Genomic DNA, 72,089 nt, shown 5'->3' with positions numbered 1-72,089 from the left:
TTTGCATTACTTTTCTGCAAAATCGCAAGTACTTAACAAGAGACCCCACTTAAACAACATTGTAGTGAATTTCCATATTCGTTGTTTCCTAGCCCGTGTTTAACAAAATTACCACTACTGTACACTAGAAATAGTATCGTCTCAAATACATGAAAACAATAGAAATTTAGATTTTGCACTGCATCCTAGTATGTTGTGCTTGGGGATTTCAAAAAACTATTATCTTTATGCAGCCAGGAGGAAAAAATTCAGGGACTAAAATACTTCACATACCTATTGTACCGAAAAAATAGATTCCACAAACAAAGCTAAACTATGAAAACAAAAAGTACGTCAATTTCCATAGCTTTGCTACACGGTGCAGTTGCTCTAAATATTGTAACGAATTCCAATATGTTAACGAATGAATCTAACCATGTGACTTTCGGGCTTAGCGTCAGCGACATTACGGCAACAACAGGTAATTCTTTTATACACTCTAGAACTTGAGGAATAAACCATCGCAAACCAAATGCAAAGACACCAACAGATATTAACCGATAGCATAGGCTTAAGCCAACCATTAGAGTTTCTGTTGACCAAAGCCGGTAGTACTGTGGTTGCTGTCAGTGATATTCAGCGGCATTGAAATTGCGAAGTCGGCATATTCAATTTTGTGGCTATTATTAAGAGAAATAACACAACAACAGCAAAAAAATGCCTGCAGACAGCTGAAATTGTATTGCCTCCTGGTAGCTGGTGGACTAATGTAAATATTGAATACAAACAAATATCTGTAACTATGCGTACAGAATTACTCGTTTTTCTTTTGGAAATGATTGCCAAATGGTCGAGATTTAATTTTGAGTTTGCAAAGTATATCTTAAAGATAATTAAGAATTATAGCGAAGTCACAATGGTCTTAAACTTAATTAACTTTATAGATAAGTGAAAGAAAGTGCTTACATTCAGTTTATCATTCCGTTTGTAAATCCTCGAAATTAGAATTTTTTAGTTTTGCCTTGTTAAGGCGAAGATCATATGTTTTATGATTTATGTGTTTGTTTTCTCTTTCGAGACGAGCTTAATGATCTGAAATTTGCAGTGAAAAGGAAAGGCAGATAGACACTATCACACACTCACCACTATGCGACGAGTTTCGCCGTTGGTTAAGCGGCTCATCAGGCATATTTGGTGTGGATGATGGCTTACAAGGGCCGTTCTCTGGAAAGTAGTATATATTTTGAACTTATTGCAAATTAGCATATGCGAATTATACACTAGATCTCCAGGTTCGACTCAGATCTTTTTCACAGCAAAGTTTTGTTTTTGTAGTGATGGATTTTTTGTCCACAACAACTACATTGCTTCCAATGTATACACTTGTTTTAGTGCTGCTTTAGGAAGACGGGTTAATGGCTCTGAATGTAGAGACGGCAACTTGTAGTTGGCTGCACACCGAGGTCCGCGATTCAAATCCCACAGCCAGGCTCGGCTGAATTTTTTAATTCTTCAAAATATATATTTATTTTGGTCTGTTCTATTTTTATATCACCATAGTATGGAGATTATATTAAGTTTGTTAGTTTGTTGGACTCTAATGCGCAATTTGAAATGCTATGGTAATGGGTGTAAAAGCGTAATTAACTTTGACTATTCAGAAATTATTTTGCCCTCCTTCCATAGTTATTTATTTCTATTGAGGGAATCACTCTTTCCTCTGAACGAAATTAAGTAGATAGGTAAATGTTTACTCAGATGTGTATTAGGTATTTTGGTATTAAAAATTAGCTACAGGTTTGCCCATATTCGACGGACCCATGGGCTTATTCCAATCGACAAGGCTTGTCCGCAGGCAACATTCTTTGCGTCAATTGAATTTTGTATGGGAACAAATGCAAATCAATGCGAATAATCCGTTGTAAAGTGGACCGAGCCGTCGAATATGGGCAACCCTGTATGTATTGCAACATATATTTACTTCGTCGCTCCGTTTGCCAATTCTGGTGGCCTCCATTAAAAGAAAAAAAAAAAAAAACAAAAACAAATAAAAATGCCGCTTCGTTTGTTCAAGAAGATATGTGAGATGTTTATCCATTCTATGCCAATGCATTACCATATTGAAATTTTACGCGGCTAAGTCCATTTGGGGATTCTTGTTGCTATTTTTACGTTTCGTTTTCAATTTCACATTTTCTTAGTTTGTTGGTATTTTTTGTAGTTTGCTTGCTTCCCAAATCAGTTACAGATTTAGGATTTGATGCTTGAGTCGTACATTAAATCAACTTTTTCTTGGCTTGTTCTGGGCTTGGGATTTTTTTTTTGCTGGTGATTATTTTGGTTTGGAGTTTCAGATCGGTGTTTGGTCGTAGTTGTTTCTTTGTATGATCTCAGCTACTCATTGGGGAGTGCTTTATAATCGGCATACCGTTTGTAACAAATTGAAATAAGCTCTGTATGGCTGAGACTATAAAACTCCCTGAAATGGAATAATTTGACAGTGGAAAACAATTTCTAATCTACCTTTTCTTAAGAATTGAATAACCAAATAATAGAGGCTTGAGTCAGCAGAGACTTTCACGTCAAAATCGGTGGAAGAAGTCAAGTCCATCCAATCCAAAAATGAGTATATACTTCTCTGTCCATATAATCTTCGCTAGTCTATACAATCTAGGTAAAAACCTTAACTCCTGTGAACAACTTAAGACGGGATTTAGGTGTTAAGCTCCATTATTTTCCCAAATTATGAATGAATACTTTTACGTGAAGTTGAGAATCGAATCACATTTCAATTTTTTGTTTTTCAATATTATGTAAAAAGCTCGGATGTTGGTCATCAATTATTCGTCCCTGCCGATTATGTTGCATTTGCTTGCATTGTATAGTGGTTCAAGCATTTTGATCAAATATAGCTCTGCTTGTAATACTAAGCGATGTGATTCTTTACAGTAAAATGTATCTTAGATGGCATGTGGTGCGGTTTCGAAGCACATTTTGCATTTGGGTTCCATTTGTTAATTCTTCAAGGAGCAACTGAGTTGCCGTTGCAGTTGTAATACGAACTTGACTATTAGGCTATCGATGCCAAACATTTTGTATGTGGCAGCCACGTTAGAGTCGATTGTGGACTATATCTCATGTCTTTACTATGTTCGTACATTAATTGAACATTTAAACCATAAAAAGATTGATCATCCAACAAGTGGAATAGGATGTGCGTGAATTATTCAAATAAAACCGAAAAAAATACGAAATATCACTGGACAAAAGATTACATTCGTCCATTACGAGATGATAAATGGGACTATGGTGAAATAATGAAGACAATTTCAATGAAAATGCATTTGCTAACTCTTTGCTTTTATTTTTCTTTGGGTCTGTTTGTCATCTAAATAAACAAACGAGTTGCCAAAGACATAATCTGACTAGTGGTCAAACGATAATGGTAAATGCACGGCATACACACTTGCGTCGCAAAGTTAGCTCTTTAATGGTGTAGTAAAGACTTAAAAGGGTATTATCGGACAAAATAATTAAATTATTTCCTAGAATTTGTAAAAATTTTTGCATCGGCCACTAGATAAGTCATACTAAGTATAAGACATATTAAGTATATTTATACCCTACAGCACATAGTGGTAAGGGTATTATGTCTTTGTACATTTGTTTGTAACCGTCCGTCCGTCTATCCATGTATTTTTGTGAACAAAATGCATGTCACAGGTTTATTATCCGATTGAGATGAAATTTGCAAACAATATTTGTTTGGTCCAAGGATGAACCTTATTGAAATTGGTGAGAATCGGTTCAAAATTAGAAATAGCTCCCTTGTATATCTTCAACCGATTTCTTCCATGAAAATACAGCTCGATAATACCTCTGCCCAATTATATCGATTCAGATTTTTGATAGCTTCGATATACATCTTGATCCAATTTTACGGTTATTGTTTACCATATTTGTAATATGGATAGATTTGTTCATATTCAATAGAATTTTTCCATTTGGTGAAACGCGCTCCCAAATTGTGACTTCTCTAAAACCATGATACCCATTCAAATAAGCTTCATAGTTGGTACGATCTACTTCATATAAATTCCCAATACGGGAGTTCTACTAAATGTTACGGGAGCTCAACTAAATACGCATAGTGGTGTAGGGTATCATACAATCAGTTCCGCCCGATTTTTAACCTTCCTTTATATATATATATATATATATATATAAATATATATATATATATATATATATATATATATATATATATATATATATATATATATATATATATATATATATATATATATATATATATATATATATATATATATATATATATATATATATATATATATATATATATATATGGCTTGTTATATTAGACATGGTATAAAATACGTGTAACAACAATAGGGCTTGATTTACAACAAGATTTATAAAGCTTAGTGTGCAAATAAAACTATAATCCAAATTTCTTTCAAAGTAATCTTTTGAAATTTTGCAAGTTCCTTCCAAATGATGGAGGGTATAACTGTTTTAAAGTTGTTCTGATTCAAAAGTGGCAAACGTTGGTATAAAAACGTTTACAATCGAGGACTAACGATGCTTCATGAAACTTTGCAATTAAGTAATTATATTGTTCCATAATATTCGATTGTAACACTGTTATGAATTGCAATTTTTTCTAAGATTTTTCCTGTGTATAACATTGTTATTTCCATTGCAGTTCTTAAAGAAAACCAAACCAAACTTTTTGCGATGGTAACTCGATGGCTCTAGTATTCTTACATCTCTATATATAAAAGAAAGTTGTGTTAGTTACTACGCTTATAACTTAAGAACCGCTGGACTGATTTTAACGATTCATACAAATTCGGAATTGTCTCCTCTCCGAAAAGGATAATATCCAAAAAAACTTGATTTCTTGAGAACTGAAATTGATGGCGGGTTACATGGAAGTGTAGTACCGAATTATGTGGTGGCGAAACGGAATAGATGATATCGAAATAATTTAACGCGATCACAACAAAGTTAAAAGAAAATTACTTTTTCAAAATCGCTAAAAAATCACGAAATAAGAGATCTCATTGCAAAAATTCTCCAATCGGGAAAAAATCGAAAAAAAAAATTCAATGGAATCGAATTTTAAAATAATCGTACATTCTATTGACAAATTTGTAAGGATCTTTAAACATTTGCTGTAAAAAGTCAGCGAACAAGTTGAAGATTTTTCAATTTGTTATTGGATGTTAACTGACATCTACCTTTCAACTCCAGGGCCTACATCGTAGTTCAGCTGGAGGATGCGAACACATTGAAATAAACAAAAATGACCGAAAAATCCTAATGGGGCTCATTTCAAGGCGTGGATCTATTTCTTTCATGTGACAATAATCCGTCCAATGAGAGCTCGAAATGCAAAATTCTTTGGGGGTACAATCAATAAAATACCAATTTTATAGGGTGCAAAATATTAGAGCGAATGGGACTTTTAGTAAGAAAAGGATTTCTATCCTTCCAGAAATTCTTCTCAAACCTTCAAGATACCTTAAATCGCTTTTGCAGGTCATGATATCGATCATAACTCACGGATAAGGGTACAACCCGATTTCATATCGTATGATTTAAGCTATTTTGGGGTCTTGGCCACTTTTTTCTTGTGTTGGCCCTTATTTGTTTCTAAGGGGGTAGAGAACCTCTTCCCATAAAATTTGAAATTTTCAGAGTAGGGCCATTTTGGTCTTGACCACATTCATCAATTGATTTGGCTAAATGCTACCCTGGGGTAAGGAACCATCATACAGAAATTGCCACATAGGAATTTATTTAAGTAAAGTCCCCACATTGGAGTATCCCCAAGTCCACTTTCACATCTAATGTGTGGTCAGAAAAGAAAATTTTGTATTCCATTGAATTTGTAACCCCCAAGAGAATATTGGGCAATTTGAGGTGCTATGGTAATGGATGTAAAAGCGTAATTAACTTTGACTATTTAGAAATTGTTTTGCCCTCCTTCCATAGGTATTTATTTCATTTTAGTCTGATCAATATTTATATTAAAATTTGTTCACCTTTATGAGCGAGATTTGTGAAATATTATGCTATACAAAATTTGCATTACTAAAACTACGGGCCGGCAATGCGGACGGGGCCAGCTAGTAATGTATACTATCAACTGAAAAGGTCTAAACAATATGCTTCAAAGACAATTCGTAAGTTTTAAGATTTTTATTTTTGTCATTTTATTTATCTTCTATGTCCTGAAATGAGCTTAAATGCTTGTTATCAACATTCAAAGCATATCTTATTTTTCTTCTAAATATACATAAGATATTAAACATATTCGGAATACCTAATAGGAAAAATGCAAAGAAAAATATTAAAATAATTTTTGGAACTTGTTTACGTCATACTTAAAACCAAGTTTATCTTTTTCCCATTTACAAATAAACAAAAAATAGATTTTTCAAATAATTTTATTTTTAATTTTTTCACTGGGATCTTTTCATACATTCTACGAGTTTTTCTTTTTCATCTCAACAGTATGGACAACAACATATGATCAAAAGCTATACTCATGATTAACTCTTGCATGAATGCCAATGATGTGCCCAATGAACGACCTCAGATGCGATGGCTTCGGAAATATGTTTATTTTATGTGTCCTTAATGTGCAGCTTTTGTAAATCGTTGTTTTCAGAATTTGTTTACAATACGTTTTATAAATAATATATATGAAAGTATAATGACATCGTTTGTATCATACATAAACATTGCAAACGTATTTCTTATCTATGAAGTTAAATATGTGTAGGATTTCCTAAACACAATTTAAAGAATAGTTGTTATTTATTTGGAATATTAAAGAAATCAGATATTAAAATGCTAACGCCAGTTAAGCAATTAACTTTTATGGAATAATGTACCTCAATTTATCAAAATTTCGAATATAGACAGGAACCATTATTTGGGTATTATAGATAAACATGGACCTGTTTAAACAATGTTGTAAACAACTGCCTAGGAAAAATTGACTTAAATCGAATTAAATCAATACGAATGTGAACAGATATGACAAAATACATTTGTATAAAAATTTTTGCTTGCTTCGTTAGAAAGATAGCGAATTTACAACTTATAGCGAAACAGACAAATATACAAAGTCTTCATCGAAAGTTATGTTCTTTGTAGAGTCTAATATAATTATCTTGGAAGTTACAAATGAACATATCCTACATGGTGTGGCGGAGGGTATAAAAACTATTCCAAATACTGATTTGTTATTTAACTGCATAACAATGTTTTAATTTCCAATTCTACTTTACAAGCATTTCATAGATAAGTATATTTATTATAAATATTTTAAAATGCATGGTCTGACATAAGAGTGATTTTATATAGGTCATCAAAACAAACCAATGCTCTATCCTTTTGCCTGTTAAACCAATAAGGAAAGCTCAAAAGTCGGGCGGGGCCGACTATATGATACCCTACACCACTATGCATATTTAGTAGAGCTCTCATAAAAAGGTTTATTTCAGAGCTCTATGAGATATTTGGTACAAATTCAAAATCTATCTAATTCTATCGTGCATTTTACGAACTATAGCTATCTCTGAACCGATTTTTACTAAAATTGGTGTACTTGCATATAGGCTGGTTTCGGTTGAATTTGCCAAAATTCGTGCTATTTGGGCTGATATTGGCCATTTGATGCACAATTAACACGAAATCGGATGAAGATATGTATGGGAGGCATATCCAAATCGGAACAGATTTTAATAAAATTAAAATCAACTATTTTTGGGCTTTATCTTATATCTGGTACCAAATATCATTCTTGTGGAGTGCATATTACGAATGTGAGAGGCTTAAACACCAAATCGGATAAAACATATATATGGAAGCTATAGCTGTTTCTGAACCGATTTTCTCCAAATTTGTTGTCTTTGCTTTAAGGCTAATCTCGGTCACATGTGCCAAAATAAGATATTAAACATATTTGGGTTGATATTGGCCATTTGGTGGTCAATTAACCCGAAATCGGATGAAGATATATATGGGAGCTATATCCAAATCTGAACCGATTTCGATAAAATTTAAAACAGCCATTTCTGTGCTCCATCTAATACCTGGTACCAAATATCACGGTTGTGGAGTGCATAGTAGGAATGTGAGGGACTTAAAGATCAAATCGGATGAAAGATATATATGGGAGCTATAGCTATATCTCAACCGATTTTCTCCAAATTTAATATACTTGCTTCTAGGCCGAACTCGGTTGGGTGTGCCAAAATTCAGGTAATTTGGACTGATAGTGGACATTTGGTGCACATTTAACCCGAAATCGGATGAAGATATATGTGGGAGCTATATCTAAATTTGATCCGATTCTCACCAATTTCAATAGGGTTCGTCCTTGGGCCAAAAAAATATTGTTTGGAAAATTTCATCTCAATCGGATAATAAATGCGACCTGCATTTTGTTCACAAGAATACATGGACAGACGGACGGACGGACGGACGGACAGACGGACTGACATGCATAAATCGACTCAGAAAGTGATTCTATGAAGGTTCTCAAAAGTAACTATGGGTCTATCTCGTTTCCTTCTCCATGTTACAAACAAATGCACAAAGACATAATACCCTTACCACTGTGTGGTGTAGGGTATAAAAACAACTCTGTACTACAATGTGGTTCAAGATATAATGATGTCACTGTGCTCAAATTTAAGACCCACTTAATATATGACTATTCCCATCATCCCTATTATAACTTCATTCCATTTTGAAAATCCTATTTAATGTTTTTATTTTACAATGTGCTAATTGAGAGCGAACACAGGAAATGGCTAAACGTGAACCATAAACCTCGAATTTTTCTAAAATGTTAAACAATATTGATGGAATCTAAGAATGAATACGAATTGGAGGCATTCAAAGTTTTACAAGAAGTAATAAATGCACATTACGAATGACGACAGGAATATTTCCATAGAAATTTTTCATTATCGACAAAAAGGATAACAAATGACATTTGAGTCAATTGAAGTACCTCAATGGAGAACATCATTGTTCAATTTAAACCTTAAATATTTTTCAGTTCAAAATTGACCAACACGGTGATGATGGCGACGACTCGTTGTAGTTGTATTCAATTGTAGGCGCCAATGAGAACAATCAACACTTTTTTACCACTCATTGGGTTACTTTTATTTTTAGGAGCAAGAACAAAAACAATTTCTATGTCATGGTAAATAGGTAGGTATTGTTTGAGGAGTGTGATAGAAAACACCAACAAGAAAACTTGTACAAGGGAAATCTTTTAAAATAAAATTCGAAGGCAATTGATGAAGTTCCTTTGTTTCTATTATCCATCAACTATACCAACACCTTCGCATCCACATCTCATAGATATGTTGTATGTCTGTTTATCATTGGGCATTTTGTTTTCGTATCCATTTTCAAGTGTCACTTGTAAATTATTGCTTCGGTGGATAGCTGGCTGACTCACTTATTTTTAGCGTGATTGCGCCATATAAGCCTCTGCCTTAATACGCCATCGATTGGTATGAGCTAAACCCCTTAACTGCATCTTCATCGTCGTCATTCACATCTCAAGAGCATCGGCAATTTTGTGCCCTTTGCTGGTGATTATAATCCAAAGATAAACACGTTTGACACAGTTATCCGCGATTTGGAAGTAATTTATATTCTTAGTTTTACATACATGCACATCACTTACCTACTGAACACATTCTTTGAGACAATGTTGTTTTCCTGCCATTTATTGTAGCATAGTTTGCTGACTAACATTGTGTCATTTAGAGCTGTTGCTGATGTAAAGTGTATTACTTGTTCGTGATTTTTCATTTGAGTGTCAAGTGGTAAAGTAATCTAGGCCCTATTTGTTTGCTTATGTAATGATATCTAATTTCATTCATAAATTTATGGTATGGGATAAGGTATCTTTACACTAACACTATGTGTTGGGGGTATTAACACCTCGAAATATAGGTCCGAGACCCACAATGTTATATACCGGTCTTCCTGTCTTGTCGAGCTGTGTCAAACTAGTCTTTTGCTTCCGCCTGTCCATGTTAATTTGTAATCACGCTACAGGTTATGGTACAATCCTCACGAAATTTTGGGCGGAGTTAGGGCTAGGGACAGATATGAAAGAAGCGTATGAATAAGAGTACCATAAACTTAATTTTAAATTCAACTTGGAATATTTTTGATGGCGAAATAGTGATTTCTTTGGCTATAAAGTCAGATATATACACAGAAATCTCTTTTACAATACTCTTCTGACTCCCTGGGAACATTGCTTTGACTACCCAATGCTAAGAAAAAAGTGTGGAAATATGGTATGGTTTAGGAACTCCTTTTGAGGATTTTCAGCTAATTCCATTGGAAAAAGTGGCTAAAATCATCAAACTACTGAATATCGGGGGGTATCGTTATATGGGGGCTATACGATATCGTGGTATAAAGTAGTTTTGGGATCTGAGGTATAAAGTACCCTCAAGGAACTGCTTGTGTGGATTTTCAGACAATTCTGTTGAAAAATGTGGGTAAAATCATCAAAATACCGAATATCGGGGGTAACGTTATATGGGGGATATTCGATATCGTCGACCGATATAGATAATTCTCTTCCGAGGTATAAAGTACCCATAAGGAACTCCTTGTATGGATTTTCAGACAATTCCGTTGAAAAATGTGGCTAACATCATCAAAACACCCAATATCGGGGGGTACAGTTATATGGGGGATATACGATATCGTGGACCTATATAGACTATTCTTTTTCGGAGGGTAGAATACTCACAAGGGACTCCTTTTGTGGAATTTCACACACTTCCATTGAAAAATGTGGCTAACATCTTTAAAAACCGAATATCCGTTATATGGGGGCTATACGATATCGTGGGCCGATGTAGCCCGTGTTCGAACTTGAACTGCCTGCAGACAAAAGAGAGATCTGTGCAAAATTTTAGCTTCTTATCTTAATTCCTTTAGACTGTAGCATGATTACAACAGACGGGCAGACGGACGGACATTTAGCCCTGTCCATCTTAGAATTTTACGCTGATCAAGAATGTATATACTTTGTTGGATCTACAATGACTATTTCGATGAGTTACAAACGGAATAACGAACTTAATATACCCTCCATACTATGTATGGTGGAGGGTATAAAAAACCCGTACAATACTTGTCCATGTGTGTGTAATAGGTAAAACTAGACAAGATAGACCCATAGTTCTATATCAACCCCAATCGGATGCATTTTTGCGGTAGAACTCACTCATAAGTTTTTCCCAACTTTGATATACGATGACCAACCATACTATGTTTGTCCAAATAGGTTGAATTTTGTATCATATGATCAAGTGTCGACTAGAATATTGTCTGCCAAATTTGGACCAAATCGATTCAGATATAGACCATAAATATACATTCCACCAGATTATAGTTTGAGCCTTCTTGAAGTCATAACTTGTAATGTAAAGAAATGATATTTGGTACGAAAGGACGCATATACATAGCAAATGCTTCCGTTAAATTTAGCGAAAATCGATCCAGACTGAGATGGAATTCCCATATATCAGTAAAAAATATGGTAAAAGTTTTTGTCCAAGGAGCTGTTTCTCATTAACTCCTGGTGAGAATATCCTCAGACAAAAGGCAAAGGAACTGTTGATGATTTGTGGCTCCTTCTGGAACCATGGTATTCCCTGACATCTGTTAAATATTATAATTTTTCTCCATTAACAAATAAACATTGTTTTATAAAAACTACAGCAATGAGATTGAGCCTGACTGTTTTGAACTACATCCCAAACAATACATACACTGTTGAAAACATTTTCTTATTAAACTAACATTACCAATTTTTCACTCTTGCAGAATAGCCTGTCATCAACACTTGTGGGCCATATATTTTCCCAGAAATAAAAAGCTAATTGTGTCTGGCTTTTTCTGATGTCTGTGATGTGCCAGACATCTTTGCTGCTACCATTAGCAAAAAAGAAAACAATTGCCATATTATGAGTGTGTTAATTATTTTATGACATTCTCACTTATGATAAAAATCATTATTAAGAATGTGTTTATATGTGAAGCAGGAATGAACGAAAGGTTGATTGCTTCCCCGAGTCATTTTAACTGCGAGTGTTCTCTCACATCTTGGCTAAAAACAGACAAACTAAAAGGCATTGTAATACTTTTTTCATTCATATGACTTTAGTTTATTAGATACTAGCTGGCCCGGTCCGCGTTGCCAGCCCGTAGTTTTAGTCGTCAATGCAACTTTTGTATAGCATAATATTTCGCAAATCTGGCTCATAAAGGTGAACAAATTTTAACATAAATATTGATCCGACTAAATAGAAATAAATACCTATTTAAAGAGGGCAAAACAATTTCTGAATAGTCAAAGTTAATTACGTTTTTACACCCATTACCATAGCACCTCAGATTGCGCTTTAGAGTCCCTAAGAAGTCTATGTTCTTGTTCATAGTAAAATTCAATGACGAATCAACAATGTCCATGTTGTTGTCCGCCAATCGGTAAAAATCACTATAGATCGGCGGCCCTGGGGACTATATGGAGACTGTACCAAAATTTTTAACAATGTTGACATTTTTCTGTAAGATGGTTCTCTACTCACAAAGTAGCCTAAATATAGCAAAATCGATTGGAAAATGTGATCAAGACCCTCGAAATAGAAAAGTCAAGATGCCAAATAAAGGCCAAATCAGTTGAAAAAGACCAAGGTCATAGCTGAAATCAGGGAAATATTCATATGAGGGTTATACCAAAACGTAGCCCAACCAATATTCTCTTGGGGGTTACAAATTCAATAGAATACAAAATTTTCTTTTCTGACCACCCTTAGATGTGAAAGTGGACTTGGGAATACTCCAATGTGGGGACTTTACTTAAATAAATTCCGATGTGGCAATCATCTGTATGATGGTTCCCTACCCCAGGGTAGCATAAATACAATTTTTAGCCAAATCAATTGATGAATGTGGTCAAGACCAAAATGGGCCCTACTCTGAAAATTTAAAATTTTATGTGAATAGGTTCTCTACCCCCTTAGGAACAAAGATGCCAAATAAGGCAAATAAGGTTTGGAAAGAATTTCTGGAAGGATAGAAATCCTTTTCTTATTAAAAGTCCCATTCGCTCTACTATTTTGCACCCTTTAAATTTGGCATTTTACTGATTGTACTCCCAAAGAATTTTGCATTTTGAGCTCTCATTGAAAGATTATTGTCACATGATAGAAGTAGTTCCACGCTTTTAAATGAGCCCCATTAGGCTTTTTCTGTCATTTTTGTTTGTTTAAATGTGTTCGCATCTTCTAGCTGAACCACGATGTAGGCACTGGAGTTGAAAGGTAGATGTCAGTTAACATCCTATTTCCCACTTATTTATTTATTTTTTTTTTTTTTTTGTGAAAAATTATTCTTTATTTTGTTCACAAAAAATTCACCGAATTCAATATGATAATACAAATTGAAAAAAGAAGAATAACAAATTGAAAAAATCATCAACTTGTTCGCTGATTTTTTACAGCAAATGTTTAAAGATCCTTACAAAGTTTATCAATAGAATGTACTATTATTTTAAAATTCGATTCCATTGAATTTTTTTTTTTCGATTTTTCCCCGATTTGAGAATTTTTGCAATGAGATCTCTTTTTCGTGATTTTTTAGCGATTTTGAAAAAGTAATTATCTTTAAACTTTGGTATGGCCGCTTTAAATTATTTCGATATCATCTATTCCGTTTCGCCACCACATAATTCGGTACTACAATTCCATGTAACCCGCCATCAATTTCAGTTCTTAAGAAATCAAGTCAATTAAATTGGTATTAATATTCAAATTCAAAAATAAAATATAAAAAACACTACAAATGTACATTAGAAAAAAATAAGTCAAAATTGAAAAAAATCATGCAAAATAAAACATTACTATTGTACATTTCAAAAGTCAAAATGAAAATGTTAATATATCACATTTTTACGCGCTTTTTTTGGATATTATCCTTTTCGGAAAAGAGACAATTCCGAATTTGTATGAATCGTTAAAATCTGTTCAGCGGTTCTTAAGTTATAAGCGTAGTAACTAACACAACTTCCTTTTATATATATAGATATATTTTCTTATATTAGAAGTGGCAATTGTTTTCTCTTTTGACTTTCTTCTTTAGTCGGAACAAAATAAAATTTAATATTATTGTCTGTTGTATATAAGACGGAAAAAATGTGTATGTTTTTCTTTTGGCTTCCAAAAGAAAACATTTTTCATTTAATGCCTTTATCTAGTGATGCCATTTTTGTTTTAAATGGCTGAGTTAATATTCTTTGTGCCTTATGAATGTCAAATCAATCATAACGTCCTTTTTCAAATTCTTATTTGGTACGGGCAATATCGAACTCAAGATTTAGTTATCAGAAACTCATTATACCCTACAACACTATGTGTTGGGGGTATTATAAGTTTGATTGGTCCAAAAATTATGTAACACCTCGAAATATTGGTTTCCCACATAGGAAAGTATATATGGATCTTCCTATCTCGCCGAGCTGAGTCGATCTAGCTAAGTATGACCGTCCCTCCGTCTGTCCGATTGTCCATGTTAATTTGTAATCAAGATACAGGTCGCAATTATGGCCCGATCTTCACGAAATTGAAAATGGAGGTGGGGATACGGTTGGAATAGAAGCCTATTGTTTTAGAAGATGATCGTAACATATTTAGGGGTTGAAATGGACCAAAAACTGAAAAATTTCCTGATTTTGCAGTTGCTCTACATGCCGCAATTATAAACCAATCAACGCGGAATTTTGGATGGAGTTAAATTTTAGGGCTGGGTAAAAGCGTACCAATTTGTACGGTCATCGGACAATATTTGACGTGTAAAATAACTCATAACTTTTATGTCAAAAAATACGAAAATTTCCACAAAAACGCGAATATTTTTAATCCCGGTCAAATCACAAATTTATTAGAAGGTCACTTCGGAAATAGGAAAAATCTATATGTAAATGAAATTGATGTTAGTTAATCCGCTTATAAGTCAAGAACCTCCAAACGGATTTTGACACTTTTCACTAATTTGCAATGGGCTCTTGCCAGAAAAGGGTAAAATCTAAGAAAATCGCGTAAAAATTAGCCAACAAAAAGTTAAAAATTTTTTAACCATTTTTTGCAATTATTTTCATATATTTTGTCGCTTGTGATATTTTCAATTTGACTTACAATTTTGAATTGTACGTTTTCAAAAATTTTTCTACACCCTGCAACACTATGTTTTGATTAAATTATCGTCATTAATTATCGTCTGATCCAAACGAAATTTGGCATAGGGTAGGGTTTAGTTTCAGAATTAAAGCCTATTGTTTTTGAAGATGTACATTTGGACAAAAAAAATGACAATTTTCCTGACTTTGCAGACGTTATACATGTCACGGAATTTAAAACCAATCGCCACGGAGAGGCGATTGAACAGGGAAGATTGCTTTGAATACTTGACATAACGACGTAGTGAGTTAATATTGGTCAAATGCCTAAGGGTAACACCTGGGCAGGGCCCTATAAGATTATTTCAAAAACGAAATCTTTCAAAATGGATTTGGACATAAGGGGGCTTCTAACTTATTGTAGTGTTGTAGGGTAACACATTGTCGGCTCCGCACGACTATAGCCTTTGCTTACTTGTTTTTAATATAATTTAATATAAATTCTTTTTTAACTTAAAAAAAAAAAAAAAAAAAACATTGTTAGTCCATAATAATATAGCCAATAGCCTGTTCTCATTATTATAGCCAACACCACATAGTGGTAAGGGAGGGTATTATGTCTTTGTGCATTTGTTTGTAACATGGAGAAGGAAGCGAGATAGACTCATTGTTACTTTTGAGGATATTCATAGAATCACTTTCTCAGTCGATTTATGCATGCCTGTCCGTCTGTCTGTCCATGTATTTTTTGTGAACAGAATGCAGTTCAAAATTATTGTCCGATTGAGATGAAATTTACCAAATAATATTTGTTTGACCCAAGAACGAACTCTATTGAAATTGGAGAGAATCGGCTCGAATCGGTTAGATATAGCTCTCGTATATATCTTTAACCGATTTCGGGTTAATTGTGCACCAAATGACCAATTTCAGTCTAAATGACCTGAATTTTGGCACATCCTGCTGAATTCAGTCTAGAAGCAAGTACATCAAATTTGTGAAAATCAATTCAGAATTTGATATGCCTCCTATTCATTAGTTCCCTGTGAAGCCAAATTATAACTCTTCTAAAGCCATAGGTTAATACGTGGTATAATTTACTTCAAATAAATTATTTTGTTATGGGAGTTCTACGAAATATGCATAGTGGTGTAGAGTATCATATAGTCAGCCCACCCTACTGTTGATTTTTCCTTAAAAGATTTCAAATTATTTCAAAAATATTGTAAACATCTGGCAACTCTGGTCTTTGTGCGATTTTGTCAGTTAATAAATTGACTTTTAATTCTGACACTTAATTTTCTTTTTAGTGTCTGCAATGAGGATATCGTAGTCTAGCAGCTGTTTAGCTGAAAAACATTGGCTTGCTTTTTGTGTGTAGTTGATAATCTTATCATTAGTAAATTTTGAAAATTTCTGGATAATGTCGTAATATCTATGAACTTTTGTTAACTTTTTCGGTTTTTATTTTTCTTTTTGCTGTCAGTTTAAATAATATAAGTATAATTAATCACTTGTATGTAAGGCTCATATGAGCAGCTGGGGGACGTAGCGAAATGACCTACAGTTTATCTTCAATTAGTCATTATACTTTTTAAGTTGACTCTAATTATTTTACTTAGTTTCAGTTTCATTTAGTTAAAGAAAAACAAGCTGTCTTTGAATTTTGGAATGAATTATTGTCTGCTTAAGGAAGCAAATCTTGTGTGAAATTTTCATTTTAAAAAATTAGTTTCTTTCAAAATAAAGAAGCACAGCCGAGTTTTGTCACAAGCTATTAAAATATTCAAATGCGAAAATTAAAAAAAAAAATCTGTTTATAATGTAGCTAAAATCATCAAAATACCGAATATAGGGAGGTACCATGGGGGTTATAAAACATGGACCTGCAATTTTCTGTCATAGGCTGTAGTATTCATTATGAAATTCAAATACCAAAATTGAAACAATTCTGGTAAATAATGTCGCTAAAATGATAAAAATACCGAATATCGGGGGGTAACGTTATATGGAGGCTATACGAAGACGTGGACCTACATGGCCCATTTTCAATACCAAAAGTCCTGCAGATATAATACACATTTGAGCAAAATTCTATCAATCTACTTCATTTCGTTCGGAAGCTAGAGTGATTTCCACAGACGGACAGACGGGCGGACATTGAAAAATGGACATGGAATTTTATGATGATCAAGAATATAAAAACTTTGTGGGGTCTAAACTGAATATTTCAAGGTGTTACAAACGGAATGACAAACTTAATAAAAATATTTAAATGAAATAAATTTTTCCATTATTGCATACATATATGGTCATATAAAAATTAGCATGAAAAAAAAAATAAAAATAATATTGGCACTTTAGTGCATTTTTAATATGGGACTGAAGTAGAAGGGAATTTTGAAGAACTCTTCGTTGTAGAAATGTCATTACAAGTCAGTTAATAGTACATCATGGGCCCATCAATCTCAATATGAAGCATTACGAAGTGTGCATTTATCCATCATCCCCCTCATTTAAAACATTCAACAAAACAATGTAAATTATTTTTATTTACTCGTTATTAAATTGCTCAAATAAAAAAACATCCTTCCGACATAACCATGACAAATATTAAAATGTGGACGCCCTCGCTGTGCTCGTCGGTCCAATGTCAATGTATGTAAATGAGGTACAGCCAGCAGTCGGCCCATTTCCAACACTTTATCAAACATTCAACACTATTATTAAAAAATACGCCCACTCAAGAGCAATTATAAAGGCATAAATTAACCAAAAACTTGGAGTGAAAAAGCATAACTCTGCCGGAGCATTCAAAATCAAGATTGTAATAAAAAGGGCATAAAGGGCAATTAAAAAATAAATATGACACTCAACACCAAATAAATACTTCTTTTGTAAACGTATATCAATGAATATAGTACTGAGATCAACGTGTCCAATACTCAAATTATAATAGCAACAGTGGAACATTAGACATTTAAAGGGAGACCTGCCTACGTTTAAAAAGCTTTCAATCCACTGCAGGCCCTTAAAAAATCTATTACCTGAATAAAAGACTTACACCGACATGCTAAAACTTCTTCACCTAATTGATAATAGTGGACCTCATATCCAATTTCCAATTTTTGACATTCAATAAAAATGGTATGCAATGTCTTTCGTACCCTTAAATTACAAATTTCCTCAATATCTGTACGAATTTCCAAAAATTAATCACCCTCCACGTTCATACAGCACGTTTGGTGCACAATAAAAGGTAAATCGGACGAAGTTATATATGGGAGCTATATCCAAATCTGATCTCTATAAAATTAAGCCAAGATATTTCGGAGCTGTATTTGATATATTTCCCCAAATATTGTTGTTACAAAGTGCTTATTACGGCTGCGAGAGACAAAAATAACAAATCGGATGAACAATAGGAGCTATAGCTATATCTGAACCGATCTTCACCAAATTTGGCATATAAGCTTCTAGACTCAATTCGGTCGTATGTGCCAAATTCCATCCCAAATATTATACGTTTGGTGCACAATAAAAGGTAAATCGGACGAAGTTATATATGGGAGCTTTATCTAAATTTTTACCGATTATCTCCAATTTCAATTAGGTTCGTCCTTGAGCCAAACAAATGTTGTTAGGAAAATTTCATCTCAATCGGATAATAAATGCGACCTGCATTTTGTTTACAAGAATACATGGACAGACGGACTGACATGCATAAATCAACTCAGAAAGAGAATTTATGGAGATCCTCAAAATGTTACAAACAAATGCACAAAGACATAATACCCTGACCACCTTGTGGTGTAAGGTATAACAACAGAAAGTGCAGATCTTATATGAGTAAAATAGAAGTAACAGCAGAATGAACCAGTAAGGAAAGGTCAAAAGTAGGACGGGGCCAACTATATGATACCCTACACCACTTTGAGTATTTATTAGAGCTCCCGTAATAAAAAAGTTTATATTGAGAATTTATGTGAAGTAGATAATACTAAATATGAACCAAATATCATTGTGGTATAGTGCATGATATGGAAGATAAGAATTATATTACCAGACCGAGTTTCATCAAACGGTAAAATTCAGTTAATATGAAAAAATCTATACAATTTTGGCTGATATTACATATATGGTGGCAAGTGTATCGACATCCTTGCCTATACTTTCCGAAATTTTAGAGAGAGCTTTTAAATTTGATAGATGCCTAGATCCGAGGTTTAAAAAATGAAAGCGTTTTGTCGTTGGGCCCAAGTTTCCGCCAAAATGTCGTTTTCGTTAATTTTTACATTTAAAATTATTTATATGCTAATTTTGGGAATGGGGACCAAAACTTTTAAAGTGCCGTACCGTTAAATGGGCCCTAAACCTAGAGCTGGACTGGTGTAGCTAATAATAAATTCTAATCTATTTTATTAACCTATATCATAATTCCAGCATATTTGTAAAAATACAATAATAAACATAATTATGCATCCTACTTGTAGAGAACATACAGCGTCCACTTACAGCTTTCTCGGTTAAAAAAAAGTTAGTAGAGAACTTTAAACCATAATCAGTGAGGAAAGGTGAAAAGTAGGGCGAGGCCTACTCTACGATACCATACACCACTATGCGTATTCAATAGAACTCCCGTCACAAAAAAGTTTTTATTGGGAATTAATGTGAAGTTGATCACTCCAACTATGAACCAAATTACATTGCTGTATAGTGAATGATAAGACATGGATAAGGATTAAATTAAAACATATTTATTGGATCAATAGATATGCCGGGCCGGCAAATGGTAAAATTCGGTTGAATATGGAAAAATCTATTTAATTTGAGCTAATATTATGCATATGGTAAGCAATAACCATAAAATCGGATGAAGAAGCTATAAAGCTATAAAAAATTCTGAACCGATCTCGACAAAATTTGGCTGATGTATTTTCGAGCTGTATTTGATGATCTGTATCAAATATCATTGTTGTGGAGTGCATATTACGCATGTGAGGGACTTTAACAAGAAATTGGAGTTATAGCTATATCTGAACCGATTTCCTCCAAATTTGATGTACTTCTTTCTAGACTGAAATCGGTCGGATGTGCCAACATTCCGGTTATTTGGACTGATATTTGACGTTTGGTGAACTATTAACCCGATGTCGGTTGTAGATACAGGGTGAGATGAAAAAACTGCAACCAACTTCAGACTGCTGTTATTTCTAAGCCACTCTTCCTAAAACTGTTAAAATTATTCCAGTGACATCTCATTATATTGTTTACAAGAGTACGAAAGCATTTTGGTGAGATTTTCCAGAGAAAAAGTTATTCGTGATGGAATTCAAGCGTGATAGTGTGATTTCTTTATATTTGGCTGGAAAACCACAAGTGGCTATCGTTAGAGCACTCCAGCATTTAAATGTGAATAAATCTTTTATGTCTCGTACCATCGCTAGTATCACGGTACTAGTGGTGTAGCCCAAGCTGAAGGAAGTGGTCGGAAGAAAACAGCAGCATCAGCTGAAATGGTTCGAAAAGTAAAGAAGCAACTTGATCAAAACCCGCGTCGCAGTGGCCGAAAAATGGCTCGTGAGCTGAACATATCGTAACATTTTCCATTCAGAAAATATTGAAAAATGAGCTCGGGGTAAAGCCATTGAAATTTCAAAAAGTGCAAGAACTTTCACCGCAGCTGGAAGAAAATAGACTCAAAAGAGCTAAAGAGTTACTTCGCATGGCCAAAAGTGGTGAACGGCCGAATTTGGATTTCTCCGATGAGAAAACATTCGTTGTCCAATTCGAATAAATCTATACTTATCCTAAAATTTGATGCTATTTCTGACATTTTTTGCTCTCATTCAATAAAATAAAAAAATATATAAAAGTTATGGCGTTTGACTTAGTTTTTTATCTCATCCTGTATATATGGGAGCTGTGTCTAAATTTGAACCCATTATTAGCAATGTCCATAGGGTTTTCCTTGGTCCAAACAAATATTGTTTGGAAAATTTCATCTCAATCGGATAATATATGCGACCTGTATTTTATTCACTAAAATACATTGACAGACGAAGTGATAAGCATTAATCGGCCCTTGCCCCTATGTGGTGTAGGGTATAAACATGTCTGAGTAAGTTCTTCCATATTTGGACTTGAATCAAGCATCATATCAGCCAACTATATATCGTGCCTCATTTACTTGTCTTACACTTTTTCTTCTTCGCCACCACAGCAGACACAGAGCGTAAGATCTGCTATACCAACATGCATGTTGTTAATTGTTGACTTTTAAAATCTCCGCCTCCTAAGAAACTGCATAATATCCATCACATATAAAGATGAGCCGACACACTGTATGAAATTATTTTGCATACACTCAGTGTGTTCAAGTTCACATCTGAAGACAGCGTAAGCATGACGAATTGGACAGACATGTGAATGAGTGAAGACAGAACAGGGAATACTCCTTGTTGGAGATGACGCGTCTACTGCTGCTGGGGACTTTAAGTGCCCAGTTCATATGCATGCATGCTTCACGTTGTGCAGAGAGGAAGACAAATATCTTACTAAGTGAATTTATTAAGTTTCATTTCAGAATATTGACTGAAGTTCAGGGTATAGTCAAGTTGTAGTTGAATCTGTCAGCTGGGTGTGTTTTTATTTCATAAAGCATATACCAAGAAATGAAGGGCCAGGCACTGGGAACTATGAGCAAGTCCACGTTGTTTAAGCCTTATACTAACTGGATGGCTTAAGCTTTATAATAACTGAATTAAAGTTCGTTTGTAGATTTTAAGGTAAAATTACTGTACTGGCATTGCATAAGAGAACAGAGGTAGAATTCTAAACAGCAATGGTCTATAATTTAAAAGCACTGTTTCAAATATTGGAAGCTGTTTATGTTTTAAACTTTCACAAACATAAATAATTTTTCTTACTTAAAGAGTTAAGAGATAGTTAAGATATTTTTGCATAGAATTGTCCATATTCAATGTCGCCGTTGACTACCATATGGCATGTGTGGCCCCTGACAACATTCAGTTAAAGAAGGAAGTGAAAAAAATTGTTTATATTCATGCGTTGTTTTCGTAGCTTGTTTGTTCTCCTCTTGTGTGAGTGGTTCCTCTCATAAAAATTTACGTTTGTTCCTCCAAGTGACTTTGGAAGAAAATATGCATGATGCTGTTAATATATTGAGGGTCAAAATACACGATCTCTCAAATTATCCACAGCTTTCCATATTACAGGTAATGTAATGGATCACTCTACAGGTCGCACGTGGCCCGTAGCCCGATGGTTCGATCTACACGAAATTTAAAATGTAGGTGGGGTTAAGGTCAGAATAGAACCCTATTTCTTTTGGAGATGATCGCGTACTATTTAGGGGTAGAAATGGACCAAAAACTGAAAAATTTCCTGATTTTGCAGTTGCTCTACAGGACACAATTGTAGACCACTCGAAGCGAAAGTTAGCATGGGGCTAGAGCTTTGGGCTGGAAGCTTTCCAATTTTGATGGTCATCGGGTAATATTTAGTGGGTGAAATAGACCATAACATTTTTGGTAAATAGTAGTGAAATTTCCCATTAAACAGCGAATATTTTTAATGCCGGCGAAATCACAAATAGACGAACAGGTCAATTCTGACCGTTACGTACATGCCGATAGTAAATATATCGGATATATATATATATATATATATATATATATATATATATATATATATATATATATATATATATATATATATATATATAGCATTTTCAGATTAAATGAAACCTTTTGCAATTCAAATGAATCTTTTTGCAGCGGGAATGAAACCTTTTGCAGTGGAATTGAAACCTTTTGCAGTGGAAATGAAACCTTTTGCAGTGGGAATGAAACCTTTTGCAACCGAAATGAAACCTTTTGCAACCGAAATGAAACCATTTGCAACCGAAATGAAACTTTTTGCAAATCAAATGAAACTTTTAAATTTATAGAAGGAAAAATAACAAAACATTTATATTTTTAGTAGTTTTGAAATTAAATCAATTAATTATAACTAATATATTGACAAAGAGGATTTTTTATTGATTATAAATATCTACATTTATTTATATTATTTCTTAAATTTTCAATTATTGTAATAACAAATGGTTTTGAATGGTCTTTATTGATTTGATATAAAATGCTTCCATATTATTAAATTCCGAATGCTTAGTGCTAAAAACAGAAATTTAAATAAATTTTTGGCCTTTATAGGTATGGCCAGGACTGAAATGTGAAATTAAGCTTTACCACAATTTTTTATAGTTATAGTATACTATTAATCTTTCCTAATAAAGGATTCCCGCTTCGCAGCTTTATTGATTATGGAGATAAAGTAGTCGTGATTTCAGTAGACAGATAAGTGGAAATCATTAAATCAACTATGATCATGATTGTATATACTTTATGGGGTCTACGACGAATATTTAGAGGGGTTACAAACCGAATGACAAATTTAATATATCCTCCTTTCCATGGAGGAGATTATAAAAAGGTACCTAATTCGGGTCCTTTGAAAAAAATACCTTGAATAACTTTTTTCAATCTTTCTGCATCTACACTTGTGTTTTATGGAAGCTTAAGAAAAAAATTTATAAAAACATAGTTATTAACAAGTAAGCAAAGGCTACAGTCGAGCGGGGCCGACCGTTGAATACCCTACAACACTATAATAAACGATACAGTTTATATAGGCGAGATACTCGAAAGAATTCCACAAGATATTGTGACAAATAATAAAAAAAAAACCATCAGGTTCCGTTCTCTAATTTTCGAATAATAGCAACTTAAACCAATTTGCTCATTTCCAATTTATTGGTAGATGTTGCACTTAAATGGTCTTCCTAGATCTGGAACCAATATTTCCCAAAGACCTATAATCTTTCAGAAGTGGCAAAAGATTAACATCTATATGAGATACAGACATTTGACTATATTCTTCAACGAAATCAGCGTTAACGAAATAGTCAGAAGTGCGTCTTTCCTGTATTTGTGAATTCTCCAAAAAGTCACTGGAATGGACATTTTCGTATTTTGTCTACAAAAGTTGGCAAACTACATCACACATTGAATATTTTTGGATGGCCATCCAAAACTGCTTGGCTTTTGCAATGTCCGGTAACCCCAATTCAAATGTGAGTGAGGGTCGGCCGATAATTACGACCTGCTGACAATTTTGCAGTTTTTTGGTCCATTTCAACCCCTACATATATGGCGATCATCTCCAAAAAGAGTAGGCTTCTATTCTGACCCTCATCTGATCCCCATGCAAAATTTCGTTAGGATCGGACCATAAATGGGATCTTTATATGATATCCTAACTACTTAGTTTTGTTAGCTGTAGAAATATTACCAAATGTTTATTTCAAAATGAAAATATGCCAAAAATATGACAAAATGGAAAAAATATGAGAAAATTTTAAAAAATCAATATTTTCATCTTTAGAGAGATATTTTTATGCGATTTTTTAGACGTTTTTACTTTCCTGCCATGAGGCCATTCAGAATTAATGAGAACTGTGGAAATCAGTTCAGCCGTTCTCGACATATAAGAGATTTTTCAAGCATATCTTCTTTGATAAACGTATATATCGCACATATTTTGCTATATATCCGTTTTGTTGGATGTTAACATCAATGTAAAGATCAGAAGTAACCTTGTCATGGCTTTGTGATTTCGCCGGGATTTAAAATATTTGCAGTTTAATGAAAAATTTTGAATTTTTTCAACACAAAATATGTGGTCTATTTTACCCGCTAAATATTATCCGATGACCATCCAAATTGGTAGGCTTCTTCCTCGCCCTAAACTCTAGCCACATGCGAAATTCCGCGTCGATTGGTCTATAATTTCGACCTGTATAGCTACTGCAAAATCCGACATTTTTTCAGTATTTGGTCCATTTCAACCCCTAAACATTTGGCGATCATCTCCAAAAGAAATAGGGTTCTATTCTGACCTTAACCCCACCTACATTTTAAATTTCGTGAAGATCGGGCCATAATTGCGACCTGTAGAGTGATTACAAATTAACATGGACAGACGGACAGACGGACATACATAGCTAGATCAACTCAGCTCGGCGAGCTAGGAAGATCCATATATACTTTCCTATATGGGAAACCAATATTTCGAGGTGTTACATAAATTCTGGCCCAATCAAACTTATAATACCCCCAACACATAGTGTTGTAGGGTATAATAATCAATAAAAATTCCTCTTTAACTATATATTAGTTATAATTAGTTTATTTCATTTTAAACCTACTGAAAATAAAAATGTTTTGTTATTTTTCCTTCTATAAATTTAAAAGTTTCATTTGATTTGCAAAAAGTTTCATTTCGGTTGCAAATGGTTTCATTTCGGTTGCAAAGGGTTTCATTTCGGTTGCAAAAGGTTTCATTCCCGCTGCAAAAGGTTTCATTTCCACTGCAAAAGGTTTCAATTCCACTGCAAAAGGTTTCATTCCCGCTGCAAAAAGATTCATTTGAATTGCAAAAGGTTTCATTTAATCTGAAAATGCTATATACAATGTGTATATACAAAGGAAGATGATGTTAGTTAGAATGCTTATATCTCAAGAATGGCTGGACCGATTTTGACAAATTTTGTCAATTCAGAATGCCCTCTTTTGTACATTTTGTAGTATTTTGTGACATTTTTTTATTTTTTCATATTTTTTATCGCATGCGATTTTTTCAATTTGAGTTAAAATATTGAAATGTATATTTTGTGATATTTTTTCACCTTACAACATAGGTTAGAATTATTATATAGAGTTATAGGTAGAGTTAGGCTCAGAAGGGGTAGGCCTATTGTTTTCAAAGATGCCCACAATATATTTAGGGGTTGAAAGGGACCAGCAACTCAAAATGTTCCTTGTGATCTTTATAATCACAAATAGAAACCAAAGTTAGAAGAAGTTAGAATTTAAGACAGTGGGCAGAATTGACCACTACTTTTGTGTGAAAAAATTCCAACATTAATTACAGGCCATATCCGAAATACACAATAGGCGAACTTCTGGCTTTTCATGCTGATTCCGTTGACGAATATAGCCAAATATCGTAGACAAGCAAATCATATAGATGAGTCTAAATTTGGTGACACAGAAGGGCTTCTTCTTTTGGAGATGATCGCAAAATATTTAGGGTTCAAATGAACCAAAAACATAAAAAAATCATGATCACACAATTGAACCCAATCGACACGCTTGAGAAGATGGTTAAGCACAGGGAAGAAATCTGGCATTTTGGATGATCATTGGACTATATTTAGCCGTAAAATGGACCAAAAAAAACTAACAGCACGACGAAGTGCATAAATATTGGGAAAATGTTCCTGGTCAAAATGCTAAGGGTAATATCTGGGCTGTGCTAACATAATTTCAAAATCGAAATCTTCCGAAATGGATTTGGACATAAGGGGGCTTCCAACATTTTGTTGTGTTGTAGGGTATCACATGGTCGGCCCCGCACGTCTATAGCCTTTGCTTACTTGTTTTTTAATATATTTCTAAATTTGCATTAACTATTCATATTAATTAACACGAAACTATTTGTAGTTACGTATTCCTTAGAATAGTGCTTTTCATTATTCGGCATTGTGATGATTTTAGCAGCACATTTTAAACTATATTGTTTCAAAAAAGGTATTTGAAATGGGAGAAATTGATTGAAATTTAGGACATTTATATTAATGTCACCTCTCGATGTTCGTTATAGTAGGTTTCAATTTATTTAAAATAGAAAATGATCAATATTTCGAGGTGTTAACAGCTGGTTGACCCAATTAAACAAACAAAAGTCATTAATTTGTTCCAATATATGTTTGATAATTGTGTTTTTTATGTACTTATCCTTTTAATATCTTAAACCTAATGCACAAATTCTGCTATTTTGCTTTGCTGTTTATAAAGAAAATGTACACTCTTCATCAAAGCGAGAATGACTTCAGAGGATTTGAATGGTGACTGTTAGTTGTCGCGCCATTTTCGGCAGTAGCGATGTTGGTGATGCTACTGGTGTTGGTAATACATTTTTGTTTACTTTTGGCCGCAGTTGTTGTCGGCCATGATGATGACGACGATGACAACAGATGCTCAAGAACCATCACACATCTGAATGACAGCATCAATAACATTAGCAACATCATCAACACCACAGGCACCAATAACATCACCTATAACAACACCATCTGCAATTTTACAGTACCACGACGCCGACGACGAAGATGAAGTGACACTTTTTCTTGTTTTGGCTGATGATGACTTTATGTTGGATAATGCCTATGGGGTAATGGAGTTGTAAGTATGTGTCCACATAATAGTCATCTGATGTTTATAAACAGAGTGGGAAAGAATGTATTTGGGAAACAGTTTGCTTAAAAAAATTAGAATTCGTCGGCATTTTCCTATTCAATTGTACTCCATTAAGATGCAGCAAATTATAATGGACATGTTACATTGAAAACAAATTATAAGGAAAGATGACTATTTATGAAAACACAATGTAAGATGGAGTTAATTTTAAACATTTATATTTGGTAAAAATGAACGCGATTTGAATAGATCAAAATCAAAAATGTGTATATACAGTACCTATATAAATATACTTGTAAAAATGGAAGAGTAAAATGTAAGCTTTATCTTGTGTTACGACAACCTTTAAAAAAGGTATTTTGGCGAGTTTAATTTTTTGCCCATGAAATCAGTAAAAAAACGGCAGTTTTCGAAATTCCATAACAGATATACCGTTAATGGGGCTATGAAAAAAATTGACCTATATGAACAATATTCTGCCACAGGAGATAGAACCTATAACAAAATCGGAGATAAGATAATCAGAATACCGAACATCGGGAGATTCCCCTTAATGGGGCATGAAGGAAAACATGAACCTCTATACAGGGTGAGATGAAAAAGCTGCAACCAACTTCTGCTGTTGTCATTTCTAAGCCACTCGTCCGACAGCTGTTAACATTATTCCCATGATAGCTCATTATATTATTTACAAGCGTACAAAAGCATTTTGGTGAGAGTTTTCCAGAAAAAAAGTTATTCTTGATGAAATTCAAGCGTGACAGTGTGATTTTTTAATATTTTAGATGGAAAACCACAAGAGGCTATCGTTAGTGCAATCGAGCATTTATCGTTACTGTGATAATGGTAGTGTAGCCCAACTTCAAGAAAGTGGGCGGAAGAAAACAGCAACATCAGCAGAAATGGTTCGAAAAGTAAAGAAGCGACTTGATCGAAACTCGCGTCGCAGTGGCCGAAAAATGGCTCGTGAGCTGAACATATCGCAATATTCCATTCGGAAAATATTGAAAAAAAGAAATTCCAAAAAGTGTAAGAACTTATACCGCAACGGAAAGAAAATAGACTGAACATTCGTTTCCCAGCAGTTTGTAAACAACCCAAATGATCGTGTTTACTTGCCAAAGAGGTCAGCTGAAAATGTGCACCTTGGTTTGGCCGACAGAACTCACGGCCGGCCATGGTGATGGTGTGGGCCGCCGTAACAGCCGATGCTCGCTCTCCGCTCGTATTAATAAACTGTGGCATCAGCATAAATGCCGAAAATTATAGCGAAAATATTCTGGAGCGTGCATTAAGGCCTTGGGAACGCAAACATTTTGGCCGCTGACCTTGGACATTCCAACAGCACTCAGCACCATCGCACACAGCACGCGCCACGGTTTCATTGGCCGTTTGAAGGCCATAATTTGTGCCAAAGGTGACCAATTCGAACAACTCTAAGTTAGAATTTAGGGCTGGGCGGAAGCCTACCAATTTGTACGGTCATCGGACAATATTTAGCGGAATGGTCTTTTGCCAAAAAAAGGATAAAATTTAAAAAAAATTGCGTAAGAATATGACAATTAAAAAGATAATATTTTTTCTTACATTTTTTTAAAATTTTGTCATATTTATACCCTACAACACTATGTGTTGGGGGTGTTATAAGTTTGATTGGGCCAAAAATTATGTAACACCACGAAATATTGGTTTCCCACATAGGAAAGTATATATGGATCTTCCTATCTCGCCGAGCTGTGTCGATCTAGCTATGTATGTCCGTCCGTCTGTCTGTCCATGTTAATTTGTAATTACTCTACAGGTCGCAATTATGGCCCGATCTTCATGAAATTTAGAATGGAGGTGGGGCTTGGGTCGGAATAGAGATGGGAGATGATAGCATAATATTTAGGGGTTGAAATGGACCAAAAACTGAAAAAATTAATGATTTTGCAGTTGCTATACAGGTCGCAATTATAGACCAATCAAAGCGGAAGTTAGCATGGGGCTAGAGCTTTGGGCTGGGCAGAAGCCTTCCAATTTTGATGGTCATCGGGAAATATTTAGTGGGTAAAATGGGCCACAACATTTGAGTTAAATAAAATTCAAATTTTCCATTAAACCGCGAATATTTTTAATCCCGGCGAAATCATAAATAGACGAACAGGTCAATTCTGACCGTTACGTAGATGCCGATAGTAAATATATCGGTTATATATAGCGAAATATATACAATGTGTATATACAAAGGAAGGGGATGTTAGTTAGAATGCTTATATCTCAAGAATGGCTGGACCGATTTTGACAAATTTTGTCAATTCAGAGTGCCCTCTTGACATAAAAGTATGAAATCAAAATAAAAAAAAAATCCAAGAAAAATGTGCTAATTATGATGTTAATATAGATTTTGTAGTATTTTGTGATATTTTTTATTTTTCCATATTTTTTATCGCATGCGATTTTTTCAATTTGACTTTTAATATTTCGTAATATTTTTTCACCTTTGCAAATATCAAATATCGTCCGATCGTCACGAAAATTATCACAAGGGTAGGGTTGGGCTCAGAAGAGCTAGGGCTATTGTTTTCAAAGATGTCCGCAATATATTAGGGGTTGAAATGGACCAGAACTAAAAATGTTCCTGAAACCAAAAACAGATGAAACAATTCCGATGAAACAATTGAAGCCAATCGACACGCCTGTGAAGAGAGTTAAGGACATTATATTTAACTGTAAAATGGACCACAACAACTAACAGCCCGAAGGAGTGCAAAAATATTGGGCAAATATCTCTAGTCAAAATCCTAATTTCAAAAGCGAAATCTAACATATCGTAGTGTTGTAGGGTATAACATAGCCGGCCCCGCACGACTATAACCTTTGCTTACTTGTTTTTACATGCGATTTTTTCAATTTGACTTGCATTTTAGAATTTACACTTTCTAAAGTTTTTCTACAGCCTGCAATACTATGTTTTGAGGGTATTATATACAGGTCGCAATTATCGTCCGATCCGCACGAAATTTTGTATGGGGATAGGTTTAGGGTCAGAATTAAAGCCTATTGTTTTTGAATATGTACATATAGAAAAGAATAGATATATGTAAGTATGCATGTGTAGCATAGACAACTAGACACCCACTATTTTCGGAAGTGTCTGTTAGGTGTGATTTTGCATAATTTCCAAATGATTTCCTGCAAAGAAAATTTAAACTAGTAATGTGATGTTATTGCTTTTTCCAGTTTAACAATCTTGTCATATAATCCCTTGCCTTTTTAACAATGTTATCTTCCTAAATTTCCTCCCATAAACATTGTTTGCAAAGTGACGAGTAGATAAAGAAATGTCTTAAATGTTTGACTGCTTTTAAACGTCCGTTTATTTTAACTCAATTATGCAACGTGTGCTGTTAGTTGTTGTGGCTATTTCGCAATGACGGTGATTTATGTGGCAATTGTTTCATCAAACACCGTTTTCACTTTGGAGTAATAAAATATTGGTATGTGCCTCTCTACTTTTTTTGCAAGGAAATTAGGTTTTAAATTAACTAGGTGTTTAAATCTAGTCACATCATCATACAATGTATCGGAGATATATTGGCACTAGCGAAAACAAGTTTTTTTTTTATTGAGAAATAAATTTATTAGCAAAGCACAAGCTTAGATATTACCGCAACAATGCTTAGTAGTACTTTGGATTGGAGAGTATTTTTGTACTCTACGACACTATTTGTTGAGAATATAATGAGTTTGATTGGGACGAAAAGATTGTAATATCTCAAAATATTGGTTCTCGATACACCATATAGTATATCGAACGTTAATGTCGCTATTATGGTCCAACCTTTATGAAATTTGATATCAAGTTAGGTTCATAACAAAAGCTTTGAGGATGATCGAAATTTATTATTCATATAGAGAATTTTTCTCCGAAACTAGAAACAAATCAGCTTAAATTTAAATTTCACGTTCTTAGCGGGTAGCTTATAACAGAACTTCAACTTTTTTAGGGATTTTAGAATAACCAATTTGGCCATATACTAAGTTTTCACATGTACAAAGATATAACAAACATAAAAATCTATATATATATAAATGTAAGTTGTGTTAGTTACTACGCTTATAACTTAAGAACCGCTGGACTGATTTTAACGATTCACACAAATTCGGAGTTGTCTCCTCTCCGAAAAGGATAATATCCAAAAAAATCGCGTAAAAATGTGATATATTAACATTTCCATTTTGACTTTTCAAATGTACAATACTAATGTTTTATTTTGCATGATTTGTTTTCCATTTTGACTTACTTTTTTCTAATGTACATTTGTAGTGTTTTTATACCCTACATGTCTTTGTGCATTTGTTTGTAACAGGCAAAAGGAAACGAGATAGACCCATAGTTCCTTTTGATGATCTGCATAGAATCACTTTCTGAGTTGATTTATGCATGTCAGTCCGTCTGTCTGTCCGTCCGTCCGTCCGTCCGTCTGTCCGTCCGTCTGTCCATGTATTCTTGTGAACAAAATGCAGGTCGAATTTATTATCCGATTGAGATGAAAGTTTGCAAACAACATTTGTTTGGCCCAAGGACGAACCCTATTGAAATTGGAGATAATCGGTAAAAATTTAGATATAGCTCCCATATATATCTTCGTCCGATTTGCCTTTTATTGTGCACCAAACGTGTAATATCAGCCCGAATAGTATGGAATTTTGCACATACAACCAAATTAGGCCTGAAAATAAGTATGCCAAATTTTATCGAAATCGGTTCAGATATAGCTATAGCTCCCATATATATTGTTCATTCGATTTGTTATTTTTGTCCTCCGCAGCCGTAATATGCACTCTGTTACAACAATATTTGGAGAAATATAACAAATGCAGCTCAGAAATACCTTTGCTAAATTTTATCGAGATCGGTTCAGATTTGGATATAGCTCCCACATATAACTTCGTCCGATTTACCATTTATTGTGCACCAAACGTCTAATATTTGTCCAAATGGGTTGGAATTTGGCACATACGACCGAATTTAGTGTAGAAGGTAGTATGCCAAATTTGGTGAAGATCGGTTCAGATATAGTTATAGCTCCCATATATATTGTTCATTCGATTTATTGTATTTGTTACACACAGTCGTAATATGCACTCCGTAACAACGATATTCAGGGAAATATATCAAATACAGCTCAGAAATATCTTTGCCAAATTTTATCGAGATCGGTTCAGATTTGGATATAGTTCCCATATATATTTTTATCCGATTTCAAATTAATTTCGCAACAAATGGGCAATACATGTCCGAATTTAAAAGATACAAGTGCTTCGGCATATTTAGTCTTTTGAATTTTAAATTATAATTGTAATCATAGGGTGTATGATTGAATTCTCCCATAAAAACTTTTAATTATTAAGTGGAGCTCAACTAAATTAGCAAAGTGGTGTAGGGTATCATAAAATCGGCCCCGCCCGACTTTTGAGCTTTCCTTACTGGTTTATATTTTATTTTTGAATTCAAATATTAATACCAATTTATTTAATTGACTTGATTTCATGAGAACTGAAATTGATGGCGGGTTACATGGAAGTGTAGTACCAAATTATGTGGTGGCGAAACGGAATAGATGATACGGAAATAATTGAACGCGGTCGCACCAAAGTTAAAAGATAATTACTTTTTAAAAATCGCTAAAAAAACATGAAAAAGAGATCTCATTGCAAAAATTTTCAAATCTGGAAAAAATCAAAAAAAAATTCAATGTAATCGAATTTTAAAGTAATAGTATATTCTATTGACAAACTTTGTAAGGATCTTTAAACATTTGCTGTAAAAATCAGCGAACAAGTTGAAGATTTTTTCAATTTGTTATTCTATTTTTTGTCAATTTTTTTTTTTCAATTTGTATTATCATATTGAATTCAGTGGATTTTTTGTGAACAAAATAAAGAATAATTTTTCACTAAAAAAATGAAATAAGTGCGAAATAGGATGTTAACTGACATCTACCTTTCAACTCCAGGGCCTACATCGTGGTTCAGCTGGAAGATGCGAGCACATTTAAACAAACAAAAATGACCGAAAAAGCTTAATGGGGCTCATTTCAAAGCGTAACAATGATCCGTCCAATGAGAGCTCAAAATGCAAAATTCTTTGGGAGAATAATGAGTAAAATACCAAATATAAAATGTGCAAAATAGTAGAGCGAATGGGACTTTTACTAAAAAAAGGTTTTATATCCTTCCAGAAATTCTTCCCAAACATTCAAAATGCCTAAAATCACTTTTGCAGGTCTTTATATCGATCATACTCACGGATAAGGGAACAACCCGATTTCATATCTATATAACCATCTACGATATAAACTATTTTTGGGGTCTTGGCAACTTTTTTCATTTTTTGGCCCTTATTTGACATTTTTGTTTCCAAGGAGGCAGAGAACCTCTTCCCATAAAATTTTCGGAGTAGGGCCCATATTGGTATTGACCACATTAATCAATTGATTGGGCCAAAAATTTTTATATGCCACCCTAGGGTAGGGAACCATCATATCTGAACATAGGAATTTATTTAAGTAAAGTCCCCACATTGGAGTATCCCCAAGTCCTCTTTCACATCTAATGTGTGGTCAGAAAAGAAAATTTTGTATTCTATTGAATTTGTAACCCCCAAGAGAATATTGGTTGGGACCGTAGATTTGGGATGTGCATCTATATGAAATCTTATCATTCTGCCCTCAATTATGAGGTGGATAAAACTATTTTTACTTATTTAAATCACGCGAAATGCTATGACATGCTATATTGTTCTGCTATATTTTTGATTTGGCCTCTATTTGTCATCTTGGATTATAAGAGGTAGAGGAAAGTTTTCAATGTAGGTCGATGTTTCGGAGTAGTGCCCATATAAAGAAGGTACCTCCTAATTTAACTATATTTCAAAGAATTTGGCTAATAATGTGTATTAGGGAGGGGGGAGGGTGAAAACCTTACACTAAAATTTCGACATATCTACAAATTTTAGAATTTTCTCCATGTAATAATACCCTCTTAAGTCAACCTTTTGGCGGACAAACAGACCGACATGGTTAGAGCGACTTATGAGGACTCTAATGCACAATCTAAGGTGCAAATGGGTTTAAAGAAATAATTTTTTTTTGCTATTCTTAAATCATTCAGCCCGCAATTATGTAGTATACAAAATACGGTAAATTCCAAAGAAAGATTGAAAGATTTTGCTACGATTTTTACCATATTAAAAATTAATTTGATCCCTTATATGGCGATAAGTTTGATATATACTTTTTAATAGACTTGTATAGCACATCCACACAGTTGAAGCCCACGATTTAAATATTGAAGCCCACGGCTTAAAAATGGGTACAGGTATTTTAAAACATTTTAAATCGACATGTACGTGAACACTTATATCAGTCATATCTGTGAATAATTATGCTTGGGAAAATATGCATAATAGACAAAAACTACGGGCCGGCAACGCGGACCGGGCCAGCTAGTAATAAATAAATAAAAATAAAAAAGATATAAAAATTTTTTCCTCCTTTTTATGACACAAGAGTTTTGTAGAACAGATTATAATATTATTTATGATATGAAATATGGATAGCACTTAATCGTTTTCAAACTCTTTTAATCATATTCGCTGTAATTTAAAAATATTTAAAAAGTTGCTTAGCTTGACTTGACAAGAATTTAGCAGCATTTAGAGTTAAAAAAAAACACCACGATTCACTGAAAATCAATTTTATTAAATGAATAAAATGTGAGTTTCATGTAAAATATCAATATGTGGTGGTTTATTTAGGTTTTCGCAAATTGTTTACATTTGCCAGAACGTAGAACAATCACTTGTTTAGACAAAGAAAGCAGCGAAATCGAGCTGTACACCGCCGTCAAAACAAAAGCGGTTGCATGTATTTGCTTGAATTCGTGCACCAAGCCATTTTAAGATATGTGTGGTAAGTGGAGGAGGGAATAGCAGAGGCTCAGAGATTTGTTGAAATGGAATTCGAAAAAATCAAAACAGTATCCCCATTCCAAAAAAGCTTTAGTCAAAACAACAACGAAACAATGAAAAATGTTGATAGATGACTTACCTGGAATTGGCGTTAATATCATTTTTCATCTGACATCGTGATACCAAAAGTGGCTTCAATAATATAGTTGTCTGCAAAGCAAAAGAATTTTTGTCTTTCTTTCTACCCTTGTCAATTTTGCTTAGGGATTTAAATTTCTGGCTATGTTTAATGCTTTTAACCATCATCACGCATTTCATGAAATCAATACTTCACTTTGAATTGAGTTTTAAAAATCGAACGTCACTTGTTTGCGAAATTCATTTGGAAGACATCCCACATCATGTATCTGGAGAAATAAAAAAGATTGTTGTAGACAGCCAATAAAAGACAAACATAAAATGTACTTTTTTCAACTTTTGTTAAAATATTGCAAACTTTGTCTATTTGCAACTTTTTCCCGCCCTCATATAGGTCATTAATAAACGTGGAAATCTCATAGACTTCATGTATTCGTTGATTAGTCAAAACCTTACGAAGACTCCCACTTTGAACTTTGTCAATTTGGGTGATAAACAACCGCCTTTTATTTCATATCCAGCTGTTAACACATGAGGAAGAAGCTTAGAGGTGGAGAGATTTAATGTTTCATATGGAATGAGGAATGCATGAAAATGAAAGGAAGATAAAATCGGGACTCTTTTAAAGGCTTTAAGAACCCTTTCAAACTTAAATCGTTTGCACTTGTTCGGAATAATTATGGCACATGTATGGCGCATATTTGGGAACCCTATCCTCCTATCTAAAAGACTTACCCATTTCAAGTATGAGTTTAATCGCTGATGCAATATTTTTTACAGCCGAGGTCATTGAATACCATTGGTTCAGTACTTAGTACCCTTTTAACTTCACACCTCCACGGTCATTTTTGTAAGCCTTTAAGTTTATAATAAATATATATGCTCAGAGTTCTGAATCCTCTAAGGCATTCGCTACCAATGATTCTGGTTTTGAACAAGATAAAAAAATTCAAAAAACTACCTTTTTCATCCGCTCTCGTATTTAGTAAGCAACCACGTTTAGAAAACAAAACTACACACAATTCCAACAGCTGTAAGATATGAAAAACAATCTAATTTTGTTTTGCAATATCTTCAGGATGAGCAATCATTGAATACAAAATCCGAAACAAAAAATGAAGAAGCGTTGCAAAGAAGTGCAGATAAACACTCATTTCTAATCCGACATTGTTCGTGGCGACTCAGCGTGATTCCACCATTAGTCGGCCTTAAACTCAAAGGACTAGATTTTCCTCCCGCACCAGGGGTGCACTTCTGCCCGCTATGTTTGTTTGTACTTCTTCTGATTGTGAGTCTTTATATGGGATAATAATAATGTGGTGCAACGTTTCCACGTAAATGCTTACATTATTAGGGAGGAGTTCATAAAAAGTCACCTGCTGATTTTGTTTGGCAAAGCGAAAAAATGTGTAGTGGAAAATTACCGAGGGCGAATGGAAAGATAACAAACAGAATGCCGAAGTAACATACACATAAGGAGTACAAATTCCAAACAATTATTTTCGTTGGGAACAATTGTGTATTAATTGTGTATCCAACCGTAAAGTTTTCGAAGTGTGCACTGTCCTCATATATCCATGAAATTGGAAATATTTTTGGAATAAGAACAGGGCATTATTTTATTTATCCATTTCGAAAAGAAGAAAGTAAAAAGGGGTTTAGTTCAGTAAGGCTGTCATTCACCATGAGGACAGGAAACTATTGCAATTTATTTTTAATTGAATTATTAGAATTCAAGCTAAAAACCTTCAAAATATCTTACATCTGGCGGATCAGTCACATCGGGCAATATTCAAACCAATATCGAACCTATCTCGTAGAGAGAAATTGAACTATAATCACTCTACAGTTGGCCGTTATGACTCGATTTCAAAAAAAAAAAAAAAAAAAAAAAAAAAATATCATTGAGAAATATTTAGATAGTATTTTTGATTTTGCAGTCTTTATTCAGGCCACAATTATAGTCTGATCGACACGGAATTTTCCATTGGGTTAGAGTTTAAAACAGTTTTTTGTATGGTCATGGGATAATATTTAAGGGTTGACATACACAATACACAATATTTAAAGGTTGACATATACAAAAATTTCTATTTAAACTCAAAAATTTTAATGCTGACAGCGATTCACATCAAAATCAAAAATACACCTGAAAATAGCTGTTTTGACCATTGCATTAATGCGAATTTCGTTAGCAATGCAAAGAAAATTTGCTTTGTGGATCTGATAAAAAGCTAAAAAAAGCCGTTTTGTATGTGACATTATTTCAAAAATGAAATTTCACATAAATGTGAAATACGTGAAACATATTTAAGAGAAGAGTTTTAAATTTGAAAAGTTTTAAATTTGAAGAGTTTTAAATTTGAAGTTTTCAATATTTCCGCTGATATGATACATTATAGCAATGTTTTTCATAATGTCAGGGTTGCAATAGTCGAGATGATAAATATTAATACAACCAGTAGGGAAAAGTCGAAAGCCGGGCGGGGCCGACTATATGATATCCTACGCCACTATGCGTATTTAGTAGAGCTCCCGTAAAAAGGGGTTATATTGGAAATTTAAGTGAAGTATAGTGCATGATATGACTTCGATAAGCATTATATTAAAAAAATATGTTGATGTTACAAATATGGTGGACAATAACATTAAAATCGGCTGAAGATGTATATCGAAAGTATATAAACCGATCTCAATAAAATTTGGCAGAGGTATTTTCGAGCTGTATCTGATGCCCGGTATCATATAGCATTGTTGGGGAGTGCATACTACGCTTGTAGTATCTTAACTTTAACACCAAATCGGATGAAACATATATTTGGGAGCTATAGCTATATCTGAACCAAATTTGAGGTACTAGTTTCTAGACCGAATTGAGCCGGGTGTGCTAAAATTCAATTCATTTGAGCTAATATTTGCCACTTGGTGCACAATAAACCTGATATCGGATAAAGATATATATGGGAGCTATATCCTAATCTGAACCGATCTCCATAAAACTTGACTTACGTATTTTCGAGCTGAGTCTGTAGTCCGGTTCCAAATATCAGTCGTGTGGAGTGCATGTGAGGGATTTAAAACCCCAAATAGGATGAAACATATATGGTGGAGCTATTTTTCTCCAAATTTGATATACGTGCTTCTAGACCGAATTCGGACGGATGTACAAAAATGCAGGCCATCTTGTGATATTGCCCGAAATTGGTTGAAGATATACATATAGAAAATATATCTACATTTGAACCCATTCTCACCAATTTCAATAGAATTCGTCCTTGGGCCAAACAAATGTTGTTTGCAAAATTGTATCTCAATCGGATCAGCATTTTGTTTACAAAAATACGGACGGACTGATATGTAAAAGATATATGTTTACAAAATTTGAATTATTAATAATCCAATTGTGTATCCCAATTTATTGAGATATTTGTTCATTGTACTTCGTTTACGATTTATAAAGATCCAGTGTTCTTATACCCTGCTTATTACATACATGAGAAACGAAATATAATTTATAGAATCACACTCTGAGTCGATTTCCACAAATCATTTGTTTAGCCCAAGGACGAAACCTATTGAAATTAATAAGAATCTGTCCGAATTTAGATATAATCTTAGTCCAATTTTATTTGAATGAAGTTATTCGTTAACTCTCAACAACAAGGTGGTCAGGGTATTATGTCTTTGTGCATTTGTTTGTAACAGGCAAAAGGAAATGAGATAGACCCATAGTTCCTTTTGATGATCTGCATAGAATCACTTTCTGAATTGAATTATGAATGTCAGTCCGACTGTCCGTCCGTCTGTCCATGTATTCTTGTGAACAAAAGGCAGGTCGCATTTATTATCCGATTGAGATGAAATTTTCCAAACAATATTTGTTTGGCCCAAGGACGACCCTATTGAAATTGGAGATAATCGGTAAAAATTTAGATATAGCTCCCATATATATCTTCGTCCGATTTGCCTTCTATTGTGCACCAAAGGTGTAATATCAGCCGGAGTAGTATGGATTTTGCACATACAACCAAGTTAGGCCTGAAAATAAGTATGCCAAATTTGATCGAAATCGGTTCAGATATAGCTATAGTTCCCATATATATTGTTCATCCGATTTGTTATTTTTGTCCTCCGCAGCCGTAATATGCACTCCGTAACAACGATATTCAGGGAAATATGTCAAATACAGCTCAGAAATATATTTGCCAAATTTTATCGAAATCGGTTCAGATTTGGATATAGCTCCCATATATATCTTTATCTGATTTCAAATTAATTTTGCAATACAAATCCGAATTTAAAAGATACAAAAGCTTCGGCATATTTAGTCCTTTGAATTTTAAATTATAATTATAATCATAGGGCTTATGATTGAATTCTCCCATAAAAAACTTTTAATTGTTATGTGGAGATCAACTAAATTAGCAAAGTGGTGTAGAGTATCATAAAATAGGCCCCGCCTATTGACATCAGCTTGTTCAGTATTTATCTCCACTATAATTAACCTTTAATGTGCCTATACTTCTTTATTGACTGCATTCGTGTTTATATCCTAACCCACTTTTGTGATTTTGAATCATTAAAATCACCTTTAACTTGCTATTGTTTCTTTGTGTGTGGTTATAAACCAAAAAGACCCATTTTAATTGGATCGTAATTAATCTTCCATTAGCACTAGTGCTAGTACAGATTCAAGACAATGCCAGATTAAAATAGAAACTGAATGAAAAACAAGACGAAGAAATTTCTCGTCTATCCACTATTGTTTGACTGCAATAACCAGTGAAATGCATTTCATTCCATTCCAATGCAAGAAAATAGTAATATTTGATTGCAGTGGTGGTAATCTATCATTAAAATGAAATTAATGACATCTCAAAAGTGTGGCAATTAAAGGGTAGTTAAAGTCCTCAAAAGGCCGCACTGAAAAATTCTACTAAAAGGCCACGACATTCTTTGTGAAGTTTAAAAATTTTATGAATGAAATCTCGGTTTGGAAGAAATGGATTATAAAAAATGTGAGGTTCACGATGAAATTTTCTTACTATGATAAATGTTTAAAGACAGCTAAAGAAAAAAGTGAGTTAAGAAACCAGATATACACGAGTACTTAAGCTTGGAATTGGCAACTTGTAATGTTGTAAATTTCCCTTCCAAAAATGTTCAATGCTGCTGTGGTATCGTATCTTCTTTTTACCGCTGTACTAATTCTTTTTGTTGTGGAGTCTCTTGAGACCATCGTCATGATGCTGCTGTCAAATTCTGCAAGATTAAGTTAACAGAGAAAAAGTCCTACCGTTGAATGAAAATATTTCGTCTACCTATGGAAGCAGACTGCACTGCATACACTGGTTGGAAGATTGGCATTAAAAATTAGGAACGTGCCATTCTTTGACTACTTACAGGTGAACAATGCCGATGATGGCAGGATGATATCATTGATGATATAAATGCAATGATTAGCATTACGTGAGTGTGATTTACTTCGTCATTGGCGACGATGTCTAATATCTGCAGAATACGTGATTTAATATTTTACTTAAATACAAGCACGATTGACTTTTGTAAGCCGACCATATTACACCCTGAGCCTGCATTTCTAAGCAAAACAAAAACATTTACAGAAAGAACCAAAAAAAAAGGTTTGAAGAGGTCGAAATGCGTCGCTGTGTACCCTAAGAACGATAGAGGTTAGCCGGCTTACTAACCCGGACATTTTACGAGTTTCTCTAATCTTTTTATACCCTCCACCACAAAAAGTATATAGGGTATATTAAGTTCGCCATTCCGTTTGCAACTCATCGAAATAATCATTTTAGACCCAACAAAGTATATATATTCTTCATCAGCGTAAAATTCCTAGACGATTTAGCCCTGTCCGTCCGTCCGTCTGTCCGTCTGTTGTAATCACGCTACAGTCTAAACGAATTAAGATTGGAAGCTAAAATTATGCACAGAGGCAGGCAGGTCAAGTTCGAAGATGGCATATATCGGTCCACTATATCGTATAGCCCCCATATAACAGTACCCCCGATATTCGGTATTTTGATGATTTTACCCACATTCTTCAACGGAATTGTCTGTAAAACCACACAAGGAGCTCGTTGTGGGTACTTTATTCCTCGGCAGAGAATTATCTATATAGGTTCACAATATCTTATAGCCCCCATATAACGTACCCCAACGGTATTGGGTATTTTGATGATTTTAGCCACATTTTTCAATGGAATTGTCTGAAATTCCACAAAAGGAGTACCTTGTGTGCATTTTACCTCCTCAAAAAGAATTGTCTATATAGGTCCACGATATCGTATATCCCCCATATAAATGTACCCCCCGATATTCCGTATTTTGATGATGTTAGCCACATTTTTCAATGGAATTGTCTTAAAATCCACACAAGTAGTTCCTTGTACTTTACACGCAGACATAGATTTGTCTTTTTAGGTCTACAAAATCGTATATCCCCCAATTATCGGCACCTTCCTATATTAGATATTTTAAAGATTTTAAAATAATTTTTAATAGATTTTATTTTTTTGAAAATTTTTTAATTCGTTCCAAAGGGTGGAGGGTATTCAAAGTTCGGCCCGGCCGAAATTACTGCTTTTTTACTTGTTTAGATTACATAAAATAAGACCCCTGCTGTGGCGTAGGGTATTCGAACTAAAAGATTTCTCTACTCCTCTTTCTTCCATCATGCTAAATTAGACAACTTAGTTTCATTTTGTTGAGTTTTTCTTAATACCGAACACTTGCAAATCTTAAATTGTCTGCTGCAAAATGTCATCTCAATTACGCTAAGCATAACATTTGTAATTTCCTAATATTTATTCTTTTTTGCAAAAGATAACAACGAAAGAAAAAAAGAAAACTAACAAACCCGAAACATGCCAGACAAAAATACAAAAAAAGCATTATATCTGTTATAAGGCGTATTAATACGCTGACATTTCTTCTAAAAATATTTTTCTTAATAAAAATGTTGGATTATAGCCAAATTCGTATTTGATATTAACAGTATGGAAGAGACAGAGAAACTTTTAGCGTCACAAATGTTCACTCAATAAAAAAAAATATTGGGCAAATTTGAAGTGTCATTTGTTTTACGACATTTGCATGACAGAAATGCAAATGTAGTACCCCACTTAACAGTTTTCATCGGCAAAGCTAAAACGCTAGATGGAATAAATTGGAAGATATGTATTTAGTCCAGGAGGAAAGAAAAACAAAATACCGGTCTTCCCATAGAAAACCAGAAGGTCTTCTCATAGACAACCAGATGGTCTTCTCATAGAACACCCGAAGGACTTCTCATAGAAGACCAGAAAATCTTCTCATAGAAGACCAGAAAGTCTTCTCATAGAAGTCCATAAGGTCTTCTCATAGAAGATCAGAAGGTCTTATAAAGAACACCAGAAGGTCTTCAAATAGAAGACCAAAAATGTCTTCTTATAGAAGTCGAGAAGGTCTTCATATAAAAGACAAAAAGGTCTTCTTATAGAAGACGATAAGGTCTTCTTATAATTAATTGTCCACACTTAAAGTTTCTGACTTTCAACTGAACGAAAACTTTCAGAATATCAATCATCCGTCGATATCAATCATAAAACTGTCATTTTTTAATTGAGTTGTTTGTTTCTTCATTAAAATTTTGACATTTTCATAGTCGAAACAATACAAATGTTTGAGTCGATCTATTACAGTAAGCCGATTAAACTGAACGAGACTGAAAACCAACCAACAAAACCAAATAAAATAGATGGATGATTGAATAAATCCGGAACGAAAGCAGAGACAAAAATCACAAAACAATTATTGATTGTATGCGAGATGCATTAGATAATCTTTCCCACCCTACACACATCGACGACAATGGATGTTTTGCAACTGTCTAATTATAACAAAAGGCCAGGCCACAAACCATGGCCACAAAAACGAGACACTTCGTCACAATCGATCAAATAATTTGTATACATTTTGAAACAGAAAATCTGAAATAATTGTTATGAACTTTGAACTATCTATATTTATATGTATGCCCCTGTATTTCTTCAACATTTGAACGTCGCCACAATGTCTTTATATCTGGTTTTCTGTTGTGGTAGGAAAGTTTATCTCAGAATTATTTTTCAAAATTTAATAAAGAGAAACAAAGAATAAAGAAAAAAGCAACCATTTGACATTGTTGCATCTTCCCTAAATGACCACAACTATTTCTCATTTAAATTGTTTCTATTTTCTTATCTTTCTATAACTCTTGGCAAGCCGTTCGTCTGCAGTTGTCGATTCCTATTTTCAGTTTAATTCAATTTTGATTTAAAAAAAAATAGTTTAGTCATAAAATAGAGCCAATCAAATGTAATCTCTTTTATATGACCACTGCAGAGGAGAAAAGAAAATAGAAACGGATATTAAACAGTGCTCAAAAAGTAAAAAAAAAAACCAGTAAGGAAAGCTCAAAAGTCGGGCGGGGCCGACTATATGATACCCTAAACCACTATCCATATTTAGTAGAGCTCTCATAAAAAGGTTTATACAGGGCATTTCAGAGCTCTATGAGATATTTGGTACAAAATCAAATCTCTGAACCGATTTTTACTAAAATTGGTGTACTTGCTTATAGGCTGGTTTCGGTTGAATTTGCCAAAATTCATGCCATTTGGGCTGATATTGGCCATTTGATGCACAATTAACACGAAATCGGATGAAGATATATATGGGAGGCATATCCAAATCGGAACAGATTTTAATAAAATTAAAATCAACTATTTTTGGGCTTTATCTGATATCTGGTACCAAATATCATTCCTGTGGAGTGCATATTACGAATGTGAGGGACTTAAAGACCAAATCGGATGAAAGATATATATGGGAGCTATAGCTATATCTGGACCGATTTTTACTAAAATTGGTGTACTTGCTTCTAAGCTGGTTTCGGTCGGATTTGCCAAAATTGATGCTATTACGGCCATTTGGTGGTCAATCACCCGAAATCGGATGAAGATATATATGGGAGCTATATCTAAATTTGATCCGATTCTCACCAATTTCAATAGGGTTCGTCCTTGGGCCAAAAAAGTATTGTTTGGAAAATTTCATCTCAATCGGATAATAAATGCGACCTGCATTTTGTTCACAAGAATACATGGACAGACGGACGGACGGACGGACAGACGGACTGACATGCATAAATCGACTCAGAAAGTGATTCTATGAAGGTTCTCAAAAGTATCTATGGGTCTATCTTGTTTCCTTTTCCATGTTACAAACAAATGCACAAAGACATAATACCCTTACCACTATGTGGTGTAGGGTATAAAAACAGTAAAGAAAGTCTTAAAGTCGGGCGAGGCCGATTTTATGATACCCTACACCACTTTGCTTTAGTTTAAGCTCTATATAACAATTAAAATTTTTTTATTGGAGAATTCAATCATACACCCTATGATTATAATTATAATTTAAAATTCAAAGGACTAAATATGCCGAAGCATTTGTATCTTTTAAATTCGGGCTTGTATTGCCCATTTGGTGCACAATTAATTTGAAACCGGATAAAAATATATATGGGAGCTATATCCAAATCGGAACCGATCTCGATAAAATTTGGCAATGATATTTCTGGAGCTGTATTTGACATATTTGCCTGAATATCGTTCTTACGGAGTGCATATTATGGCTGTGGGTAAGAAATACAATAAGTCGGATGAATAATATATATGGGAGCTATAGCTATATCTCAACCGATCTTCACCAAATTTCACACACTAGCTTCTAGACTCAATTCAGTTGTAAGTGTCAAATTTCATCCAATTTGGACAAATATTAGACGTTTGGTGCACAGTCAAAAGTAAATCGGACGAAGTTATATATGGGAGCTATATCCAAATCTGAACCGATCTCGATAAAATTTAGCAAAGGTATTTCTGAGCTATATTTGATATATTTCCGAAAATATTGTTATTACAGAGTGCAGCATTTTACAGCTGCGGAGGACAAAAATAACAAATAGGATGAACAATTTATATGGGAGCTATAGCTATATCTGAACCGATTTCGATCAAATTTGGCATACTTATTTCCAATCTGATAGTACGTGCAAAATTCCGTACTATTCGGACTGATATTACACGTTTGGTGCACAATAAAAGCAAATCCGACGAAGATATATATGGGAGCTATATCTAAATTTTGAGCGATTATCTCCAATTTCAATAGGGTTCGTCCTTGGGCCAAACAAATGATTTGTGCAAAATTTCATCTGGATAGGGCAATAAATGCGAACTGTACTTTGTTTACAAAAATACATGTACAGACGATCGGACGGACATGCATAAATCGACTCAGAATGTGATTCTATGCAGATCATCAAAAGGAACTATGGGTCTATCTCGTTTCCTTTTGCCTGTTACAAACAAATGCACAAAGACATAATACCCTGACCACCTTATGGTATAGGGTATGATAATATGCAAAATAGGTTAGATTTTTTAGTGCCTGCACATTGGTTAATGAGGACTTAAGGAAATAAGGAATAAGGAAATGACTAAAACTAGAGTCTTGAATACTACTTAAATCATAAGAATACCGAATATAGGGCCTATACCAATACGTGGACATGTATGTGCAATTTTTGTCATAGGTCATTACAACAGTGAAATACGAAACTTTAAACAAATCCGGTGAATAATGCCGCTAAATATATAGTCATAGACTGTAGTACCCATTAGGAACTTCAAAAGTACGAACTTTGAAACAATTACGGTGAATAATGTTGCTAAAATCATCAACATATCGAATATAGGGGCTTACCGCTATATGGGGGATACACGAAGACCTAGACCGGCATACGCCATTTTCTATCGTAGGATGTAGTGCTCATTAAGAACTTCTAATTTCCAATTTGAAAACTTTTCGGTGAAAAGTCAGACATCGCTAAATCGACATATAATTTTATGCTGATCAAGAATATACCTTTCGTACAATGGTGGAGGATATAAAAGAAGCACCAAAATTGTACACCAAACAGTAGAACATAACACATATTTGGGACGAGATCAAAATCACATGCTTTAAACATTCTGTTTGAGGATTGCCTATTTTGACAACCCCGGAATATGTTTCATATGTAATTAAACACACTCCTAACTCAAGGGTTCGACTTGAGTATGTAAATTGACTTACTCTGGGCAATTGTGTTGTCTATAGGGCCACTTACGACAAAAGTGTTTTAATACACCTCTCCGCCTTTAATCTGACCACGGTTATCCAACAGCAAGTAGAATTCCCTGAGCAAGTTCTTTCTCCTGGAAGAGCAATTTGTCCAAATATTTTCTTCCTCTGTTGAGACACGCCAAAATTCTCGTCTTCGTTTAGTTCCACTTTTAGCTTAATTTTTATGCAATTTTCTCCAAAATTGATTTGCAATTTTTACTCAACCACTGTGTTGGGTAATTTTTTCCTTTTTTGTTTGTCTCTAGCCCGTCACCAAATTAAAACACTTCTTCACTCTTTAATTGTTTCAAATAAGAATGTTTTATTTCTTTTCTATTCTGGTTTAACAACCAAAGGAATAGCGGGACAATATTTTTTGCATTGAATAGCAGCAGAGCGATCAGCAGAGGCAGAGCAATAACATAAACAGAGATGATGCACTCAACGTATGTATGTATGTTTGTACGTATGTGCGTTCTCTGCCTATCACTTGATCGTCTGACTGCTCATCCATATTTACAACAACAATGCTAGTTATGATGTATTCTCTTTAGGGCGAATTCAAAGTAAATAATAAAAAAAGGGAAAACAGAAAAAATGACATTAAGGTGGCTCTTGTAGCGTTAAAATATTAAGTACTGAAAATAATTAATTTAAATAATGTTATGTTTTCAAAAATGCTCTTTGAGCAACAAATCAAATTTAAATAATATTAAAAAATCATTTGAGTGATTTAACATCCCGGGCCCCATTGAAACCCTGGTTTCAATCAAACTTTATTCTTTAGGAAGTACGGCTAACTTTGCCACGGGACGCTTTAATGTAGTTTGTGATGTCTTGACTTCTGCCACTCGAACAAAACCGTCTGCTCCTGGAATAAGTTTGGTAACTCGACCGATGGCCCATTTCATGGGGGGAACATTGTCTTCGTGTATGAGCACCATATCGTTGACTTGAAGATTTTGTTGTGGGTTTTTCCAGCGATAACGATTTTGTAACTGAGCCAAGTATTCTGTGTGCCACCTGCTCCAGAAATGAGACTTTATGGCTGAGATTCGTTGCCACTGTTGTAGATGAGAAATGTCAGAGTCATATTTTATCTTCTCTGGAATACACTGCAACGGGCAACCAATGAGTAAATGCCCTGGAGTAAGCGCTTCTAAGTCGTTGGGATCTGTGGATATCTGGCAGATAGGACGGGAATTTAAAATTGCCTCTATTTCAACAAGGGCTGTGCATAGCTCTTCAAATGTAAGACGAGCACTAGGGAGCGTTCTGAGCAAGTGGCCTTTAGCTGATTTCACAGCAGCTTCCCATAGTCCACCAAAATGAGGAGCTCTGGGAGGAATGAAGGAAAATTCTATGAACTTCGCAGATGAATAATGAGCAACTGCTTCCTTATTTTTGTCGAGGTGGAAAAATTTATGAAAATCACTCAATTTCCTCTCTGCTCCAACAAAATTGGTAGCGTTATCGCAATAAATTCTTGACGGTACACCTCTGCGGCCAGTAAACCGTTTTAATGCTGCTATGAAGGCCTCGCTGGACAAGTCGGATACCGCTTCTAGGTGTACTGCCTTTGATGCGAAGCAAACGAAGACAGCAATGTAGGATTTTGATGGAGCTTTCCCTCGAATCCTGAGATACGTTGGTATGGGACCAGCAAAATCAACTCCAACAACATCAAATGGGCGGAAACGGGTAACTCTATCTTTGGGTAAGTTGCCCATTACCTGAGTGAGTAATTTCGGTTTGTATCTTGTGCAATGTATGCACTGATGAACAACCTTACGTGCCAAAGACCGACAATTGATAATCCAAAATTGCTGCTGAACCAAAGATACTAAGGCCCTTGGACCAGCATGGTAATTAGAGCGATGAATGTATATCACCATGATTTTTACGAAGGGATCGATTTTGGGCAGGAGCAAAGGAAACTTCATCTCTGGTGTAAGCTCGGCATTTAATAATCGGCCGCCAACTCTTATTAATTGCACTCCAGAGACATCTTCTATAAATGGAGCCAATGATGACAGCTGACCAGAGACAAATCCATGCTTTGATATTTCAAGGAATTCCTCCGAAAAATAATGTTGTTGAATGCACCAGACTATCCTATGGAGAGAAGGTGTCAACTCATCTGGAGATATAGAGGGCAAGTGGAGCGATTTCCTTGAACGAATTCGAAATATATATGAGAATATTCTGAGACATTTTAAATAGTTACTGAATTTATGGACTGTTTTTAGGATATAGGGTAAGTCCTCCTTTTTTGTTATCAATGTAATTTTTCGTCTTTCAAGATGCATGTCCGCTTCGCTTAGACTTGGGCCAGAATAATTTGGCCAATTGAAAAATGGACCCATAAGGAAGGAAGGGCCTACGAACCAAGGCGAAACCAATATATCGGAGACAGAACAACCTCTGGATACTAAATCAGCGGGATTGTGTTCAGTAGGAACATATTGCCATAGGACATCAGGGCAAGTTTCTTGAATCTCAGCTACTCTGTTACCCACAAAAGTAGACAAGGTTGAAGAGTGGGACTTAATCCAATGAAGAGTAATCTGAGAATCCGACCAAAAGTAGATTTGAGAAATCGGGAATTTAAAATATTGCTTTAATTGGCTCCAGAAGGTTGCGAGTAAATGAGCAGCACACAACTCTAATCGAGGCAACGTTCTCGTTTTCAAAGGCGCAACTCTTGACTTTGATGCGATTAAATTTACTGCTATGTTTCCCAAAGAATCTTCACAGCGAAGATATAAACAGCAACCATATGCCTTTATTGAAGCATCTCCAAATCCATGGACCTCTATGTTAGTTGAATTTGGCAGTCGAATGTATCGAGGAATCTTTACTTGAGACAAATTATTGTAATCAGCCATGATGGATTCCCACGCTGATTCAATTTCTTGAGGAACTGATTCATCCCAATCACATTTTATGATCCAAAGATGTTGGAGCAATATTTTTGACCTGATGATGAGAGGGCTTATTAAACCCATTGGGTCAAAGAGCGTCGACGTCAGGGAAAGAATGTTTCTTTTCGTATTATGTGCATATGATTTGGATGGGCGAAACTCAAAATGGAATGTGTCATTATCTGAGTGCCATGTCATACCCAAAGTACTTGTGACGTCATCATTTAGCTTCATTTCTTTTACTTCATCTTCACTTGAGACATAACCTGGGTAATTGCTATGCCATTTCGAGAGTGAAAATTTCGAGTAAGATAAAATTTCGGTGACTTCGTTCTTAATGCGTTTTAAAGATACAAGGTCATCCGCTCCAGTAACCATATCGTCGACATAAAAATCATTCATGATTATGCCTTTTCCTACTTCGTATGGGTTGGGAAAACGTTCTGCGGCATAATGTAGGCTTCGAATTGCGAGATATGGTGCCGAAGCTGTCCCGTATGTAACGGTGTTGAGGGCAAATGTTTTTATCGGTTTGGTGGAGTCATCTCTCCACAGTATAAGCTGAAGTTGTCTATCCTCAGGGTGAACCAAAACCTGACGATACATTTTGACGATATCAGCTGTCATTCCGTAACGATGACACCTGAAACGAAGCAGAGTAATTAATAAATTGTTCTGGATTGTTGGACCCACCATCATAATTTCATTCAGGGATGTTTGTGAAGAGGTTCGACATGATGCGTCGAAAACAACACGCAACTTGGTCGACACACTGCTGGGGCGAAGAACACAGTGATGTGGTATGTAATAGTTGGGAACTGAAATATTAGTGTCGTCCACCTGAGACATATGGCCCAATTCCTCATATTCTTTAAGAAATTGTGAGTAATCCTCTTTTAATTCAGGGTTTTTGTTCAATTTTCTCTCTATGGAAAAGAAACGACGCAGGGCAATGTCTCGTGAATCGCCAAGCACATTTGGGTCACCTTTAAAGGGTAATCTCACCATTAAGCGTCCATCCGATTGAACTGATACATTTTTCACAAAATGGTCTTCACATACTTTTTGTTCTCGGGACATATTTTGGCATTTGCTTTCAACGACGTCAATTTTCCATAGCATTTCAATATTTTTATTTATCTCTTGGAAAATATCTTTGTGTTGTACAATGGAGTAAGTAGACCTTTGTGATGATATTGCCGTTTGACTTGTATACTTTCCAGAGACAATCCATCCCAAGAGAGTTTTTTGTAAAGTGGGCAAATTTTCTCCAAATTTAATTTGACCAACGGATAAGAGCGAAAAGAATGATTCTGCTCCGAGTAAAATATCGATTCCTCGTCGACGATGAAATTCTGGATCAGCTAGCTCTATGTTGGAGGGCAAATTGAAATCATTAACGGAAAGATTCTCATCAGGATGATAACCAGTTATATTGCGAGAAACCAGGAACTCTAATGACATATTGAAGTTATTAAGACGAGATCTTATTGTCGTTTGTGTTTTATGAGTGACTCTCAACTTCGAAGAGCCAACTCCAGAGACATCTGTTGAATTTGTGCATTTCTTGAGATTAAGAGATTTGCATAATGTCTCACTTATGAAGTTAACTTGAGAGCAAGAGTCAAGCAGAGCACGGCCCAATTGATATTTTCCCTCTGAGTCACGAACCAATACTAATGCAGTAGCAAGAATAACAGCACTCACTTGGGGACTGGGTTTGTTTTGAAAGGTGCTATGTGTAGCAGCAGATGATGATGACGGTTCTTCTTCTTTCTGGGGACAGGTTGGTTCTAATTGCTTATGAAGAAGCGAGTGATGACGTTGTTTACAAAATCTACATGAATATTTTGAGGGGCATTGTATGTAACCATGCCCTTTTGATAAACAGTTGAGACAAAGTTTTTGTTGCTTAGCTTGTTCAATTCGTTGATTAGGAGTAAGAACGATGAACCGCTGACAAGTTGATATCATATGACCCGATTTGGAGCAATGACTGCACACAAAATCTTGAGTCACATTTTTTGTTACGAATGAATGTTGTTTTTGATTATTACTATGTGAGTAATTTGTTGTTATGGTAGGGTTATGCTGTTTTGAAGACCGTCGGCACTGTGCGTCCAATTGCTGACAACGCTTGTCCAACATGGAGCAACATTCAGTCCAAGAGGGTAATTTAGAGTAATCGATGTATTCATCCCATCGTTGTTTGGTTTCAGAATCAACCTTGCTCATTGCGAGATGAATTATGAAGGCATCACAAATTTGTTCAAAGGAGCCAAGGGATTTCAAAGAGCTATAGAGAGCAGAAATTGTATCCACAATATTTCTCAATTGCTTTGGAACAGGTTTATTGGACTTCGGAAGTTCAAACATTGATGTCACATTTTCAAGAAAGATTAGTGTGTCATTATCGTACCGCTCCTTCAATCTTTTAAGGGCACTAGAATAATTTTCATCAGTGACTTGGAATGCCTTTATGGTTGCAAGCGCTTCCCCACTAAGACACGAGAGTAAGTGGTTGAATTTTTCCGAAGTAGAAATATTTGGGTCATTGTGGACCAAATTGTTAAACGTATTTATAAAGTTCTTATATTCCAGATATTTCCCGTCAAACTTCGGTAATTTTAAGCTGGGTAATCTATTAGATGGGACATGAGGCAACACAAAAGATTGATCAGTTACACTAGGACGTCTATCTTGCCCAATTTGAGTAAGAATTTTAGTTTTAATTGAAACATATAGTTCCTCAATTTCGGCTCTTCCATTATCTCTGGGAGACAATCTTTCTATCTGACTTTGGTAGTAAGAAGCTTGCTTGTAGTGGGATTCTACAATTCCCAACCGACACTCAAGTTCTGTATGAGACAATGAAGTGTTGGATTCAATTATATTTTTAATTCGGGTCATACTCCCCTTTGACGAGCCACGTTGTTGTTTCAATTCCTCAATGGTTGTGTCCCTTTGGGAACCTTGGACTTGTTCATCAGTCATTTGGAATTATAATTTATTATAAATTTGTGTAAAAATGTTTTCCGTTGTTTACCGATGATAGGATTATGTTGCGCAAGAAAAAGAAGCCGGTTTATGAGAATGCCGTCTCAGTCTAATTTTCAGCTTCAGCCACTTGAGCAACGATAGTTTTAAAAATGGCACCAAAAAATTAGATGAAAAGTAGGCGAGAATGCTGTCTCACTCTAAATTTTCAATTCAGCAATATTCCTTATCGCTTATAAAAATGGCTTCGATTCTTTCGCAAAATGACGGAGTAATGGCTGACAGTAAAAAGGCGGGCAAACAAAATCCAAATGCACTTGGGTAATATGGAGCAAAAATTGCAGGTTAAAAAGACACAAGTGTCCTGTCACGGTCGCCAATGTTTGAGGATTGCCTATTTTGACAACCCCGGAATATGTTTCATATGTAATTAAACACACTCCTAACTCAAGGGTTCGACTTGAGTATGTAAATTGACTTACTCTGGGCAATTGTGTTGTCTATAGGGCCACTTACGACAAAAGTGTTTTAATACACCTCTCCGCCTTTAATCTGACCACGGTTATCCAACAGCAAGTAGAATTCCCTGAGCAAGTTCTTTCTCCTGGAAGAGCAATTTGTCCAAATATTTTCTTCCTCTGTTGAGACACGCCAAAATTCTCGCCTTCGTTTAGTTCCACTTTTAGCTTAATTTTTATGCAATTTTCTCCAAAATTGATTTGCAATTTTTACTCAACCACTGTGTTGGGTATTTTTTTCCTTTTTTGTTTGTCTCTAGCCCGTCACCAAATTAAAACACTTCTTCACTCTTTAATTGTTTCAAATAAGAATGTTTTATTTCTTTTCTATTCTGGTTTAACAACCAAAGGAATAGCGGGACAATATTTTTTGCATTGAATAGCAGCAGAGCGATCAGCAGAGGCAGAGCAATAACATAAACAGAGATGATGCACTCAACGTATGTATGTATGTTTGTACGTATGTGCGTTCTCTGCCTATCACTTGATCGTCTGACTGCTCATCCATATTTACAACAACAATGCTAGTTATGATGTATTCTCTTTAGGGCGAATTCAAAGTAAATAATTAAAAAAGGGAAAACAGAAAAAATGACATTAAGGTGGCTCTTGTAGCGTTAAAATATTAAGTACTGAAAATAATTAATTTAAATAATGTTATGTTTTCAAAAATGCTCTTTGAGCAACAAATCAAATTTAAATAATATTAAAAAATCATTTGAGTGATTTAACACATTCGATTGGGGTCTCACCAATGTGGTGATGATCGAACAGAATATTTTTCCTTGAAAAAATAGAAAGGGTGTATTTAAAAGTATACGTCTTTAAACTATTTAAAAAGCTGCATCGACAAGAGCTGCGGGTTCAGATCAGATCAATATAGCTGCAATATATTTCTACATGCGACGTCACAGCATAAGCAGGTAATGCAATGCGACAAGAGCTGCGGGTTCAGATCAGATCAATATATCTGCAATATATTTCTACATGCGACGTCACAGCATAAGCAGCTAATGCACCATCAAATAAATGGGTAATATTAACCAAAAAATGTTTATCAAAATGCGCTAAATTTGCTCATTGAAAATATTTTAATTATCAAACAAATGGGAAATATATCCCAAGTCGGATTCGAGGTTATTTAAACACTCAGACTCCAACAAAATCACTCATCTCCACTGGTTGACACCATCAATATACCAAACATGAAGAGGTACCGCTTTGTTAAGCCTATACTAAAACCTTACTTATACTGGCAATTTTACTCCAGAAGGTACCAAAATTCATGTAGTGCGGTTAAAAATGAGAGAAAATGTTCATACCTCATTTTCTCTCATTTTTAACCGCTCTACATGGATTTTGGTACCATGGTACAATAAAGAGGTAAGGTAAAGCTACCAGCTGATTACAATTTTTTTCTAAGTGTGTCCGTCTTCTGCCAATTTTGTGTATGTATTTATTGTTTTGAAAAAAAAAAAAATAATATTTTCAAAACCAATGATTGGAAGACACGTACATTGCGGCTAGCGTATTAAAGCTATTAACCAGTTTACCCATAAAATTGATAGATTCAATAGTTTGGATCATATTTTTGAGAGAAAATCCAAGCATTTCATTCAATTTTTGCGCTAATTAACTCAATATGAAAATATGAAAAAATTATAACAACAACAATTTTGAATGAGTCTGACAGAAAGCGGGCATAGCCTCAGGGCTGTATTTCTGTAGTTTTACGAAGCTGTTCTACCTCCTTATTATACCATGTTTGGTACCTTCTGGATATTTATAAATATTATGTATCCACTGCCATATTTAAGTCACAAAACATTACATATGCTAAAAACCCAGGCTAGACAGACGTATTTACCCAAACGCACACAACGTATGTGAAAATAGCCCTTGTCATGTGACAATGACTCCAAATGACATCGGACATTTAATAAATACTAGACATAAGTACACTTGTGCATTGTATTTTTGGTTATATGTAATTCTGGTCAATAATATAAGTGTGTAAAGACAAACAATTTTAGATTTTGCAGAACTTCTTACACACTTACTCAGACGCACTTACATACATTTATTCCCTGCAAGCATTTGAATGTGAGTTTTTAACTCCATCACCTAATATTACACTACTTTGTCGCTTCCTGCTTGTGAAACGTTGATAGTTGGTCGATTTGCAATAACAATTCTATTGCCCCTCTACAGTCAACTAATTTTCATCGCCAATAGTAATTTTTTCGGCACTTCCAGTAGATTAAAGTGCGATTGTTTTGTTTACTCCCAAAACGGATAACAAATTTAAACGAGTTCAGTTTATCGGAGATCGGCATTGGTGCACGAAAAAAAATAAAAAAATGTATTAAATTTATTTTGGGAAAAATAATTGTGCCATTTTCCACTAGTTTTTAGTGTATGTGTTCAAATAATTTTTTAAAAATTCAAAAAGAAGTGATATACAAAAATAAAAAAATTAATATTATTTAGTGAAAAAATAAAATTAAATTTTGTGTTCATAACTGTGTTTTACTTATGCTTTTTTTAATGCCTTTGTTAAATCACTCAAATGATTTTTTAATATTATTTAAATTTGATTTGTTGCTCAAAGAGCATTTTTGAAAACATAACATTATTTAAATTAATTATTTTCAGTACTTAATATTTTAACGCTACAAGAGCCACCTTAATGTCATTTTTTCTGTTTTCCCTTTTTTTTATTATTTACTTTGAATTCGCCCTAAAGAGAATACATCATAACTAGCATTGTTATTGTAAATATGGATGAGCAGTCAGACGATCAAGTGATAGGCAGAGAACGCACATACGTACAAACATACATACATACGTTGAGTGCATCATCTCTGTTTATGTTATTGCTCTGCCTCTGCTGATCGCTCTGCTGCTATTCAATGCAAAAAATATTGTCCCGCTATTCCTTTGGTTGTTAAACCAGAATAGAAAAGAAATAAAACATTCTTATTTGAAACAACTAAAGAGTGAAGAAGTGTTTTAATTTGGTGACGGGCTAGAGGCAAACAAAAAAGTAGATATTACCCAACATACCTGTTGAGTAAAATTTCATATAAATTGAAAATTGTCATAAAAGTTAAATAAATCTTGCCCATTGGAGCAAATAGAAGGAAATTAAGGATTTTCTTTACAAAAACCATCAACAAGTTGGACGGCTATTTTTCTTGCTCGTCGAGGAATCTACCAATAAAGTAGATGCTGGAAACCAAACAAGAACAGAGCAACAGACCTGTAACGCCAATTACGTGAGTAAGTCAAGAGTTCCTGGGACAGTAAGAACGACTTAGAAGGAAATATTGTGCAAGGTATAAGGAGCGTCTGGTAAGAAGCTATTGGATTTCTTTTGTGTCATTAACATACTCAAGCCGAACCCTTGAGTGAGGAGTTTGTTCGATTGCATATTGGACAAATTCCGGGGTTGTCAAAATAGGCAATCCTCAAACATTGGCGACCGTGACAGGACACTTGTGTCTTTTTAACCTACAAATTTTGCTCCATATTACCCAAGTGCATTTGGATTTTGTTTGCCCGCCTTTTTACTGTCAGCCATTACTCCGTCATTTTGCGAAAGAATCGAAGCCATTTTTATAAGCGATAAGGAATATTGCTGAATTGAAAATTTAGAGTGAGACAGCATTCTCGCCTACTTTTCATCTAATTTTTTGGTGCCATTTTTAAACTATCGTTGCTCAAGTGGCTGAAGCTGAAAATTAAACTGAGACGGCATTCTCATAAACCGGCTTCTCTTTCTTGCGAAACATAATCCTATCATCGGTAAACAACGGAAAACATTTTTACACAAATTTATAAAAAATTATAATTCCAAATGACCGATGAACAAGTCCGGGGTTCCCAAAGGGACACAACCATTGAGGAATTGAAACAACAACGTGGCTCGTCAAAGGGGAGTATGACCCGAATTAAAAATATAATTGAATCCAACACTTCATTGTCTCATACAGAACTTGAGTGTCGGTTGGGAATTGTAGAATCCCACTACAAGCAAGCTTCTTACTACCAAAGTCAGATAGAAAGATTGTCTCCCAGAGATAATGGAAGAGCCGAAATTGAGGAACTATATGTTTCAATTAAAACAAAATTCTTACTCAAATTGGGCAAGATAGACGTCCTAGTGTAACTGATCAATCTTTTGTGTTGCCTCATGTCCCATCTAATAGATTACCCAGCTTAAAATTACCGAAGTTTGACGGGAAATATCTGGAATATAAGAACTTTATAAATACGTTTAACAATTTGGTCCACAATGACCCAAATATTTCTACTTCGGAAAAATTCAACCACTTACTCTCGTGTCTTAGTGGGGAAGCGCTTGCAACCATAAAGGCATTCCAAGTCACTGATGAAAATTATTCTAGTGCCCTTAAAAGATTGAAGGAACGGTACGATAATGACACACTAATCTTTCTTGAAAATGTGACATCAATGTTTGAACTTCCGAAGTCCAATAAACCTGTTCCAAAGCAATTGAGAAATATTGTGGATACAATTTCTGCTCTCTATAGCTCTTTGAAATCCCTTGGCTCCTTTGAACAAATTTGTGATGCCTTCATAATTCATCTCGCAATGAGCAAGGTTGATTCTGAAACCAAACAACGATGGGATGAATACATCGATTACTCTAAATTACCCTCTTGGACTGAATGTTGCTCCATGTTGGACAAGCGTTGTCAGCAATTGGACGCACAGTGCCGACGGTCTTCAAAACAGCATAACCCTACCATAACAACAAATTACTCACATAGTAATAATCAAAAACAACATTCATTCGTAACAAAAAATGTGGCTCAAGATTTTGTGTGCAGTCATTGCTCCAAATCGGGTCATATGATATCAACTTGTCAGCGGTTCATCGTTCTTACTCCTAATCAACGAATTGAACAAGCTAAGCAACAAAAACTTTGCCTCAACTGTTTATCAAAAGGGCATGGTTACATACAATGCCCCTCAAAATATTCATGTAGATTTTGTAAACAACGTCATCACTCGCTTCTTCATAAGCAATTAGAACCAACCTGTCCCCAGAAAGAAGAAGAACCGTCATCATCATCTGCTGCTACACATAGCACCTTTCAAAACAAACCCAGTCCCCAAGTGAGTGCTGTTATTCTTGCTACTGCATTAGTATTGGTTCGTGACTCAGAGGGAAAATATCAACTGGGCCGTGCTCTGCTTGACTCTTGCTCTCAAGTTAACTTCATAAGTGAGACATTATGCAAATCTCTTAATCTCAAGAAATGCACAAATTCAACAGATGTCTCTGGAGTTGGCTCTTCGAAGTTGAGAGTCACTCATAAAACACAAACGACAATAAGATCTCGTCTTAATAACTTCAATATGTCATTAGAGTTCCTGGTTTCTCGCAATATAACTGGTTATCATCCTGATGAGAATCTTTCCGTTAATGATTTCAATTTGCCCTCCAACATAGAGCTAGCTGATCCAGAATTTCATCGTCGACGTGGAATCGATATTTTACTCGGAGCAGAATCATTCTTTTCGCTCTTATCCGTTGGTCAAATTAAACTTGGAGAAAATTTGCCCACTTTACAAAAAACTCTCTTGGGATGGATTGTCTCTGGAAAGTATACAAGTCAAACGGCAATATCATCACAAAGGTCTACTTACTCCATTGTACAACACAAAGATATTTTCCAAGAGATAAATAAAAATATTGAAATGCTATGGAAAATTGACGTCGTTGAAAGCAAATGCCAAAATATGTCCCGAGAACAAAAAGTATGTGAAGACCATTTTGTGAAAAATGTATCAGTTCAATCGGATGGACGCTTAATGGTGAGATTACCCTTTAAAGGTGACCCAAATGTGCTTGGCGATTCACGAGACATTGCCTTGCGTCGTTTCTTTTCCATAGAGAGAAAATTGAACAAAAACCCTGAATTAAAAGAGGATTACTCACAATTTCTTAAAGAATATGAGGAATTGGGCCATATGTCTCAGGTGGACGACACTAATATTTCAGTTCCCAACTATTACATACCACATCACTGTGTTCTTCGCCCCAGCAGTGTGTCGACCAAGTTGCGTGTTGTTTTCGACGCATCATGTCGAACCTCTTCACAAACATCCCTGAATGAAATTATGATGGTGGGTCCAACAATCCAGAACAATTTATTAATTACTCTGCTTCGTTTCAGGTGTCATCGTTACGGAATGACAGCTGATATCGTCAAAATGTATCGTCAGGTTTTGGTTCACCCTGAGGATAGACAACTTCAGCTTATACTGTGGAGAGATGACTCCACCAAACCGATAAAAACATTTGCCCTCAACACCGTTACATACGGGACAGCTTCGGCACCATATCTCGCAATTCGAAGCCTACATTATGCCGCAGAACGTTTTCCCAACCCATACGAAGTAGGAAAAGACAAAATAATGAATGATTTTTATGTCGACGATATGGTTACTGGAGCGGATGACCTTGTATCTTTAAAACGCATTAAGAACGAAGTCACCGAAATTTTATCTTACTCGAAATTTTCACTCTCGAAATGGCATAGCAATTACCCAGGTTATGTCTCAAGTGAAGATGAAGTAAAAGAAATGAAGCTAAATGATGACGTCACAAGTACTTTGGGTATGACATGGCACTCAGATAATGACACATTCCATTTTGAGTTTCGCCCATCCAAATCATATGCACATAATACGAAAAGAAACATTCTTTCCCTGACGTCGACGCTCTTTGACCCAATGGGTTTAATAAGCCCTCTCATCATCAGGTCAAAAATATTGCTCCAACATCTTTGGATCATAAAATGTGATTGGGATGAATCAGTTCCTCAAGAAATTGAATCAGCTTGGGAATCCATCATGGCTGATTACAATAATTTGTCCCAAGTAAAGATTCCTCGATACATTCGACTACCAAATTCATAACATAGAGGTCCATGGATTTGGAGATGCTTCAATAAAGGCATATGGTTGCTGTTTATATCTTCGCTGTGAAGATTCTTTGGGAAACATAGCAGTAAATTTAATCGCATCAAAGTCAAGAGTTGCGCCTTTGAAAACGAGAACATTGCCTCGATTAGAGTTGTGTGCTGCTCATTTACTCGCAACCTTCTGGAGCCAATTAAAGCAATATTTTAAATTCCCGATTTCTCAAATCTACTTTTGGTCGGATTCTCAGATTACTCTTCATTGGATTAAGTCCCACTCTTCAACCTTGTCTACTTTTGTGGGTAACAGAGTAGCTGAGATTCAAGAAACTTGCCCTGATGTCCTATGGCAATATGTTCCTACTGAACACAATCCCGCTGATTTAGTATCCAGAGGTTGTTCTGTCTCCGATATATTGGTTTCGCCTTGGTTCGTAGGCCCTTCCTTCCTTATGGGTCCATTTTTCAATTGGCCAAATTATTCTGGCCCAAGTCTAAGCGAAGCGGACATGCATCTTGAAAGACGAAAAATTACATTGATAACAAAAAAGGAGGACTTACCCTATATCCTAAAAACAGTCCATAAATTCAGTAACTATTTAAAATGTCTCAGAATATTCTCATATATATTTCGAATTCGTTCAAGGAAATCGCTCCACTTGCCCTCTATATCTCCAGATGAGTTGACACATTCTCTCCATAGGATAGTCTGGTGCATTCAACAACATTATTTTTCGGAGGAATTCCTTGAAATATCAAAGCATGGATTTGTCTCTGGTCAGCTGTCATCATTGGCTCCATTTATAGAAGATGTCTCTGGAGTGCAATTAATAACAGTTGGCGGCCGATTATTAAATGCCGAGCTTACACCAGAGATGAAGTTTCCTTTGCTCCTGCCCAAAACCGATCCCTTCGTAAAAATCATGGTGATCTACATTCATCGCTCTAATTACCATGCTGGTCCAAGAGCCTTAGTATCTTTGGTTCAGCAGCAATTTTGGATTGTCAATTGTCGGTCTTTGGCCCGAAAGGTGGTTCATCAGTGCATACATTGCACAAGATACAAACCGAAATTACTCACTCAGGTAATGGGCAACTTACCCAAGGATCGAGTTACCGGTTTCCGCCCATTTGATATTGTTGGAGTTGATTTTGCTGGTCCCATACCAACGTATCTCAGGATTCGAGGGAAAGCTCCATCAAAATCCTACATTGCTGTCTTCGTTTGTTTCGCATCAAAGGCAGTACACCTAGAAGCGGTATCCGACTTGTCCAGCGAGGCCTTCATAGCAGCATTAAAGCGGTTTGCTGGCCGCAGAGGTGTACCGTCAAGAATTTATTGCGATAACGCTACCAATTTTGTTGGAGCAGAGAGGAAATTGAGTGATTTTCATAAATTTTTCCACCTCGACAAAATAAGGAAGCAATTGCTCATTATATATCCACAGATCCCAACGACTTAGAAGCGCTTACTCCAGGGCATTTACTCATTGGTTGCCCGTTGCAGTGTATTCCAGAGAAGATAAAATATGACTCTGACATTTCTCATCTACAACAGTGGCAACGAATCTCAGCCATAAAGTCTCATTTCTGGAGCAGGTGGCACACAGAATACTTGGCTCAGTTACAAAATCGTTATCGCTGGAAAAACCCACAACAAAATCTTCAAGTCAACGATATGGTGCTCATACACGAAGACAATGTTCCCCCCATGAAATGGGCCATCGGTCGTGTTACCAAACTTAGTCCAGGAGCAGACGGTTTTGTTCGAGTGGCAGAAGTCAAGACATCACAAACTACATTAAAGCGTCCCGTGGCAAAGTTAGCCGTACTTCCTAAAGAATAAAGTTTGATTGAAACCAGGGTTTCAATGGGGCCCGGGATGTTAAATCACTCAAATGATTTTTTAATATTATTTAAATTTGATTTGTTGCTCAAAGAGCATTTTTGAAAACATAACATTATTTAAATTAATTATTTTCAGTACTTAATATTTTAACGCTACAAGAGCCACCTTAATGTCATTTTTTCTGTTTTCCCTTTTTTTATTATTTACTTTGAATTCGCCCTAAAGAGAATACATCATAACTAGCATTGTTATTGTAAATATGGATGAGCAGTCAGACGATCAAGTGATAGGCAGAGAACGCACATACGTACAAACATACATACATACGTTGAGTGCATCATCTCTGTTTATGTTATTGCTCTGCCTCTGCTGATCGCTCTGCTGCTATTCAATGCAAAAAATATTGTCCCGCTATTCCTTTGGTTGTTAAACCAGAATAGAAAAGAAATAAAACATTCTTATTTGAAACAACTAAAGAGTGAAGAAGTGTTTTAATTTGGTGACGGGCTAGAGGCAAACAAAAAAGTAGATATTACCAAACATACCTGTTGAGTAAAATTTCATATAAATTGAAAATTGTCATAAAAGTTAAATAAATCTTGCCCATTGGAGCAAATAGAAGGAAATTAAGGATTTTCTTTACAAAAACCATCAACAAGTTGGACGGCTATTTTTCTTGCTCGTCGAGGAATCTACCAATAAAGTAGATGCTGGAAACCAAACAAGAACAGAGCAACAGACCTGTAACGCCAATTACGTGAGTAAGTCAAGAGTTCCTGGGACAGTAAGAACGACTTAGAAGGAAATATTGTGCAAGGTATAAGGAGCGTCTGGTAAGAAGCTATTGGATTTCTTTTGTGTCATTAACATACTCAAGCCGAACCCTTGAGTGAGGAGTTTGTTCGATTGCATATTGGACAAATTCCGGGGTTGTCAAAATAGGCAATCCTCAAACAGCCTTTTACCTATTGTTTAATTACGATTATTTATTTGAAATCATATTAATAAAGTAATACAAATAATAATTTTATATTAAACACTTCCAGCTCTTTTTTACTTTCTGAAAGCACTGAATATCGCATACAAATCAATAAAGTCACCAACAGTCGATCTCGACTCTTTCACCAAAAAGGCACACCGTTCGGGAAGAAATGAACCACGCACTCGTTACTTCTTAAAATTACCTTCATTGTGACGGCTCAATGTTACTTAATCGGCAACTTCACCTGTCACTAAAAAGTCATGTAACGGAGTAACGAGTGCGTGGTTTATTTCTTCCCGAACGGTGTGCCTCTTCTGTTAAAGATTCAAGATCGCCGGCGAGGGTTTTCATCGCCTGTGGGTGACTTTTTATACCCTCCACCATACTATGGAGGGTATATTAATTTTGTCATTCCGTTTGTAACTCCTCGAAATACTCATGTCAGACCCAACAAAGTATAAATATTCTTGATCAGCGTAAAATTCTAAGACGATTTAGCCATGTCCGTCTGTCTGTCTGTCTGTCTGTCTGTCCGTCTGTCTATCTGTCTGTTGTAATCACGCTATCTTTCGAACAAATTGAGATAGAAGGCTAAAATTTTGCACACATGTATATTTTCCCAGTAGGCAGGTTAAGTTCGTAAATGGGCCATGTAGGTCCAAGTTATCATATAGCCCCCATATAACGGTACCTCCCGATATTCGGTATTTTGATGATTTTAGCGACATTATTAACCGGAATTATTTCAAATTTGGCATTTGAAGTTTGTAATGGATGCTACAGCCTAAGACAGAAAATTATCTGTGCAGGTCCACGTCTTCGTGTAGCCCCCATATAACGGTACCCCCCGATATTCGGTATTTTGATGATTTTAGCGACATTGTTTACCGGAATCGTTTCAAATTTGGTATTTGAAGTTCGTAGTGAATACTACATCCTAAATCAAAAAATGAGCCATATAGGTAAACGTCTTCATATAGCCCCCATATAACGGTACCCCCGATATTCGGTATTTTGATGATTTTAGCGACATTGTTTACCGGAATCGTTTCAAATTTGGTATTTGAAGTTCGTAATAGATACTACATCCAAAGTCTAAAAATGTGCCATGTAGGTCCACGTCTTCATATAGCCCCCATATAACGGTACCCCCGATATTCGGTATTTTGATGATTTTAGCGACATTATTTACAGGGATTGTTTCAAATTTCGCATGTGAAGTTCGTAATGGATACTTCAGCCCATGCCAGAAAATTGTATGTGCAGGTCCACGTCTTCGTATAGCCCCCATATAACGGTACCCCCCATATTCGGTATTTTGATGATTTTAGCTACATTATAAACAGATTTCTCTTCAAGTTTCGCATTTAAATATTGTAATAATTTATGACAAAAGTTGCCTATGCAGGCCCACGTCGTCGTATAGGCATTCGGTATTTTTATGATATTAACAGAATTTTTAACGGGTTTTATTTTTTGGAAATTGCCAAATTTGTACCAAATGGTGGAGGGTATTAAAAGTTCGGCCCGGCCGAACTTACAGCTTTTTTACTTGTTAGTTATGTCAGCGACAAAAAATGCTTGCTAGGTTGTATATTAGATAGAAAGCACAATGTCATTTCTAACGAAAATGTATGTTGAAGAAATTTTCAGTATATGTGTACGAAAGTTTTCATTATGACCACCCACAGTTTTCCTTATAGTTGAAAATGTTATATATGTAATCAATAAAATGGACCTTTGAACGAACATAAATACTACATCTGGTTGCAATAATAAGCGACACATTCCGCCAGTCGATGTCTTCCTCACTCACGTACGAAATGAGTGGTAATGACCTTCATTAAAATGTTGAATAGTAGACGATAATTATGATTATTATTATGAGCGAACTTTAATTAGCGTAGAAGTTAACGTGATATTGTATGAAATAAATGTAGGTATTAGGAATGAACATGGACTAACACACTGACTTTTTCGTGTGAGACAATTATGGTTTTTGCACTGCATTATTTTTATACCTTCCGCCTTTTTTGCATTCTTTTTATACCCTCCGCCATACTATGGACTTTGTCATTCCGTTTGTAACTCCTCGAAATACTAATCTCAGACCCAACAAAGTATATATATTCTTGATCACCGTAAAATTCTAAGTCGATTTAGCAATGTCTGTCTGTCTGTCTATCTGTCCGTCTATCTGTCTGTCCGTCTGTCTGTTGTAATCACGCTATCTTTCGAATGAATTGAGATAGAAAGCTAGAATTTTGCAGACATATTTCTTTTTCCAGTAGGCAGGTTAAGTTCATAAATGGGCCATGTAGGTCCACGTTTGCAAATAGCTCCCATATAACGGTACCTCCGGATATTAGATATTATGATGATTTTAGCGACATTACTCACCGGAATTGTTTCAATCTTGGTACTTGAAATTAAAAATGGATACTACACCCTAAGACAGAAAATTGTCTGTGCAGGTCTACGTCTTCGTATAGGCCCCATATAACGGTACCTCCCTATATTCGGTATTTTGATGATTTTAGTGTCATTTTTCACCAGAATTGTTTTAAATCACGTATTTAGAGTTTGTTATGGAAACTACAGTCTGTGACAGAAAATTGTCTATGATGGTCCAGGTCTTCGCATAGGCCACATATATCAGTACCTCCCTATATTCGGTATTTTGACGATTTGAGGTACAAAACCCATCGAAATGGTTTGAGATGTGGTTTTGAAGTTCGTAATGGATGCTACAGCCTGTGACAGAAAATTGTCTATGGCGGTCCAGGTCTTGGTACAGCTCCGATATAACGGTACCTTCCTATATTCGATATTTTGATTATTTTCTCTTCATTATTCACCGCTTATTTCAAGTTTCGAGTTTGAATATGGTAACGGCTTATGACACACAACGCCTATGTAGGTCCACGTCGTATAGGCCCCAAAATAACGGCTATATTTTCTATTTTTAAAATTTTAACAGAAATTTTTAAGGATTTTATTTTTTGAAAATTTCCAAATTCGTTCCAAAGGGTGGAGGGTATGCTGAGTTCGGCCCGGCCGAACTTACTGCTTTTTAACTTTTTATATCTGTGAGCAAAAATTCATTTAGATTTCCATATGAATGAAGAGAGGAGGTAAAAAGTGAATGAAGTGCGGAGTTGCATTAATTGCTGTAGGAGACAATCTAATTCGTTTATAAAGAAAATACCGACTAAGGAAAAAAACCTATAGTTATGTGTTGAGAGCATGTGACTCTTTATAGGAGATAAGAAATAGACTGTATATAGACGAGCTAAGAAAGGGTGTAAATGTATAGGAGCATATCTTTCAGCCAAAGGGGTTGCAATTTAATATTTTACTATTTATTTTTGAATGGAAATAATTTGTTTGAAATGAACTATATTCACCATACATTAATATTAGGCAGCTTGTCTGTACAGACTGTACAAAATATCAAATTGCAAGCCCTTTGCCTGGAAAATGTGACCATGATCTCCAAACAACCATAGAACGGTCGTCATCAACATTTGAGAGTTTGAACTCTTTTAGTAAGTAGAATTTTTATACCCTACAACACTGTGTTGGGGGTATTATAAGTTTGATTGGGCCAAAAATTATGTAACACCTCGAAATATTGGTTTCCCACATAGGAACGTATATATGGATCTTCCTATCTCGCCGAGTCGATCTAGCTATGTATGTATGTCCGTCCGCCTGTCCATGTTAATTTGTAATCACGCTACAGATCGCAATTATAAACCGATCCTCACGAAATTGAAAGTGGAGGTGAGGTTATGGTCAGAATAGAACCCTATTGTTTTTGGAGATGATCGCATAATACTTAGGGGTTGAAACATGAAAATTTCCTGATTTTGCAGTTGCTCTTCAGGTCGCAATTAAGGACAAATCGACGCGGAAGTTTGCATGGGGCTAGAGCTTAGGGCTGGGCAGAAGCTTTCTATGGTCACCGGCTAATATTTAGAGGGTGAAATAGACCATAACATTTGTGTTAAATAAAAAACCAATTTTCCATTTAATCCCGGCGAATTCACATATAGACAAATAGGTAAATTCTGACCGTTACGTAGATGCTGGTAGTAAATATAATGTATATATAGCAAAATATATATAATGTTTATATACAAAGGAAGGGGATTTAAGCTAGAATGCTTATATCTCAAGAATGGCTGGACCGATTTAGACAAATTTTGTCAATTCAGAATGCCTTCTTAGCATAAAAGAATAAAATTTAAAAAAATCACTTAAAAAGATGCCAATAATGATATTAATATAGATTTTGTAGTATTTTGTGACATATTTTTTTTTTTCATATTTTTTATCTCATGCGATTGTTATACCCTACACCACATAGTGGTAAGGGTATTATGTCTTTGTGCATTTGTTTGTAACATGGAGAAGCAAACGAGATAGACCCATAGTTACTTTTGAGAACCTTCATAGAATCACTTTCTGAGTCGATTTATGCATGTCAGTCCGTCTGTCCGTCCGTCCGTCCGTCTGTCCATGTATTCTTGTGAACAAAATGCAGGTCGCATTTATTATCCGATTGAGATGACATTTTCCAAACAATATTTTTTTGGCCCAAGGACGAACCCTATTGAAATTGGTGAGAATCGGATCAAATTTAGATATAGCTCCCATATATATCTTCATCCGATTTCGGGCTAAATGTGCACCAAATGTCCACTATCAGTCCAAATTACCTGAATTTTGGCACACCCAACCGAGTTCGGCCTAGAAGCAAGTATATCAAATTTGGAGAAAATCGGATCAGATATAGCTATAGCTCCCATATATATCTTTCATCCGATTTGATCTTTAAGTCCATTCCTACTATGCACTCCACAACCGTGATATTTGGTACCAGGAATTAGATGGAGCACAGAAATAGCTGTTGTAAATTTTATCGAAATCGGTTCAGATTTGGATATAGCTTCCATATATATCTTCATCCGATTTCGGGTTAATTGGCCACCAAATGGCCAATATCAGCCCAAATGGCCCGAATTTTGGCACATGTGACCGAGATTAGCCTTAAAGCAAATACAACAAATTTGGAGAAAATCGGTTCAGAAACAGCTATAGCTCCCATATATATGTTTTATCCGATTTGGTGTTTAAGCCTCTCACATTCGTAATATGCACTCCACAAGAATGATATTTGGTACCAGATAAAAAATACAGCCCAGAAATAGCTGTTTGTAATTTTATCGAAATCGGTTCAGATCTGGATATATCTCCCATATATATCTTCATCCGATTTCGGGTTGGTTGTGCACCAAATGGCCGATATAAGTCCAAATGGACTGAATTTTAGTACATCGGACCAAATTCAGCCTAGAAGCAAGTATATCAAATTTAGTGAAAATCGGTTCAGATATAGATATAGCAATCATATATATGTTTCATCCGATTTAGTGTTTTAGTCCCTTACATTCCTAATATTCACTGCACAACCGTGATATTTGGTACCAGGTATTAGATGGAGCACAGGAATAGCTGTTTTAAATTTTACCGAAATCGGTTCAGATTTGGATATAGCTCCCATATATATCTTCATCCGATTTCGGGTGATTGACCACCAAATGGCCGTAATAACATAAATTTTGGCAAATCCGACCGAAACCAGCTTAGAAGCAAGTACACCAATTTTAGTTAAAATCGGTTCAGATATAGCTATAGCTCCGATATATATCTTCATTTCGTGTTAATTGTGCATCAAATGACCAATATCAGCCCAAATGGCATGAATTTTCGTACATAAGACCCGGTTCAGAGATAGCTATAGTTCTCAAAATGCACGATAGAATTAGATAGATTTTGATTTTGTACCAAATATCTCATAGAGCTCTGAAATGCCCTGTATAAACCTTTTTACGAGAGCTCTACTAAATATGCATAGTGGTGTAGGGTATCATATAGTCGGCCCCGCCCGACTTTTGAGCTTTCCTTACTGGTTCAATTTGACTTATAATATAGAAGTGTATGTTTTGTAATATTTTTTCACCTTACAACATAGGTTGGGGTTATTGTATACAAATTGCTATTATCGTCCGATCCTCACGAAAATTTTCACAAGGGTAGGGTAGGGCTAGCCCTATTGTTTTCAAATATGTCCGCAATATATTTAGAGGTTGAAATGGATCAACAACTAAAAATATTTCTGATTTTGCAGCCGTTATGAAGGTCTTAAATAGAAATCAAAGAACACGAAATCTCGCATAAAATTAGAGTTTAGGACAGCGGGTACAATGGACCACTAATTTTGTGTGAAAAAATACCAGCATTACTTACAGGCGATATTCGAAATACACAAAAGGCGAACTTCTGGCTGTTTTATGCTGATTTCGTTGACGAATATAGCCATATTTCAAAGACAAGCAAATCATATAGATGAGTCTAAATTTAGAAATACAGAGGGCCACTTGCCTTTAGAGGTGGTCGCAAAAACAGAAACAATTTCCTGATCACACAATTGAAGCCAATCGACACTCCTGAGAAGAGAGTTCAGAAAAAGGAAGAATTCTAGTATTTTGTATGACCATTGGTGCGTGAATATTGGGCAAATATCCCTGGTCAAAATGCTAAGGGTAATATCTGGGCAGTGCTCCGTGACATAATATAAAAAGTGAAATCTTCCAAAATGGATTTGGACAAAAAGGGCTTCTAACATATTGAAGTGTTGTAGGGTATCTCATGGTCGGCCCCGCACGACTATAGCCTGTGCTTACTTGTTTATATGTAAAATTCCTGAATGTCTAGCTAGAGCTCATGCTCTGCGAATTTCTGGCTTTTGCATTAAAAATACTGAAAATTCTCTACAAATATTTTCTTGATGATTTTTTCATTGTAGAAAAAAATTTATTTTTGATTTTAGTTCAAACTTAATTGAAATGTAATCATATTCGGGACACACTAATTGCATTGTAAATGTCTGCTAACTTTTTCTTAAATTGTGTTTTAATTGAATTGAGAAATTGAAATAACCAAATAATTGGTTATTTAAACTGATATGCAAGATGCAACCGCCTTTGGTTTCCAAACCATCAACTTAAATTACAAAAATAAATGTTTTCAACTTTGAGTAACTTTTCGGTTTTCTTTTTCCAAATATTGCCGCAAACCATGTATTGATCTCAATGCAAAATACCATTCATTTGATAAAATATAATAACAAAGTCCACTTGTCAATGTTCTGAAAAAAATCCATAAGCACGTTTGCAAAACACAAAGTTATAACCCCCTTTCTAAATTTAAATAATTGAATTTCAATCAATTTTATTGCCTGTTGCCTGAAGAAATAATAAAGTAAAATATTTTCCAGATTTATTTATATAAACCAAAAGCAAGCCCAAATGATTTTTCAATGGAAGTGTACAGAGCGGCCATACACATCAACTTACCCATGCATGCATGTCCTTGTCGACCTCACTTCCATTGCAGCAACGTAAATCGTTGGCAACGTTTTTACGGAGGTAAAAGAAAACAAATTAAAACCTTGACAATGAAATAAATATTATTTTGAATTGTGCGGTCAGCAGTATATTATCATCAATACATATTTATCATCAAATCTATTGAACAGGTTGAAATATAAATGTTGATTGGGAAGGAACCATATAGTAAGGGATGCCAATAAACAAATATGTTTCTCAAGAAATATTATAATATTTTGGTTAGGAACTTTTCGGTAATTAAGAAAATATATTAAATTCTTTTCGGGAGAGAATATTTTAAACGATTCTATATAATGTCAGTTCAGCAATTTTTCAATCATTTGATGAATCCAGTAGAAGCCAGCTGAAGAATATTCGTCCTTATGAAATCGACTCAATAATATTCCGTTTCTAATGTTCTATACAACGTGAACCGGCTATTATATGAGTTCACTCACAGAATTTATGACCTCTGGAAAATGGTAGTCAAGAATAGTTTTTTTTCGAATTTTCGAACTTTTCGTAACAAAGACTTGTTAAAACAAAGTAAATATTTATACCCTACACCACAAGGTGGTATTATGTCTTTGTGCATTTGTTTGTAACAGGCATATTTATGATCTGCATAGAATCACTTTCTGATTTGATTTATGCATGTCATATATTCTAGTGATTTACTTTTTATTGTGAACCAAACGTCTAATATTTGCCCAAATGGGTTGGAATTTGGCTTATATGACCGAATTGAGTCTAGAAGGTAGTATGTCAAATTTGGAGAAGATCGGTTCAGATATAGCTATAGCTCCCATACATATTGTTCGTCCGATTTGTTGTATTTGTTACCCACAGCCGTAATATGCACTCTGTAACAACAATATTTGGGGAAATATATCAAATGCAGCTCAGAAATACCTTTTCTAAATTTTATCTATATATATCTTTATCTGATTTCAAATTAATTTTGCACCAAATGGGCAATACAAGTCCGAATTTAAAAGATACAAATGCTTCGGCATATCAGTCCTTTGAATTTTAAATTAAAATTATAATCATAGCGTGTATGATTGAATCTTCCCATAAAAACTTTTAATTGTTATGTGGAGCTAAACTAAATTAGCAAAGTTGTGTAGGGTATCATAAAATCGGCCCCGCCCGACTTTAGGACTTTCTTTAAAACACCCGGTCAGGGCAAAATCGAATGGCGAAATATTATTTAAATTGGGATTTCAACAGTGATTTATAAAAGACAAACGAACTGATAAACGTAGATCGGTACAATCTATATTATTTTGGTACAGCACTATATAGCGCTACTTGCTTAACATTTGCTTGTCAAGCCATTCATTCACACGATTTAATTTATATATTTGTAATTCTAAGCCACTAAATTATTGATTATTGGGACATCGAACTCATGTACTCTTTGTCAAATTTTATAATAATTAAATAAAAAATTATTAATTGATGATGCCTACCCATACAATATTATATAATTAAATTTGATTG

At 35.0% G+C, this 72,089-nt stretch overlaps 2 protein-coding genes across 2 annotated transcripts; one reads left to right on the top strand and one right to left on the bottom strand.

Annotated features, from left to right (window-relative positions):
- Positions 1–27,369: 27,369 nt before the first annotated feature.
- Positions 27,370–52,818, bottom strand: LOC131803410 (uncharacterized). Its single transcript, XM_059124698.1, has 5 exons — positions 52,737–52,818; positions 50,025–51,701; positions 41,266–41,282; positions 41,087–41,194; positions 27,370–27,555 (listed from the first exon to the last, which is right to left on the bottom strand). Exons 1-5 carry the CDS (start codon positions 52,816–52,818, stop codon positions 27,370–27,372), a joined length of 2,070 nt encoding a protein of 689 aa, XP_058980681.1.
- Positions 52,819–57,956: 5,138 nt separating this feature from the next.
- Positions 57,957–62,141, top strand: LOC131803409 (uncharacterized). Its single transcript, XM_059124697.1, has 2 exons — positions 57,957–59,948; positions 61,854–62,141. The coding sequence occupies exons 1-2, from the start codon at positions 57,957–57,959 to the stop codon at positions 62,139–62,141; spliced, it is 2,280 nt and encodes a 759-aa protein (XP_058980680.1).
- Positions 62,142–72,089: the final 9,948 nt, after the last annotated feature.

Source organism: Musca domestica, unplaced genomic scaffold (genome assembly GCF_030504385.1).
Source record: "Musca domestica strain aabys unplaced genomic scaffold, Musca_domestica.polishedcontigs.V.1.1 3, whole genome shotgun sequence".
NCBI lineage: Eukaryota > Metazoa > Arthropoda > Insecta > Diptera > Muscidae > Musca > Musca domestica.
This window is presented reverse-complemented; position numbering and strand designations above follow the sequence as displayed.

Bases quoted from the DNA above. Each gene is read 5' to 3' on its own strand.
- LOC131803410 (XM_059124698.1), bottom strand. From the start codon at position 52,818: ATGACTGATGAACAAGTCCAAGGTTCCCAAAGGGACACAACCATTGAG. The intron at 51,702-52,736 runs GTATGACCCGAA...GTTTATCAAAAG, and splicing joins ACGTGGCTCGTCAAAGGGGA to GGCATGGTTACATACAATGC. The intron at 27,556-41,086 runs GTAAGTAGTCAA...ATTACCCCATAG, and splicing joins ATCATCGGCATTGTTCACCT to GCATTATCCAACATAAAGTC.
- LOC131803409 (XM_059124697.1), top strand. From the start codon at position 57,957: ATGAGCAAGGTTGATTCTGAAACCAAACAACGATGGGATGAATACATC. The intron at 59,949-61,853 runs GTAAAAGAAATG...CATCTACAACAG, and splicing joins ATGTCTCAAGTGAAGATGAA to TGGCAACGAATCTCAGCCAT.